The sequence below is a fragment of the Triticum aestivum genome, chromosome 6D (genome assembly GCF_018294505.1).
Source record: "Triticum aestivum cultivar Chinese Spring chromosome 6D, IWGSC CS RefSeq v2.1, whole genome shotgun sequence".
In the NCBI taxonomy this organism is placed as follows: Eukaryota; Viridiplantae; Streptophyta; class Magnoliopsida; order Poales; family Poaceae; genus Triticum; species Triticum aestivum.
In genome coordinates, this window is record NC_057811.1 from 442,175,890 (window position 1) to 442,234,774 (window position 58,885).

General features: G+C 45.5%; 4 protein-coding genes, 1 long non-coding RNA gene and 1 pseudogene across 9 annotated transcripts; 2 read left to right on the plus strand and 4 right to left on the minus strand.

The window, feature by feature from the left end:
• Window positions 1–9,297: 9,297 nt before the first annotated feature.
• On the minus strand, window positions 9,298–13,280 carry LOC123142666 (uncharacterized; annotated as a pseudogene).
• Window positions 13,281–14,822: 1,542 nt separating this feature from the next.
• Window positions 14,823–18,137, plus strand: LOC123141889 (uncharacterized). Of its 3 annotated transcripts, none has more exons than XR_006470442.1 (4): window positions 14,823–15,490; window positions 15,574–15,655; window positions 17,215–17,398; window positions 17,548–18,137. It is a non-coding gene; the product is annotated as an uncharacterized lncRNA (long non-coding RNA). The 3 variants fall into 3 exon arrangements; XR_006470443.1 differs by having other exon boundaries at window positions 14,823–15,128; window positions 15,280–15,655; XR_006470441.1 differs by having other exon boundaries at window positions 14,823–15,655.
• Window positions 18,138–30,688: 12,551 nt separating this feature from the next.
• Window positions 30,689–43,676, minus strand: LOC543040 (uncharacterized). The gene is given in 23 exon segments (XM_044565161.1): window positions 30,689–30,749; window positions 32,547–32,570; window positions 32,652–32,705; window positions 32,816–32,958; window positions 33,122–33,400; window positions 33,766–33,866; window positions 33,963–34,031; window positions 34,823–34,887; window positions 36,110–36,249; window positions 36,411–36,722; window positions 36,773–36,912; window positions 36,998–37,162; window positions 37,266–37,348; window positions 38,345–38,698; window positions 40,084–40,158; window positions 40,544–40,630; window positions 40,729–40,770; window positions 41,000–41,187; window positions 41,281–41,542; window positions 41,977–42,143; window positions 42,365–42,505; window positions 42,604–42,685; window positions 43,212–43,676. Coding segments are annotated over 23 exon segments (3,186 nt in total). The 5' UTR covers window positions 43,364–43,676.
• Window positions 43,677–45,631: 1,955 nt separating this feature from the next.
• Window positions 45,632–51,348, plus strand: LOC123145691 (sugar transporter ERD6-like 16). Of its 3 annotated transcripts, XM_044565163.1 has the most exons (18): window positions 45,632–46,091; window positions 46,187–46,249; window positions 47,617–47,706; window positions 47,801–47,860; window positions 47,952–48,017; window positions 48,151–48,216; window positions 48,291–48,366; window positions 48,461–48,525; window positions 48,855–48,947; window positions 49,036–49,116; window positions 49,207–49,291; window positions 49,373–49,416; window positions 49,496–49,558; window positions 49,638–49,697; window positions 50,246–50,299; window positions 50,467–50,526; window positions 50,634–50,748; window positions 51,007–51,348. In XM_044565163.1, the coding sequence occupies exons 1-18, from the start codon at window positions 45,807–45,809 to the stop codon at window positions 51,126–51,128; spliced, it is 1,548 nt and encodes a 515-aa protein (XP_044421098.1). In that variant the 5' UTR covers window positions 45,632–45,806; the 3' UTR covers window positions 51,129–51,348. The 3 variants fall into 3 exon arrangements, 2 of the variants coding, with proteins under 2 accessions (XP_044421098.1, XP_044421097.1); XR_006472370.1 differs by having other exon boundaries at window positions 49,036–49,291; window positions 50,634–50,879; XM_044565162.1 differs by having other exon boundaries at window positions 49,036–49,291.
• A 210-nt stretch (window positions 51,349–51,558) lies between these two features.
• Window positions 51,559–52,964, minus strand: LOC123145692 (uncharacterized). Its single transcript, XM_044565164.1, has 4 exons — window positions 52,456–52,964; window positions 52,245–52,323; window positions 52,047–52,134; window positions 51,559–51,952 (listed from the first exon to the last, which is right to left on the minus strand). Exons 1-4 carry the CDS (start codon window positions 52,906–52,908, stop codon window positions 51,802–51,804), a joined length of 771 nt encoding a protein of 256 aa, XP_044421099.1. The 5' UTR covers window positions 52,909–52,964; the 3' UTR covers window positions 51,559–51,801.
• Window positions 52,965–53,444: 480 nt separating this feature from the next.
• LOC123145693 (uncharacterized protein HI_0077) lies at window positions 53,445–56,135 on the minus strand. Its single transcript, XM_044565165.1, has 2 exons — window positions 55,467–56,135; window positions 53,445–54,234 (listed from the first exon to the last, which is right to left on the minus strand). Exons 1-2 carry the CDS (start codon window positions 56,052–56,054, stop codon window positions 53,698–53,700), a joined length of 1,125 nt encoding a protein of 374 aa, XP_044421100.1. The 5' UTR covers window positions 56,055–56,135; the 3' UTR covers window positions 53,445–53,697.
• Window positions 56,136–58,885: the final 2,750 nt, after the last annotated feature.

Below are 58,885 nucleotides of genomic sequence, written 5' to 3' on the forward strand. Positions count from 1 at the left end.
TAGACGCACAGTTTGGGACCCCCTACCCGAGATCCGCCGGTTTTGACACCGACATTGGTGCTTTCATTGAGAGTTCCACTGTGCCGTCGACGAAAGGTTCGATGGCCCCTTCAATCGTCTACAGCGACGCTGTCCAAGGAGAAACCTTCCTCCCTGGACAGATTTTCGTGTTCGGCCACTTCGTACTGCGCCAACTCGCTCGGCCATCTGGAGCAGATCGATAGCTACGCCCCTGGCCACCAGGTCAGATTTGGGAACTTGAACTACGTTGCGGATATCCATGGAGACTTGATCTTCAATGGATTTGAGACCGCAGCGATCGTTCCCCTTCGCTCCGAGGAACATGACTTAAATCTGTCATTGGATCACATCCAGGAGATGGTTCCTCTTGCTGTAACGGCCTTAGAACCAGAGCAGATCGTGCCATCCGAAGCCACAGAGTCTGCGGCGTTGGAGCCGCACACGGACTCGGCACCCCGCGATATCTGCGTCAGTGGAACTCTCGATTCGTCTCCGGCTATAAATTCCGGGCCATATACGCTTGCGGACACTGAGTTAGATCGGTTATCGATCTTCGAATTCAGTGCCGCAGACGTCTTTCAGCACTCACCTTTGGGCGATGTGCTAAACTCTTTAAGGAACCTGTCATTCACGGGAAGCTCGCAGCCGAACTATGTCCGGTTCGAACTAGGGGCTGACGACGGAGAATTTTGCTTCCCGCCCGCCACCCACTTCATAGCCACTGTCGAGGACTTAACCGACATGCCCACTCCTGGCTCCGCAGACATTGACGGTCCAGACGACGATGCAGATAAGGAACAAGGCCAAGATCCGCCAGTCATCAGGCGCAAGATGGCCACCCCTTCACATGACGTGTACATGATCGATACACTCAAAAAACCTCGCGACAGAGACAAGGGAGACTCAGTTAAAACTCCTGAGTCACAGTCTAAGTCCCGGCGCCCCAAGTCATACTGCAGCAACAATGGCACTGGAGAAATAGTACTCCGGACGGCGCCGAAAGCAATGAAGACTCTGTGGAAGTAACATTCGAGCAGGAGGAACAGGAAAACGGGCAAGCCAGCCCCGACAAATAGGCCCTGCACAGCGACGGATCGGAGGATGAAAACTACCTTCCGTTCTCCGAAGATGAGGAAAGCCTCGACGACGAAGACTTCATCGTACCCGAAGAGCCCCTCGAACAGGAGCGCTTTAAGCGCAGGCTGATAGCTACGGCAAGGAGCCTGAAAAAGAAGCAGCAGCAGCTTCAAGCTGACCAAGACCTACTCAATGACAGATGGACCGAAGTCCTGGTCGCCGAAGAATACGGCCTCAGTGGCCCAGCCAAAAGCTACCCAAAGCACAGATCGCTCTACCAGTCCAATGATGGGGCGTTGGGGCCCATACCATCGTCACATAACACGGCAGGTCACCGGCAACTCTGTCCGGATAAAAAGGCAACTCCAGCCGAACACCAGACCGCCCCACCTCGCCATAAAGGCAAGAACAATGCAGGCCACGATTACCCAGACAACCTGCAGAGGGACTAGGACAATAGAGCAGGAAGCGCAAGACCGATCTATGGATCACAAAAACATGCTTCGACACGCGACGATGGCTACCTATTCGGACGTGTCACACCTCGCCGCGACCAGGCCGAAAACCGCAATGGGACTCCTTCAGAGTTACACCGCAGTGTGGCCCAACATAGAGGCGCCGCACGCCCGCTTTACTTCACCAATGAGGTAATGGATCATGAATTCCCCGAAGGATTCAAACCCGTCAATATTGAATCATACGACGGGACAACCGATCCTGTAGTATGGATAGAAGATTTCATCCTCCACATCCATATGGCCCGTGGAGACAACCTCCACGCCATTAAATACCTCCCACTAAAACTAAAAGGACCAGCTCGGTACTGGTTAAATAGTTTGCTTGAAAATTCCATAGGCAGCTGGAGGGACTTGGAAGAGGCCTTCCTCGATAACTTCCAAGGAACACATGTCCGGCCACCGGATGCCGATGACCTAAGTCACATCGTCCAACAGCCTGGCGAATCAGCTAGGGAGCTCTGGACCCGGTTCTTAGTCAAAAAGAACCAAATCGTCGACTGTCCGGACGCGGAAGCTCTCGCGGCTTTCAGACACAGCGTCCGGGACGAATGGCTTGCACGCTACCTCGGCCAAGAAGGACCTAAATCCATGACAGCTCTCACTGCTCTGATGACTCGCTTTTGCGCGGGAGAAGATAGTTGGCTCGCTCGTAGAAGCAATAGCGCCAGCAACCAGGGCACCTCCGAAATCTGAGACGCCAATGGCAAGCCACGGGGAAGCAAAAACAACAGTCACACTAACAATGAAAGATCAGGCAACACAACGGTCAACGCCGGATTCAGCAACCCCAAGCCCGGTCAGCGGAAGAAGCCATCCAGGGCGAACCGAGATGAACCATCCAACCTGGACAGGATTTTGGACCGACCCTGCCAGATTCATGGCCACCCCGATAAACCAGCCAATCACACCAACAGAAACTGCTGGGTCTTTAAACAGGCCGGCAAGCTCAACGCCGAACATAGGGGAAGGAAGCTGCCAAGCGACAGGGATGACGGGAAGGTTCACCAACGAAAAACCGGGGATCTGAAGCAGTCTCCACCCGAGGACCGACTACCCCTAGAACGGCAATAGCAACCCGGCTTCCGCCGCCCACTCCGTACACCTACAAAGTTTGTACCACGCGTACATCATTACGCACTCAAAATACCATGGGCATCGGCGGAAGCACAATACGGACAAGCCTGCGAGCACTCCAATAACCTTTTTCTATGTATAACTATTTACTTTCTTTTTTATTTATTTCCTCTTTCGATATACTTTAAAAAAAACTGGTGACGAACAGGATAAAAATCGGAAATCGGCTCTATCGGAGTCTGGATCCGTATACTCACCTAAGGGGCTATGTCCATCAAGGACTCCCCCCACCGAGGACTGGCGGCGCAGACATGTGACAGGAGGTCCAAAATAACTTTTTGTAGACCGCACTCTCTACTTTTTGAGCCTGTACTATGCCTGTTCCTCCGCCTCCAACCCCGAGCATGACAAATAGCCGGGGGGATGGCCTTTATATACATAAGTAATCATCAGCATATCACTCAGTTACCAGTAAACAATATCCGAGTTAGTCATCCGTATGGTTTTCCCAACAAATATGGCTCCTACGGTTATTTCACAAAAATACCTTGGCCTAACTTGCCAGGGGCTCGGTGTGGGAACAAATGAGTTGCCAGTAAAAGTCCGAACAACTCTATAGCGTACTTCGGCGTCGAAAGTTTGGCCTTATATGCATCAGCTTCGAATCATTGTCTTGGGTCAATAGTTGGGTTGCCCGGCTCCTGTGCTTGCTACCCTACGTTCCGCTCTATCGGCTATGGTAGTAAAGGGAGAACTACTGCGATTGTGACATGGTCTAAACCGGACGAGCACCTCAGTAAAGAAAGCCGAAAACTGACTGTCATGATGCCGCGTGAGCTGGTCAACCACTTGACGACTTATTAGAATCTTTAGCGATTCTCCGTGTCACACGAGGGATCTTTTTCAGGTCAAATATGTAAGGTACCATACGCCGCATACATACCAGGGGCTATTTCGTAGCTCCGCCATAAAACACCTATGGCTAAGTGAACGTGTTAATGCCTTATAGTACGATTGCCTGGTTCGCCACATTATCACCTCCTTCATGGACCAAGACGTTGGATAAAGAGTGATTAAATGCTTTTCCGAACACCCCCGTACTTCCTACGAGGGGGCTGAAGCCGACGACTGGAAAACTTTCAGATTATATCAAAACGGCCGCACGGGAGGAATTCAAGCTTTTAAGCAAAACATAAATAGATTAACTATAAAATTGTTTGTTACAATTTTCATACACCTCACTCGAACATTATGTCTTTTGAGCACTGACCCTCTACAAAGCGGGCGGCCTCTAGGACGTCTTCAAAATAGTGCTCCGGTTCCGGACGGTCCTTGCCTTTGGGTGGACCCTTCGTCGCAACATCGATGGCCTTCATCTTCCCCCAGAACGTCTTGACTCGGGCAAAAGCCATCCGTGCACCCTCAATGCACGCTGACCGCTTCACAGCGTCAATACGCGGCACCGCGTCAACAAGCCTTTGCACTAAACCGAAATAGCTATAAGGAACAGGCTCGGTTGGCCACAACCGGACTACGACGTCCTTCATGGCAGCGCCGGACATCCTATGAAGTTCGGCCCACTGGGGCATCTGTTTATTAAGCAACAAAGGGCGCTTTGACGCGCCAAACTGCGACCAAAAAAGCTTCCCGTTGCATATCCATCCCGCGCTTGGTAATATTGCGCCGCATCGGCAGAACTCTTCGGCAAATCCAAGAACTCGTCCGAAGAACTCCATACTTGGTTGAGCTGGGCATAGTTCGGGTCGCCGAACTTGGTTTGCAGCAGAAAGGGCTTTCCAGCCGCAATCTCCCTCGCCTGTCGAAACTCCTCACGGGCCGCTCTGCATTCCGACCGCGCTCCTCTTGCCTCTTGTAAGGCCTTCTCCAAATCAGCTGTTAAGGCTTCATTCTTCTTCCCCAGAAATTCACAGCGGCCGGTAGCATTCTCCAGCTCGAGCGTCACCGTGGATATCTTCTCCTCATCTTGGCGCCGTGCAGCTCGTTCGGCTTCTAATTCAGTCGATGCCTTTTCGGCAGCAGCATTGCTACGCCGGGCCTGCTCCTTGGCCCGGGCCAGCTCTGCTCGAAGAACTTCAACGGCGGTAGCACCATCTGCAGCCAAATTTCAGCGTTATGCTTACACCACAAAAATGTATGAGGATTGCACCGAATACATACCTTGCGACTCGTCAAGACGCATATTGATTAAAGCAAGATCATCCCCTGCCACATCAAGCTTCCGCTGCAAATCGGCAATCTCCATAGTCCGGGAAGTGGCCAAAGGGGAAGCAGCCTGCGTTCAAGGTTTATCAGGTTAGTCCTCAAACGATCCTTTTTCGATCCTCTTTGCTTCCCAGCGGAAGCCAACCCGAGTATCAGGGGCTACTACCTATATACAGGCGTATCTTCGCAAATGAAATATAGCTGAAAACGTTATGTTACAAACCTCGAAGCCCTTCAGTAAGCTCATGAAGGCTTCGTTTAATCCGCTCTTCATGGGCGAAATCTTCTCAATCACTGTACCCATCAAAGTACGCTGTTCCCCCGAGACGGATGCTTTCCGCAACATGTCTCGCAACATATCCGGAGTCTCCGGGTTTCCGGAAACTGCTCCAATAGCACGATCATCCTTTGAAGGAATCTGCTCGCCTGCCTCCAAAATCGCTGTTGGCTGTGAACCGGACAGTCAGGGGCCCTCGTTACCATCAGCCCCGAAATCCCGGATGGTCGGAGGTCCACCTTGGGGTACCGCCTCTTCTGTCCCCTGGTCTAAAAGGACCCACCGCGATGACACTTCAGAGTCATCCGCCTTGATGGGCGAGGAGGTTGGAGGAGGCGTCTCGCTCTCCATCATCTCTGGAAGGAGACTCCCCGAAGAAGAGGATCGCCCAGAAAAACTCTGTGCCGACCTGTAAAAATGCATGAATGCGTTACGGTAACAGCAACGGAACAGGACGCTATCAAGGTACTCCGGATTCTCTTATGGTTCGGCCGAGGGTTTGTCCCCTTGTTGGAGCTGCTCAACGGCATCGTCTTCCAAGCCCAAGCTGGTTGACGTTGGCATCCTTCCCTTCTTGGAAGATCGCCCCTCCTCATCTTCGGAGGCGGCCCTTTTCCTCCTGTTTGGAGAAGGAACACTGGGACCTTTCCCGCCTCCGTCTTCGGGCGAGGAAAGGTCGATTTCTCCGGACTCAGTGTCCGACTTGCCTCCAGAACCAAGGTCATCTTGGGTCTTCTCGCCCTCCCCTGCTGATGGCTGGTACGGCGCCGAGGCCAGCATCCTTGTTAACACAGGAGTAGCTGAGTCTTCAGGAAGGGGAGCCGGACACCTAATCAATTGCACCTTCTTTATCCAGCCCTGAAAAAGAATGATACCATTGGTTTCTTGCCACTGGATATCTGACCATAAGGTATTCGGTAAACGTGTACTTACCGGGGTGTCCGGATGGTTGCAGTCTAGGCCGACATCTCTGGCGGTGTCCAAAAAATTTCCTTCGTTTTCCGAAGACTAATCTCCACATTCCTTCGTGCGTTGTGCCGAAGAAGTTCTGAAGAGTCCGCGGCCCTTCTGGATTGAACTCCCATAAGCAGAGAGGCCGTCGCTGGCACGGCAGGGTCCGACGATCTAGCATTATATGAACGACGCTGGCTATGTCGATGTCCCTCTCAATGAGGCTCCGGATGCGACTTTGCAAAGTTTGCACATCATTCGTTGATCCCCAATCTAGCCCCTTATTAATCCACGATGCAAGTTGAGTTGGAGGGCTGGATCGAAATACGGGTGCGGTCGCCCACTTGGAGTTGCGGGGCTCGGTAATATAGAACCACCCCTGCTGCCATAGATCGGAAGATTTGGCGAAGGATCCTTTCAGCCAAACGACACTGGCAAGCTTGCTTACTGCAGCGCCGCCGCACTCGGCCTGCTCCCCCTCTACCACTTGCGGCTTCACATCGAAGGTCTTGAGCCAGAAGCCGAAGTGCGGAGGATTTCGGAGGAGGGCCTCACACGTGACGATGAATGTCGAGATAAGAAGAATAGAGTCCGGGGCCAAATCGTGGAAGTCTAGCCCGTAATAATACATGAGCCCTCGGACGAAGGGGTTAAGTGCAAATCCCAACCCGCGGAGGAAGTGGGACACGAACACGACCCTCTCGCCGGATCTGGGGGTGGGAATGACCTGCCCCTCGGCGGAAAGCCGATGATGGATTTCAGCGGTCAGGTACCGCATTGCCCGAAGCTTTGCAATGTCTTCTTCCGTAACAGAAGAGGCTACCCACCGGCCTTGACGGCTAGATCCGGACATGATTGGAGCCGGTGGCGACGGAAGCCCGGGAGTTGGAGCTCGGGGTAGCAGGAGTTGAGGAAGAGGCAAGCGTGGAAGAAAAAGACGGGTCTGTGCCCCTATATAAAGGCTGCAAATATCAAACATCTCCTCTCGAGCCTCAAAAACTTGCTTGTTTCCAAGGAATTGTACCCAAGCGACGGTTGGGTTACCCACGTTCGGGTCGACAGGAATCCCTTAAAAAGGGGAGGCACGATCTCCGTGTGAATAAAATACGTCAATAATGCCACGTCCTGGGACGTGGGGCGACGGGCCAGCTAAAACGGTTCGCAAGCAAAGGCCGGGCGTGGTATTATATGACCAAAATGTGGTCAGTGGGTTGAACCCATGAAATATTATATCCTCTACGGTTGTGCATACAAGTCCGAATACAATCATTGCATCCGAAGACTATCTTGAAGTTCGAACAAAAGGGAAACCGCCTTGCAATGCCGAAGACAATCTGCGCGCCGAACTCCTCGTCATTTAAGCCAGGTTCAGGGGCTACTGAGGGAGTCCTGGACTAAGGGGTCCTCGGGCGTCCGGCCTGTTATCCATGGGCCGGACTGATGGGCTGTGAAGACATGAAGGCCGAAGACTATACCTAAGTCCGGATTGGACTCTCCTTGGCGTGGAAGGCAAGCTTGGCGACCGACTATGAAGATTCATTCTTATGTAACTGACTCTATGTAAACCCTAGATCCCCTCGGTGTCTATATAAACCGGAGGGGATAGTCCGGAAAGGACACATTCATTACCATAGTCATATAGGCTAGGCTTCTAGGGTTTAGCCATCACGATCTCGTGGTAGATCAACTCTTGTAACACCCATATTCATCAATATCAATCAAGCAGGACGTAGGGTATTACCTCCATAGAGAGGGCCCGAACCTGGGTCAATATTGTGTCCCCTGTCTCCTGTTACCATCGATCCTAGACGCATAGTTCGGGACCCCCTACCCGAGATCCGCCGGTTTTGACACTGACAACCACATCTACGACTGCCACCCTTGCCAGTGATGGCTGGCCTGACCGCATCGGAGCCACCGTTCTCTCTCACCACCTCTCTAAAATGCGACCCCATGTAACACCCAACAACAACTCCCTTCCTGGATCCGCACGTGGTACACCCCGGCCACCCATTGAACGACGCGAGGTGCCGAACCGAGCACAACCTCCCGCCGCGAAAGGTCACCAGGGACATCCACACTAGCCGCTCGCCAAAGGGCAGACGCCAGAGCACATCCAGCCGCCGCCACAAACCGACCCGAACCACCACCTGGCCGCTGCCACCACCTCGCGCTGCATGCCGACCACCAGGGGTCAAATCCAGATGGATCTGATTGGAGCCCCACAAGCACCCACTACCTGATCTGGAGCCAGACGCAGCTGCCCCACTTCACACGGGCTCCCAAAATGTCGCCACGCCGACATCGGAGGGCCACACAACTAGGCTCGCCGCAAGCCATGCACTTCCATTTGCCCGATCGTCCCGCGCCAGCCTCTGCGAGCGAGTGAAGAAGAACAGAGAGGCCCCGCCAGGCTGTATAGCTCAATACACGCTCTCCCTCCACCAACAATAAGCTATAATAAACCACTAGAAGTTGATGCACCGTTTTTTTGCTGTCACATCAATTGTGTACCTTTTTAGTCGTTTAATGCCGATGTTTGTTGGGTGATGTGTGTTGTGCTGTATGTTTTTGTAGGCAGTTGGTGTGGTTTAACTGGTCCTTGTCTTTTGAACGGACATTGTGAGCCATTGAATATGACACATGACACAAGGAAATCTACACACAGGTCACACACATCCAATAGCTTGACCAAGGTTGCTGAAACAACGAAACCCATAGTTCCACTCTTGGGAGCTTACGAAAGTGCTCTGCACACGATTGACTGCTGGACGATTTGTGCCCGACGGGAGCAGGAGCCACACAGATTAAAAACCCCAGCTGATCCTACGGTGTACCTGACTTGTCGTCTGTGGGTCGTGTGTCCATACGTCGTGTGTATAGCAGTGCTCGGGAGCTTATAGTATCTTTAGAGATGATTGTGTATAGTCAATAGTCCAAATTAGAGGTATCGTGGCAGAGACGCCTGAATTCAGTACTTAATATAAACTTATGCCGAGCCATTAGAACGACATAGTGTAACACATATTTACAAAGCCTGGGGACATATTTACATAGAGTGGCACATTGAAATACTTGCTAGAAAGAGTAGAATTGGGACATCGAGATAAGTAGATAGCACTAATGGAGCACCCTTCCAACAAAACGGAGAGGAGGCTAATCATCAAACATACGCTGGTACCAATATGGTTTAGGCACCAGCCACCTGTCGCCCAAATTTTCAGTGAAAATTCACGTCAAGTAAATAGGAAATGAATTTGCAGTGGGAAACAGCAAAAATACCTGTTTTTCTTAACTGTGGCATCACCCATTATGTCTATGGGATGGTTCAATCCTCTTTGTCATGCAAAGAACAAGTTATTGTAAGCATACCGAATGAATATGTAGCCACACAATAAGAACCGAGACAATTTACATAAAAAGAAAGTAGAACTCTTCTAAAAAAATGCAGAACTAAGACAACACTTCAGGCAAATTAAAGCTCGTACCTTTGAGATGGGAGATCAATCCTGCTTAAAGCTCGTACAATGAATCTCCTTGGCAGGTAAGGAGTTCTATTAGTTCTATCATAGAAGTTCATGCCAGCAAAAGATCCGTTAACGAAATTAACAAGGGGTCCTCCGATCCCAGCCTGGTACATACAAGACACATTACGGAGAAGTTGTAATGCCTTGAGACAGATTCATAAGTTAACTGAAGCAAATGCATCAACAGATCACTGGGAAAACATGAATAGATTCTGCTGCACCTATCTGTATTGGTTACCATTTAAAAGGGGCGAGGAGAAGAGAAATTCACCAGTGTAGTGTACCTTCTTGATTTTAAATGTAGACAGCTTAAGGTCTTCGCAGTTAAGTTTGCTAGTTCTGCCCGCAGGCGTCTTAATCACTTTACCAATTGTTCCCATTAACAATCCATCATCAACATCGCGCCCTAATTTATTTCACAAGTAGTACACAATACGTGTGTTTAAGTTGGTCAAAGTTGAAAAACTAGGGTTTCTGCCTCCCGCCGCCGCCGCAGGTCCGCCTCCTCTCCTGTGGCCCTAGGGCCATGGGGGCGTGGTGGATCTCGGCAAGGGCCGGCGGGAGGGCTCCGTTTTTAATCGTTTATTTCAGTTTTGTTAGGGTTTGTGTCCTGCTCAGGAAGACGAGACGGCGGCGGCTCCCTGAAGATGGAATAAAGGTCTCCCCGCCTAGCCCCCGTTCCGGCGGTGCGTCTAGCACCGTTGGTGGGCGTGTAGAGGTGTGTCTCCGGCGGATCTATCTTTGGTGGATTTGCTCGGATCTCGTCGTTGTTCGTCTACGTTCGTGTGTCTTCGGTTTGGACCTTTCTGATCTACGTTATTCTTCATCCGCGGCGGTTGCTGTTCTGGTGCGCTGGTCCTACGGGGCCTTAGCACGACGACTACCCGACTGTCTACTACAACAAGTTGTGCCCGACTCCGGCGATGGACGGGCGATGACGGTGGCGCGCCTTCGGCTCGCTTCAGTGCTGGTAGTCGTCGCTAGGTGGTCTACGGATGTGGATGTAATTTCTATTATTTCTGGTATTCGTTGTACTGCCATGATTGAAGATGAATAGATCAGAAATTTTCTCGCAAAAAAAAACATCGCAACCTATAGCTACTACTCCCTCCGTCCGGAAATACTTGTCATCAAAATGGATAAAAGGGGATGTATCTAGACGTATTTTAGTTCAAGATACATCTCTCTTTATCCATTTTGATGACAAGTATTTTGGGACGGAGGGAGTACTTCTCTCCGTGGCCTTTTCACTCTGCGGAAATTATTCTCCGGACGAATACCATATAGACACTTCTGAACACTGATGACAGCAATGTTATAATGTGAATGGTACAATTCCAGTGTCCCGTCAACAACCTGTTTCGGTGGGAGAAATACCCTAATCTGTAACGGTAAAGTGAGCTCAATTAACCATCATGTCACTAAGAGGACAAGATCGAAAAACAATTAGGAGCAGCAAACCTTAAAATTTTCATCAATCTTGTCTTCATCAACCCGTCTTCTAACCAAACTGGCCGAAGTCAGAATAACAGGCGTGCCATTTTTATGCCACTTTATAAGCAGGCCTGTACATGCAAAAGCTCTCACGTCTCCTACGCATCACAAATTTGGCCATCAGTCGGTGGAAATAAATACTAGAATGAAAAACTAATTAACATATAGCTGTAAAAAAAATCACCATCGTATGAACTAAGTGTGACAACACGCCGGCTGATCTTTGTGACGACACCTTTGGGAAGTTTAGCCCAGACCTCCTCCCCAGAGGTATGATGATTGATGTTGCAACAACAGCCCTTATAAGCGAGAAGTTGACCAAAAAATTCTTCAAATGTATCACACAATCTCCCACAGACTGGTCATAGAAACGAGGAATAGAAGTTCTGTCACCGAGATAGCTAGAAAAGATTACAGAAGACATAGTCGACACTACAGAAAGCAACAACGTACCTTCGAGCATAAGTGGTGGTGGCTTAGGATATCCACCAGCCATTAGATATTTCACATGCTTCATAAATCCTGATGCAATAAAATGACCGATATTAGTACTCAGATGATATGTACGATAAATTGTCCACACATGATCATCCGGTAGCATTGTTTACACCTGATGGGACTATGCTGTGTACATCTTCAGGCAAGGTATATTCATGGAAGTTCGTAGAGTTTGGACTGCAATAGAACAATGACGACTTATCATGGTAAGTAAATAGATACACAGAAGTGCTGTTCCAATAGCGAAACCAACACATGAGTCAAATCGTAGAGAAGGAAACGAGGTATGAAAGAATACATGGGAATCAGGCTTATCAATACTAAACATATGTCAAAAATATGAGTTAAATAGTCCATGTTTTAGTCTGAACAAAATGACTCCATGTTTTGCAGGATGATATAGCTCATAAGTACTAGAAGCAGAGGAGACCTACATGAACTTGTCCAAATATTCCAAGCGTTCAAGAAGCGCCATAAGCGGTAGGATCAAGGTAGTTTCATTAACGATATCAATGCTCAATCCCAGAACGTGCTCAGCTAGATCAATAACTGGCCCTCCAAGTCCAGCCTAGAACCAAAAATAATAAAGTGGTGATGATCACAAAGAAAAAATGACAACAACAAAAAAGATTACTTTGATGCTCAAAGTTAGAATGACAAAATCAGTGGGGTATAGGCTACAATGCAATAATTTTGTTCCACATTTTTCATCATGACAAAAAAGTACTAGGAAATAATAATTAACAGCTTACCTCTGTGATAGGACAAGGAAAATGGATCAGATCACCTTCAGCCGGGAATTCAGTAAGGTGCCTATCAGTGGTCATCAAAGTGCCCAGGCTGAAGGCTCGCCCAACAGCTACTAGAGGAGCATGCTGCGCTTGTATATGAGAATGCAGGTCTACAGGAAGGACACCTGTGAAGCAGAAGCACGTGACAATAGCAACATGGCTATCATATAGTCCCAAGAACCCATTGATACTTGTTTTGTCGGGAAGGCGCACAGTAATCTATATTGAAAAGAATAGTACATAAGCCCACAGAACGATCACATGTTTTAGATTGAAAAACAAAGCAAGAATGGAAACACGACGAGTAGCAGAACCAACCCTCAATTTATCAGCTCTGTTTCTGTTAGCTTCAAATTCTGTCACCAAACGTTTTTAAGTCACAAATCTTGATAGTTCTGGTCTCGTCGTTGTGATAGATTGTATAGCTACACCCGAGCATGCAAATACCAGCTTGTCTCCTGTATAAGATCCTCGTTGACATCATGAACTAGTGATGATTTCATACAAATTAGGAAGTTTGCAAGCGTAAAGAAGCATAATCACCATCATATAAAGCAAGCGAGACAATCTTGGAAGCCAACAAATCACCGCAAACGACATCTGTGGAACCAAATGGCTTCTCTTCAAAACTCCGGCTCGAAACAGGTTGGTCAGGAGGACCTCCAAATCGTTCCTCAAATTCTTTCTTGCACCTGTCCGTGGCCTCTTTGACTAATTAAAGAACATGGTAATTAAACAACGACCGTGAGTTCTCAACAATAGTACGCCAATATATGCAAGAGAAGGAAGAACCAGCAAATAAGAAAACCATTGACTCACATTGCGCCATTCTCTCTCAATCTCTCTCATGCGTGTTTGGCGAGAAATAGCGCTTGAAAGCAATGGGCCACGACTGGCTTCTTGGTCCCTCTTCCTCTTCTCTCGCTGTATAATGCGTGTTTCGCGAGGAGTAGCTTCATGGCCCCTCTTCCTCTTCTCTCTCTGCATCTTTGCAGTCCTGAATCAAAAAAAAATGGACAGAAATGCTTATTAGAGCATCATATTCCTAGTAAGATATTAAGAGATCCAAAGCAAAATTAATAAGTAGGCCCTATGCATAGACAAAACACTTCTCGAAACAAGTTTATCTCCATTACATTGTTAATGTATTTTTCTGTCCCTTCTAATGATTAGAAATTTGCTAAAAGGAACATATGAGAACCCATAAGTACTAACCTAACTTTTTGATAAAATGCCTCATCCTTCTAACTTAACTTGATATAAAAACTTCAAATATCGTGGTATGCAATGTTCTCCAAAATATGATCTTTTCTAGTGCTATTGCAGCCAATGAATTCAGTCTTTCTTGTATACACAGATTGGATTTCAACAAGTTCTCCTTGTGACGCCATAGTCACTACTCACAGGAAACAGCCAGCATGCATGGTTGCACAAGGGACACAAACTAGTCGGTTCAGAAAATTGAGAAGGTCGGCTATTAGGATTTTTGCTGCGGTTGGGAAGAGGAAAAATGTACAGAGGAGGGAGAGGGGCTTGTTTGAGGAAATCTCCAGAGAGGGAGGTCAGAGAGTTGTTGGGTTAACTGATTTCTAAAAGTAAATTCTCCAAACCCAAAAGAAGAGGAAGAAGATAATCTTTCGGGCCACAGAGATCAATCAAATACTTGTCTCGAACTGCTCCATGCGCAACTAGCTCCTAAATAGTGGTACTAGCAAAAGAGGAAATAGATGCTTACAGCCGCGTATAATTGGTTCCGCGCGCCGATGCACAAGCACAACGGGGACGGGATGCGCCGGCCGGGGTGGATCTGTGAAGAGGTGCCGGCGATCGAGATGAAGCAGCCGATCGAGTCGGAGACGAAGGATTTGAGGAACTAGGGTTGAGGGGAATCACGGACTTGATGTGGCTTCTTTTTCCCGTTGTGCATCGGACAGAGGAGTTCGTGGAGGAGCCGCCGAAGGAGCACGTCGTCAGGCCGTACCCGCAGAAACATTCCAAGAAAAAAGAAATCTAGGGTAAACTTCCCAAAATCTGAACGTGAACTTTCAACACTAGGACAGATTAGAGTGTTTTTTTTTTGGCCGGGACAGATTAGGGCTTTCAACTACTCATGGATCTTGTAGCTTTCAAAAAGGACTACCCTCTCATAAAATAAAGGTATTACCTCGGTCTGAATTAGATGTTTTAGAATTGTCTACAGAGAGAATATATAATTAGAGTCGTTCAACCAAAGTGACGCTAGGCGTCTGCCACTTCCCAAGCACGCCACGTGCCAATCGACATCAGACCCATCTCTACTCCTAATGTCTCATTTGGTAGTCTCCATCGGTTAATTTTTGTCCCATCATTTTTGTCCGTTTTTTTTCATTGGTTGTTTCGTCTCCAGTCCTCCATACGAACGCACCAAAAAAATCCCACCACCGCAGAAAACCCGCTCCCCTCGATCCCATCGAAGTCCCAGCTTCGTTGCCGCCGCCGACATACAATCTGCCGCGATCTTGTTCGATCTCCCTGCCGCCCACGTACGGCATCGCCGCTACCGACCTCCGGGAGCGGCGCCTCTCGCTGCCGCCGTGGTACGGAATCGCCCCCGCCGAAGTACCAGAGGAGACGTTGTCGACGACGTCCGAGGGGAGACACCGGCGCCACCTCCAGGGCAGGGCGGTTTCAACCCCAGGTACGTCAGGGCCTCCCGCCTCACGTTTCCTCTTTCCGGATCGAGGGCCGCCGCCGCCCCCCCTCCCCAGGCTGCCCCGCGGTCTGCTATCTCTCCCAGCTCCGCTGTCGCGCCCCGTCTTCCGTCTCTGCATGAATCGCTGCTGTGACAGCCATCCCCCAAGGCGGCCATCCGGGCACACTGTGTCCGGGATGATTGAGGTGATGTCGGCCAGGTCCCTGTTCCCGTCGGCATCTTCTGCGACGGGACCCGTGGGGGCAGGCCGCGCGCTGCTCATCTGCGTCGATGGCGTCGGCGTGGTCCTTCCCCTTCCAAGCGTGGCGGCTCCTTGGCTGGATCACGGTGATGATGCAGTCGGCTCGGTGAGGGCTAGGGATCTCGCTGGCTGGCATTTATTTGATGTCTGGATGTTCCAATCCTGATGGAACGGACGTATAATGTACAGTACAAGAATTTGGACGAGGCTCATCTGCGTGGATGGTTGTGGCTTGGCCGCCGGGCACACAATCCATTGATTCACACATAAGGTTTGCCTTTTCTTCTTCTCTTTGCATTCTTTTATATTAAGTTTGCAGATTGTTTGTGTTGGCCAACAAAAAAGATCTAGGACCCTAGATTTCTACAGTTTAAGAACTTACAAAGTTTAGCAAGTATCTGGTTCTGAACTTTCGAAGAGTGCTTATAACAGTAATTTCTTCAGTCTTCTATATCATTTTACTTGGATTTATTGGAGATACAAGTTTTGGGTCTATATTATATTATTTGTAATTCCGATTTAATAGCGATTCTGTTGTAGTAGCATCCTTGTAGTTCATCATTGGAATGTGCACATTTAGTCTTTATTAGTAATACAAGTTTTGGGTCTATATTATATTATTTGTAATTCCGATTTAATATCGATTCTGTTGTAGTAGCATCCTTGTAGTTCATCATTGGAATGTGCACATTTAGTCTTTATTAGTAATACAATTTCTTGATTCTTGAATTCTGAGCTGAATGTGCACATTTAGCGACCACTGCGTACGTACATGCCTAACAGAAAGTACGTAGCCGACACAGACTGTAGCCATCAACACCAAGGCTCCTCCGCCCTACCGAGTCTTGCAAGCGATCGTCGTAAGAAATATTCCGTTTGATGCTGGCATGCGTTGTTGTTGCACTGTCGCAACCATCCATCTACACACCAAATGTATGTGAACAAGATTCATTGCGGTTCCTCTATTTTCCCATAGTTTTCCTCTTCTTTTCATGCAAGATCGGTCTATGATCCATCTCACTGTGACGCCTACAATGAGCGGGAGAGGGTGGAAGGAAGGGAGAGCAGAGGAAGGAAGATGGGGACATATGTAGAGAGAGGGAGATCAAAGGAAGGGAGATGGGCATATATGTAGAGAGAGGAAGATCAGAGAGGAAGGGGAGATTTACAGGACAATTGTCATTGAGCCACTCAAATATGTGTGTCTCTGTTGCAACGCACGGGCAATTAACTATAGAAAAAATCAAGGCTATTTGTTTAAAGTGACATTTATTCAACGTGTTCCGACCTTTACATGCCTTAATTATAGAATAATCTAATATTATGATTTCTCCAGTAAGCAGTATACTAGGACTTTGAATTTGTGCTTTAGGAAAATTTGAACAGACCTCGTCCACGCCGATAATTTCATGTTACATCAGGTTGAACAATTTTGTTTATGTTGTGAGTGTGGTAAATATTCTTTACCACTGGCCACATATCTCACTTGTGTTGGTCCCCTAGAATATGTTAATGTTTAGTTTCCAATTTTTCATCTATCAAATATCAATGGACTTTACATGGTTTCTTGCAAAATAAAAAATAAAATAGACTCACATGGCTCGAGTTTGTTTGCTCAGGAGGTTTCTCTCATAGATTATAATAGTCAGTGGCTTAAAAGTATTGTCGGTGCTACAAACATAAAACTGATGAAAGAAGAACATATTTGTACCTTATTGCCGGCTGACTATACACACAAGAACCTCGAAACTCTCATTAATGCGTTATATATTTAGTTGCAATAGTATTTGATTTTTCATGAAGCAATATGCTTAATGTTTCTTCATTCAGTTTCATGTGGCAATGACGCGTGGAGGACGACGGTCACGAGCGCATTGTCGCAAGCTCACCGGAGGGAGGCACACATCTCATCCAATGGAAAAGCACGCTCCAAAAAATCCCTAACCCTCCACGGAGCCATTGCTAGGGGGCGACGAGATCAACGCCACCCACCACGACCACCGAGTTGTACAAGGTATGTCCTGGTGCTTCCCCAGAATCTTTCCCGCCTCTTGAGAGACCACATGGCGTTCTGGTGGCAGTTTTTGGCCAAGGCTGGAAGCCAAGAACACTTCTTAATTTTGATCATGGACTTGACATTGTGGTCGGCGGTGCATGGTGCAGTGCGGAGATTTCTTGCCTGGCGTATAACAATGCGTGTTCAATGGGGTGGCCTCTTCTCACGCACAAGTCTCAGAGAGGCAGACAGCGACAACTATTCAGAATAACCACAACAAAATTGTGACACAGGTGGTTAGTGGGAGAAGGAACCTGAGACCGCAGCTGATTCTGCTGCAAGGGTGGTGTGTAGAAGATAGTTGTAGCAAGCATATAAGTCACTCTAGAAAAAGTGTGTAATTATGTGAGAGTAATGTAATACAAAATGAAACATGGTGGACAGGGCTTCGTGACTGAGCTGGCGAAGAAGACGTCAGTGGTGGAAGCGGACATGTTATAGAAGATGTTCAGGGTGGCACCGGAGGTAATGGCCAAATGGGGTTCCTCGGCACCGAAGAGAAGAATGCTGCAGCGACACCGACACGTACTGGGTTCCATTTCCAACCAAAGAAGAACTTATGAACGGTATGTGCGCGATCCATTCATTCTTTTGTTTGATCCTTCCTTATTCCTCTCAACTCAGATTAATTTTATTTTGTAATTATGCATGATTTTGATGGATCAATAAATTTAGTGGCATTAATTGTAATGAGAAATATCGTATATCCATAAACTTCACTTTGTTGTTTTTCAGCATAACATGATAGTTTGTGTCTTTTTGTTATGGACTTCAATATGGTCGATGGTAGCTTGCTGAATAAAGCAAGACCCAACACATAATTTCATGCCGAGAGTTTGACTTGTTTAATTTTGTACGGAAAATATTTGCTGCTAATAATGAGAAAGTTCCGATTTGTAAATGCAATATTCTTCCATGTATACGGAATTACAGATTGAACAAAATATAAGCCAAAGTTGAATCTCAAGCCTTAATTAATACTAAAAAATAATATAGGTTTGGTATATGTGTGGAATAGGATATTTTTCCTTGAGAATCTACTAGATGAGGTTGTCGTTGTCGACATCCTTGTGAAAGTTCGTATGATCTTAGCCCGAACCAACTCACAATGTTATCTCGAGCAATGCTTTATTCACTTAAGTATCTTTTTTTAGGAAAACACTAGGTTAAAAGCCTACTGTAAAAAATTATATGCAAAGTTAGGCCCTGTTTGGTTCATAAGTCCTAGGACTTTTTTAAGTCCCAACTTATAAGTCCCAAGTCCCTAATAAGTCCCTACCTGTTTGGTTCCTGGGACTTAACATGGACTAAAAGACCATATTACAACTATAAGTCCCTATAAGACTCTCCTTGAGAGTCTTATTTCATAAGTCCCAAATACCCACTTTAAGTCCCTATAAGTTCCTCCTGTTTGGTTTAGATGGGACTTATAGGGACTTTTTTAAGTCCCTAAACCAATAAGTCCCTGGAAACAAACACCCTCTTATTATAATTGCCATTTATGATCACGAATGATCTTATTGAATGACTGTTCACATGGCCTTCAAAGAAGAGATATACTAGAAGTTGAGTGTTGGAGGGGCCTTAGTCCTTCTGAGCCAAGAAAAGTAGATGGGGCCTGTCCAAGCTTTGAATAGTAGATGGGGGAATGTTAAAATATTTTGTGATGCCATGGTTCTAAATGGTTAGGTATGTGTCGCAGCCTGTATTCTTTCATGGGATGATTGGTCTTAAGCATAAAAAGCCATCCATGTGTCACCTATCATTTGTAATGCACAATACCGAGTTCTATGTTTTTGTACCACTTTCTTTATTTTCTACATTAGATCTGACAGTATATGTTAGTGAATTACATTTTTATCGAAATAGAATACAAGTGGATTTCAATTGTTGTTTTTTGTATGTTATTGGCTATCTTTTCTATACGTGCGAAATTTTGAAATTTGATATGCAATCAGTAACAACCAACCCACAATGAATAGGAAGACATACTAATGCTATGAATAACCCAATATCAACAAAAGAATGTTCTTAATTTTTTTAAGGCCCGTGGCAACGCACGGGCACTCTACTAGTCAATATTATCACTGAGTCCGTCAATGATTAGGAATGTAGTATCCCAAGACTGGTACTACACACATCTATTAGTTTCTCTAGCCTTCGCATAATATCAATCCTGAGAGCCACCTTACACAACATGCACGTGGCAACATGCATGCTATGCGGGTGGAAACATAGGTATCAAAACATAATTCACAAAAGAATCCGCAACAACAACATATATGTACTACTCCCTCCGTCCCATAATGTAGTGTAAAAAAGTCTTACATTATGGGATGGAGGGAGTACAATTCTGGCAAGTCAATTTTAACAAATGCATACAACAAGGGTTTTTTGACCAAGATACAACTCATACAATTAACGAAAGTGAATTATACCTTTGACATGTAAGTTTAACAAATTGCTTTAAGAATGCTTAAGGAAAAGCAAAGCGTGTCCATATCTCTCCTCAGGCTATATGTGGGATAACCGGCTAACATCGTCCATCAACATTCAACAAGCATAATCCTGAAATGCCACCATCTGATTTGCTACAACCGGTGGCAAAGAGAAATAAATAAAACAAGTTGGATACATGACATGCTCTGCAAGACTTACATCAGATCTATCTACTTATACATCATTCTGAAGGAATGATGGAAAAAGGGATATATCACGTGAGCGACACTAAGCATTCTATAAAAACACGCTACAACTTGCGTCTACCAAAAATAAGGTAAGAGAGCGCGTAAAAGAACCACCTATCATATCCATCAATCAATACGCCTTTATTCCCCCACATATCTGCTGGAATTTTATCTATTTATGGGCCTAGCCCAATAACAATTTCAGAAATTCCTAATAAATCCTAGAGGCCCCTTAGCCCATTCGTGCAAGGCAAGGGACACTACTAAAGTTTAGTCCCACGTTGCTAGTTTAGAGGGAGTTGGACCTCTTTATAAGGGAGGTTATTTCCCCATATGTATGAGCATGAGAACAAGAGGGACATCCACGCGCGCTCCTCCTCCGCCACCCGCCTCGCCACGCCTCGTCACGACGCGCCGGGTATACGAAAGGTCACTCGGGAGCTGGAAAGTTTTTGCTTTAGTGGATATTGAATACGAATGCTGCACCCTTCGGCTGCTATCTGTTCGTTTCATCTCCCTCGTTCCCTTCAGCTCCCGACGCAGCCTCTCGCCTCCTTCTCTTGCGCCTATAAAAGGGAGGTCGCTCCTCTCAGAAAGACGTACCAGAACTCATTCTTCATCTCGCCACCGGTTCCTGAACACTGCGTTGCTGCTACGATCTTCCTCATCCCGGCTTGCGGTGTGCACCGCAGGTCGGGACAGTAGGCCTTCGAAACCGCACCTCTTCGAGTCCTGTACGGGAGAAGGGTGATAAGGTTTTTGGGGAGCGCTCTGCGCGACTACTGACTTCTTCATCACGGACACCCCGGACTCCGACGACTACTTCCCCAACGTCGACAACCTCCTCCATGACATGGCTACCGAGGACACCAACCCCAAGTCCAGTGCTACTGTTGCAGCTGCTGTCCCGTACATGTTCTTGTTTTTCCTGTTAGAGGTTCTGCCACAGTTCCTTGTTCTAGTCCTTGCCCTACACATGATAGGTTCTACTTCATATATGCTACTTGGTCTACTGTCTACTCTAGAGATGTTCGGTTCTAGTTTATATTTGCAGATGTTATCTACCTTCTCTTTGTCAGATCGCATGACTTGCTTTATCTCTGCTACTTTAGTCATGCTTTATCTAGTATGTTCGTTAATAAAATCATATGGTAAATTGCTCATATTTCCAACAATCCAAAAACCTTATTATAGGCAATTTACACCAAGTGGTTTTGCTGCTTCCATGAGACCTCCTATGTTTGAGGGTATCCACTATAAGAGGTGGCGCGTGAGAGTAGTCTTATGGTTTCAAACCATGAGTTGCTATGACGCCACTCTTGGCAAACCTGACGGAGAGCTTGATGCTCAACAGGCAGAAGCTTTTCAGAAAATGGATACTCTGTTTAAGGCTGCTCTCTTGAGTGTTCTTGGTGAGAACATAGTTGATGCTTATGCGTCAATTGATAATGGAAAAGATATGTGGGATGCACTCGAGGCCAAGTTTGGGGTCTCAGATGCTGGCACTGAGCTGTACATCATGGAGCAATTCTATGATTATAGGATGACTGAAGAGTGCTCTGTGGTTGAGCAAGCTCATGAGATACAGTCATTTGCTAGAGAACTTGAGCACTTCAGTTGTATGCTACCGGACATGTTTGTTGCTGGAGGTATCATCAATAAGTTTCCTCCTTCATGGAGGAACTTTGCTACCTTACTGAAGCATAAGAGGCAGGAGTTTTCCGTTCCGGATCTCATTGGTACTCTTGATGTGGAAGAAGAGGCGAGAGCAAAGGACAACCATGCTCGAGGTATTGAGGGAGGTTCTAGTGCCAATCTGGTACAGAAGAAGAACTTCCAGCCCCACAAGTTCAAGAACAAGGGCAAGTTTGATGGTAAAGCAAAGTTTGATGGGAAGAACAAGGTTGTGCAGCACACGAACTTCAAGAAAAAGAATGACAAGAAGAAAGGTGTTTGTCATGTGTGTGGGGATGCTGATCATTGGGCTCCTAGTTGCCCTAATCGCTATGACAAGCGTCATCCTGGGAAAGGCGGCAAGACCGCTAATGTTGTCATTGGAGACAGTGACATAAAGGATGCTGGACCGCAGGGACTTCAACCGTGCTGATGGGCAACGGTTCAAGTGCTTCTGTTCATGGTGTTGGCACGGTCGATCTAAAGTTTACTTCGGGGAAGATCTTGCGGCTGAAGAACGTGCATTATGTCCCCTCCGTCAATAAAAATCTTGTTAGCGGATCTCTTCTGCGTAGATATGGCTACAAGCTTGTCTTTGAGTCGAATAAATTTGTAATATTCAAGTATGGAACCTTCGTTGGTAAAGGCTATGAGTCAGGAGGCCTGTTTCGTTTATCCTTATCAGACGTTTGCAATAAAGTTGTTAATCATATTTGCAACAATAGTGAATCAAATGTGTGGCATTCACGTCTTTGTCATGTTAACTTTGGTTGCATGTCGCGACTAGCGAAGTTGAACTTAATCCCTAGTTTCACCACTGTCAAGGGATCTAAGTCTCAAGTGTGTGTGCAAGCTAAGCAACCTCGTAAGTCTCACACGACTGCGGAAACGAGAAATCTTGCACCACTCAAGCTCATACATTCAGATCTATGTGAAATGAATGGTGTTTTGACAAAAGGTGGAAAGAAATATTTCATGACATTAATTGACGACTCCACTAGATACTGCCGTGTGTATCTTCTGAAATCTAAGGATGAGGCTTTGAACTTTTTCAAGATCTATAAAGCTGAAGTGGAAAACCAACTTGATCGAAAAATCAAGAGGCTTAGGTCCGACCGTAGTGGAGAGTATTTTTCCAATGAATTTGATGCTTTTTGTGTGGAACATGGTATAATCCATGAGAGGACGCCTCCCTACTCACCTCAGTCAAATGGGGTGGCCTAAAGAAAGAACCGTACTCTAACTGATTTGGTTAACGCCATGTTAGACACATCGGGTCTCTCCAAGGCATGGTGGGGGGAGGCGATATTGACGGCATGTCATGTCCTAAACCGAGTCCCCACAAAGAACAAAGAGATAACTCCATTCGAGGAATGGGAGAAGAAAAGGTTAAAACTCTCTTATCTGCGAATATGGGGTTGTTTGGCGAAAGTCAATGTTCCAATTCCAAAGAAGCGGAAGCTTGGACCAAAGACTGTGGATTGTGTTTTCCTGGGATATGCTTTTCATAGCATTGGCTATAGATTCTTGGTTGTAAAATCTGAGGTACCTGACATGCATGTCGGTACGATCATGGAGTCGAATGATGCGACTTTCTTTGAAGATATCTTTCCCATGAAGGATATGTCTACCTCGTCTAATCAGGAGATACCTAGTTCATCGAATCAGGAACTAGTTACAATTACCGAACCTGCCATTTCGATGGAACACTTTGAAATTCTGCGGAGGAGAACAATGAAGTTCCTACTAGGAGCAAGAGACAGAGGATTGCAAAGTCCTTTGGTGATGATTTTCTTGTGTATCTCATAGATGACACTCCCAGTTCTATTTCAGAGGCCTATGCATCTGAGCGGTTCGTAGCGAGATGGATTCCATCTTGGCGAATGAAACTTGGGAGATAACTGATCGTCCTTATGGGTGCAAACCTATAGGATTCAAATGGGTATTCAAGAAGAAGCTTAGGCCCGATGGTACTATTGAAAAGTACAAGGCTCGGCTCGTGGCTAAGGGTTATACCCAAAAGGAAGGTGAAGACTTCTTTGATACTTACTCACCTGTGGCTCGACTGACCACTATTCGAGTTCTACTTTCACTAGCTGCCTCACATGGTCTTCTCGTTCATCAAATGGATGTTAAGACTGCTTTCCTAAATGGAGAGTTGGACGAGGAAATTTATATGGAACAACCAGATGGGTTTGTACTAGATGGTCAGGAAGGAAAAGTGTGCAAGTTGTTGAAGTCCTTGTATGGACTCAAGCAAGCACCCAAACAGTGGCATGAGAAGTTTGAAAGAACTTTAACCGCTGCAGGCTTCGTTGTAAACGAAGCTGATAAATGTGTGTACTATCGCCATGGTGGGGGCGAAGGAGTTATTCTTTGCTTGTATGTTGATGACATACTGATTTTCGGAACAAATCTGAATGTTATTAAGGAGGTCAAGGATTTCCTATCTCGTTGTTTTGAGATGAAGGATTTAGGAGTGGCTGATGTCATTTTGAACATCAAGTTGTTGAGAGACGATGATGTTGGGATTACATTGCTTCAATCTCACCATGTGGAAAAGATCTTGAGTCGCTTTGGCTATAGTGACTGCAAGCCCTCTCCAACACCATATGATGCGAGTGTGTTACTTCGAAAGAATCGAAGAATTGCTAGAGATCAATTGAAATATTCTCAGATTATTGGCTCGCTTATGTACTTAGCCAGTGCTACAAGACCTGACATCTCTTTTGTTGTTAGCAAACTGAGTCGGTTTGTCTCAAAACCAGGAGATGTGCATTGGAAAGCTCTAGAGAGAGTTTTGCGTTATTTGAAAGGCACTGCGAATTATGGAATTCACTACACTGGGCACCCAAAGGTGCTTGAAGGGTATAGTGACTCAAACTGGATCGCAGATGCTGATGAGATAAAGGCCACGAGCGGTTATGTATTCACTCATGGAGGTGACACTGTTTCTTGGAAGTCTTGCAAGCAGACCATCTTAACGAGGTCAACAATGGAAGCAGAACTCACAACACTAGATACAGCTACGGTCGAAGCAGATTGGCTTCGCCGGCTCTTGAATGACTTGCCGGTTGTTGAGAAATCTGTACCGGGTATCCTTATGAACTGCGACAATCAAACTGTGATCACGAAAGCGAGCAGCTCAAAGAATAACATGAAGTCATCAAGACACGTTCAGAGAAGGTTAAAGTCTGTCAGGAAAATGAGAAACTCCGGAGTTATTGCATTGGATTATATCCAAACGTCTAAAAATCTGGCAGATCCTTTTACTAAGGGTCTATCACGTAATGTGATAGATAATGCATCGAGGGAGATGGGTATGAGACCCACAATATGAGTTGTTCACAGTGGTAACCTATTCTTTGTGATCGGAGATCCCGTGAATTAGATGTGGAAGACAAGCTGTTGATCAACTGAGAGGAGAGTATCCTTACTATTAACAATACCACTCCATGAAGATGCAATACTCTCCTAAAACTGTATGGCAGGTTGATGTATATCTTAATGTGTTCTAAGTGGCTCATTTAAGCAGAGATGTTGTCCTGCAGAACATCTTTTAAAGAACACACCTATATGAGTCTGATTGTTAAACGTCGCAATCTATGAGAGTAGGGTTCTCTCTAGTAAACTCATGAAAGGTCTCGGAGTATGACGCATAAGCTCCACTCGCGGGGAAGACCCACGGTAGCCACGTATCGGTCCAGGCTTTATGTGAAGCTAGATTCGCAGAAAACTTGCAGTTCAAGGCCCAGTCCACTGTTCAAGTTGCTTACTAGTGTAGCATAGAGTTCTAGGTGGAAGTTCAACTTAACAGTCTCCACTGCAGTACCGGTATATAAAACAGTGTTTTGGAACTAAAGGCAAATTCTATGTGCCTTTAGGATCTGGTGGGGGATTGCTGGAATTTTATCTATTTATGGGCCTAGCCCAATAACAATTTCAGAAATTCCTAATAAATCCTAGAGGCCCACTTAGCCCATTCGTGCAAGGAAAGGGACACTACTAAAGTTTAGTCCCACATTGCTAGTTTAGAGGGAGTTGGACCTCTTTATAAGGAAGGTTCTTTCCCATATGTATGAGCATGAGAACAAGAGGGACATCCACGCGCGCTCCTCCGCCGCCCGCCTCGTCATGACGCGCCGCGCCGCGGGTTGCGGGAATGAGCCGAGCCGATGTCTAAATTTTTGCCACGCACTACGGGTATACGAAAGGTCACTCGGGAGCTGGAAAGTTTTTGCTGTAGTGGATATTGAATACGAATGCTGCACCCTTCGGCTGCTATCTGTTCGTTTCATCTCCCTCGTTCCCTTCAGCTCCCGACGCAGCCTCTCGCCTCCTTCTCTTGCGCTGATAAAAGGGAGGTCGCTCCTCTCAGAGAGACGTACCAGAACTCATTCTTTCTCTCGCCACCGGTCCCTGAACACTGCGCTGCTGCTACGATCTTCCTCATCCCGGCTTGCGGCGTGCACCGCAGGTCGGGACAGTAGGCCTCCAAAACCGCACCTCTTTGAGTCCTGTACGGGAGAAGGGTGATAAGGTTTTTGGGGAGCGCTCTGCGCGACTACTGACTTCTTCGTCACGGACACCCCGGACTCCGACAACTACTTCCCCGACGACGACTACTTTCCCGACGTCGACAACCTCCTCCACGACATGGCTACCGAGGACACCGACCCCAAGTCCAGTGCTACTGTTGCAGCTGCTGTCCCGGACGTGTTCTTGTTTTTCCTGTTAGAGGTTCTGCCACAGTTCCTTGTTCTAGTCCTTGCCCTACACATGATAGGTTCTACTTCATATATGCTACTTGGTCTACTGTCTACTCTAGAGATGTTCGGTTCTAGTTTATATTTGCAGATGTTATCTACCTTCTCTTTGTCAGATCGCATGACTTGCTTTATCTCTGCTACTTTAGTCATGCTTTATCTAGTATTTCCGTTAATAAAATCATATGGTAAATTACTCATATTTCCAACAATATCATCCACGAGGAAGAATCCCCAAGGCACTCACACTGTTGACAAGTTATATTTAATTAATTGAAATTATATCAAGATCTAGCAACTAACGAAATTAAGAGTGGGCAAGTTTTAGCAAGGAAATTGATTCCCTTCATCCGGGTGATCTTGCGGTCTTTTCCGCCGCCTCCCACGAACAACATGTGGCAGTGGGTCACGGGCATTGCAACCCCATCTCTGCTTTATCCTCATAGGAGGCTCACTTCCTTCGAGCAGAACCACCACCGGCCCCAACTCCCACTCCCGAACACTAGTCCACCATGGCGTCAGCAGGCTTCTCCTCCTGCTTCCATCTACAACATCAATGGGGCTCCTTCTAATCTTCTCAATATGTTTCTCTAGGTCCCCTAAACATAAAGTGTTCCTGCTCCAATCAGCAGGCCTACATTATCTTCTCCACACCTACCCCCATGTGTTCATGCATTCCTTTCGATCTCATCACACCCCTCAAACAGACAACCAACTTTGGATATATTATCTAAGTCGATTTGTGGATAAATAGCCAATTTCACCTTTTCCAAAAAGCTTCTATGTAGGGCCCAAGTAGGGATGCAAACTAGACGGGCTAGCGGATAATACCACAGTACCAATGCAGTGTCAATTATGAACTAATTGATGAGTTCCACCGGACACTATGCAAGATGACAAACTCTCTTTCAAAACTCCAATTATTTTTTGAAGCCATTGAATGTTAGCATTCCAATGTATTGAGGATTTATTTTGGGGGGGGGGGGGGGGGGGGGGGGTACTGTCAATACATTGAGGTAGCCAACCAAACATGTCGATGGGTTTTTTTGCGGGAAAAGCTTCGATCTATTCATCCTTAACCATGCATGGCAGTACATAGAACACTAGAAGTAACAAAAATCACATCTAGATACGTAGACCACCTAGCGGCAACCATACGCACTGAAGCGAACCAAAGGCGCGCCATCATCATCGCCCCATCCTCACTGGAGCTAAGCGAACCTTGTTGTACTAGCCAATCAGGAAGTCGTCATACTAAGGGCCCATGGGACTGGCACACTAGAACAACAATCATCACCGATGAAGAGAAATATAGATCAGCAGGATCCAACCTCAAAACACATGTACAAAAAACTGGATCCAAACAGACCCACGATAGACCAACACCAAATGAATCCTGTGAGATCCGCCGAAGACACACCTCCATATGGCTTCCAACAATGCTAGACATACTGTTGGGACGAAGGCCAGGCGGGGAGGACCTTATTCCATCTTCAGGGAGCTGCCTCCACCCTGTCACCATGAGCAGGACACAAATTCTAACCAATCTCAAAACTCTCGCTAAAACGGAGCAAGATCCCTCCCACCAGCAAGGACCAAGCTCCATCGCGCCTCCATGCTCCTAAGGCTGCTGGAGACGGGGCACACCGATGGCGGTGCCTACGTTAGTGAGGTAACCCTAATCGCGTTCTCTCCTGGATGCCACGAGAAGAAGGGGTATCTCGCAATCAAGATCTCGCCAGTGGGTTAGCTTAATTGTTAGGTCACTTTCAAGGTGGCCTCATAAGACCATTGGTACGAATTAAAAGGGTGAAAACAAGACGACAATTTTAAGAGTAAAAATGGCCAAAGTAAGTGTCAATAAGCCAACTTTGCAGTACATGAGTTACAATTTTTGCTCTACAGTTCCAAATCTTTCGATCAGCAGTGTTCGTTATCTCTGGTTTTCTAAATAAGAGAAAGTCACGCCTTGCTTATTCGCACCCTAGTTGTTTTAGAAACAACTGAACGTGGATATCTTGTCTTGAAACACAAAGGTCCATCAAATAGACGAAGTAAAAAAAAAGGCCCCACGTTCGATGGGCGACCCGGGTGCACAACCCTAGTCGTCGGGTGCCGCCCTTCCCCACCACTCCTCCCCTCGCCGCGCTGGGCTGTGTCGGCGGTGGCCGGATCATTTTCCTCTCACCCGAAGTAGGGGCCGTGAGGGGCTGCTTCTCCGCTGAGTTGGCGTGGTGCGGAGGCAAGCATAATATGGCGCAGGGAGCTCGCAGATGTGACGCGACAGAGCGCAAAGGCCGGTGGCCGCGCGTTTCGTGGTGGCTGGACGACCGGGCCTGATCTAGGCTTGGGCGGGCCTATTGGCGTGCGGTGTCGCTCATAGCTGGCCAAACGGGTCGGCTCGGCCCGGCCCACCGAGGCACGATTATTATACGGGCCGTGTCGTCCCAGCCCGCGTGATGCAGCCCAGGCATGGCCCAGCTTCTAATCGGGCCGGCCCACTGGCACGCCAGGCCCACTAGTCTGCCTGCTATTTGGCGCACTGAGTATTTTTTAGCCTATTTTTACCAGTTGGGCATATAGAGATATATAAAAAAATAAAATAAATATAACCGTGTCGTGCCGGCCCGCGTGCTTAGCCTAGCAACCCAAGCACGGCCCAGGGCGTGCCGCGTGCCGGGCCCGACCCATTTAGCCCGTGTCGTGCCTGACCCATGGCGGGCTGACGTGCTCGCGGGCTGGCCTGGTTGGCCCGGCCCATTTGGCCAGCTATAGTGTGTCACTGGCTTGGCCGTGGGTGTGGCCTGGTGCTCCGACGTTTGTAGGGTCTTGGGGCCACCGTTGGCACAACATGTGGTGTTTCTTGCAAGGGCTTGTTGGTGGTTGGCCGCAACTCTGGGCGGTGCGGTGGGTTCGATCTTGCCTTGTGGGGCGTCTTCGAGGTGACCTTGGTGCAGATCGCGTTGTGGAGTCGTCGGGCCTCGACGGCTGCTTGGTGCCATGGTGATGTAGATTGTTGCAGTGGTGGCTAGGTGGCTAGGTGTTGGTTGTTTTTTTACGGTGGTGTTGCTGGGGCGAGGCGATGCAGCTTCATCTTCTAGGTGTTGCGGCAATGGCGGCAGAGTGAACTAACATGGATGGTCCACCCCATTTCGGTGGGCAGGGATGTAGGTGAGACGATTTGGATGAATGTCCTACTCGTCTTTGGTCGATGCCATCGACGACAACAACTGTGGGTGTCGTTTCCCTTTCTTGGAGGCGACGATGTGGTGTGTCGGCATCTTGCTCTCTCTCACTTGTTTGGTTATCTCTACGCAAAAGTCTAGATTCTGATTCACATCAGCGATGGCGATGTCCTTGACATCGTTCCTCTGTTGGGAGGGAGGTCTTTGTTTGCGTTCCTTTGGTATACGCCGCGGTTCTACATTGTTCGTCAAGGACACTATGTACAATGTCACGGGTAAGTCGAGTACGGCGACTTTCTTGAGGTCACCCTAGTTTGCCACCACCAACCCTTTTCAGCAATCAAGAGTGGTCGGTGCATTGGCAAAGAGATTTTGCTTCGAGTTGTTGCTCTTTGGAGGTGACTAACTTCGGTCGAGACGCATCCTTGTTGGCCAGTGTAGGACATGCCCTTATGCGTTGGACTTGTATTGTGTGCGTTCGAGTTGGAGTGTTGTTCGCTACTCATCGGCATGTGGTGGGAGCTTGCCTATATTCTTGAGTTTTACCCTCTGCCTTCTAGAAAGTTAAAACACAATTTGGGGTGCTCACTAAATAAATTAAAATGAAAAATATCTTGTCTTCACTATTTCATCATTCAAGCATATTCCCACAGTTGGCATCGCCACATGCACAAAAATAATTACTAGAAGTCCATGTCAAACAAGGTCAAGATGACAACAATCGAGACGAGTGTCTGCAGCTTCTTTATTCTAATTCTTAATTATGCAAAACCATCAGAACATCATAATAATATACTCCCACTGATCCATATTAATTGTCGCTGACTATTGGGGGATCGGCGGAGTAATAAATCTACAAAGTATCACCTTAAAATACTTGCTAGGCAAGTGGAACTGGGATAACGAGATGAGGGCAACGGTAGACAGAGTATAGCACTACTGGAGTTGCCTTCCATAAAAATGCAACGGAGCATCATCATCGAATAAGGGATGGTACAGGGTTCTCTTGAATGGGGTAGCCGGCTCTCCCATCAAGCATGGCCAAGGGCTTCGGCAGGGGGACCCCATCTCCCCTCTCCTTTTTGTCATTGACATCGACCCTTTGAAGCAAATCCTCGACACGGCAACTAGGAAAGGCCTTCTGCACAAGATCCGTGGGAGAGGGGTCATCGTGCATACCTCTCTTTACGCGGATGATGCGGCTGTGTTTGTTGCGCCCATCAAAAGAGATGTGGACAACCTGGCGGCCATTCTGAGGGGATTCGGGGACGTCACCGGTCTGTGCACTAACTTCCATAAGAGCTCAATGGTGCCCATTAGATGTGGCAACCTTGACTTGGACCGCATAACCCATGGGCTGCCGGCTGTTAGGGCTGCCTTTCCGCTCCGTTATTTGGGGTTACCGCTGTCGATTTGGAGGCTGAAGCTTGCTGATCTTCAATTCTTAGTGGATAAAGTGGCGAGGAGATTGACAACATATGAGGGCCAAAACATCACCACCATTGGACGTGCGGCGCTCGTCAAGTCGGTTCTCGCTTCCCAAGTCATCTACTTCATCATGCCGCTTGTCATACAAACCACCATCCTGCAAAACATTGACAAACTCGAGCAGGCATTCCTTTGGTCGGGATCGGATAAGACAACTGGGGCAAAGTGCAAGGTCAATTGGGACACTGTCAGTAGGCCGCTTGACTATGGTGGGCTTGGGGTCCTAAACACCTTCAAGTTCGCGCGGGCCTTGCGTCTGCGGTGGCCTTGGTATGAGTGGAAGGAGCCCACAAAGCTGTGGGTTAGAGGTGGGAACCCGTGTGATGAGGATGACCTAAATTTTTTCTACGCATGTACCACCATCACGGTTGGCAATGGTGCGCGGACACCTTTTTGGGACTCTCCTTGGCTTCTGGGTCGCAAGCCCAGAGACATCGCTCCGCTCATTTATGAGGGTTCCTCGCGGAAGCGCTGGAAGGTGCGGGAGGCCCTCAAGGAGAGCGCGTGGATTCTCAAAATCAGGCCACCTACACCGGCCTCCATTGAGCATGTTTCACAATTCTTCATCCTATGGACGCTGCTCCAAGAGGTCCACCTTGATGAGCTTGCCGACGATGACATACTTTGGAAGCACACGGCTTCCGGGAACTACTCCGCAGCCTCCGCGTACAGGGCGCAGTTTTTGGGCTTGGTCCTCTCCCCCATGGACCAAATGGTTTGGAAGGTTTGGGCCCCTCCGAAAGTCAAGTTCTTTGCTTGGCTTGCGCTTCAAGATAGGATCTGGACTGCAGACAGATTGCAGAGGCGAGGCTGGCCAAACTGTGGCCCTTGTCCCTTGTGCAGAGGGGTGCAGGAATGCGGTCCCCATCTATTCTTCAGATGCCGCTTCACCCTCAGGCTCTGGAACATGGTGATTCAGAAGGTCTGCATCCACGACGTGGACACGTCCGCATGGCACTTGCACGACTCCATCAAGGAATGGTGGGCGAGTTTGAGCGCCGAGGGCCCCGCCAACCGAAAAGCGAAGGCTTCGATAACCATGTTGGTTTCATGGGTGATCTGGAATGAGCGTAATGCAAGGGTGTTTAGACACAAGAGTGCCCCTCCGCATGTCTTGCTAAACAATGTGATCGAAGAGTCTAACCTTTGGGTTAAAGCCGGGGCGAAAAATTTAGGGTCTTTCTTATTGCGAGAGTAATTGCCATGCCGTTTCTTGGCACTGTGTTGTAACAAACTCTTTCTCCTCCTCATTTAATATATGAGGCAAATCTTTTGCCTCCGTTTCAAAAAAAAAAAGGGATGGTACCAATATGGCTTAGGCACCGGCCACCTGTCGTTCAAATTCTTTTCAGTGCAAATTCATGTTAAAACAAATACTAAATGAATATGCAGTGCGAAACAGCACAAATACCTGTTTTTCTTAACTGTCGCGTCACCCATTATGTCAGTGGCATGGTCCATTCCTCTTCATCATAGAAAGAAAATATTAATGTAAGCACGCCGAATGGATATATATCTAGACAACAAGAACCCGAGATGGATATAAATGAGACGACAAAACAGGGAAAGATGTACCTTTGAGATGGGAGATCAATCCCGCTTAAAACTTCCACGATGATTGCCCTCGGCAGGTAAGGAGTTACATCAGTTTCACCATAGAAGTTCATGCCAGCAAACAATCCATTAACAATATTAACAAGGGGCCCTCCAATCCCAACCTGGTACAAGAAACAGAATGGAGAAGTTGTAATGGCTTGGGTAGATTACCATAACTAGGTAAATGTATCAGTAGATTACAGGGAAAACACGCATAGATTCTGTTGCACCTATCTATATCGGTTACCATTTAAAACGGGTGAGGGGAGATATTCACCAGTGTACCTTCTTGATTTTACAAGTAGACAGCTTAAGGTCTTCGCAAGGAAGTTTCTCATCCGCAAACTTCTTGACCGCTTTACCGATTGTCCCCATCAATAATCCATCCTGAGCCTCCCGCCCTATAGCTACTACTATTGGTGGCCTTTTCGCCGTGCTGAAAATATATTCTGGACGAATACCATATAGAGGCTTCTTTAGACTGATGACAGCAATGTTATAATCTGAATGGTACAGTTCCAGTGTCCCATCAACGACCTGTTTCGGTGGGAGAAGTACTTTAATCTGAAACGGTAGATAAAGTCAACTCAATTAGCCATCATCTCACTCCAGAGAACAAGGAAAGTAACTAGGAGCAGCAACCTTCAGTTTCTCATCAATCTTGTCTTCATCAACCCGACTTCTAACCAAACTGGCCGAAGTAAGGATAACAGGCTTACCATTTTTATGCCACTTTATAAGTAGGCCTGTACATGAAAAAGATCTCCCATCTCCTACACACAAATAACTTTGGCCATTCTTCAGTGGAAACAGATAATAGAATAAATAAATGATCAACATATGACTATAAAATCACCATCATATGAAGAGAGTGAGACAACACGCCGGCCAATATTTGTAACAACTTTTTTTGGAAGTTTAGCCCAGACCTGCTCCCCAGAGCTACGATGATCAAGATTGCAATCGTAGTCCTTATAACCATATAATTGACCAAATTCCTCTTCAAATGTATTAAACAATCTCCCACCGCCTGGTTATGGAAACAAGAAGGGAAGTTATATCACTGCAATAGCTAGAAAAAAGCTATAGAAGATATAAGTCGCCAATATAGAAAGCAATGACTTACCTTCGAGCACAAGTGGTGGTGGCTGAGGATATCCACATGATTTTAAATAGTTCACATCTGCCATAAATCCTGAAGCAATAAAATGATCAATATGAGTACTCAAGAGATGTGTACAATAAAATTGAGAGATGTGCATATTTCAAGCCCCAACTCTTACCCTAGTCTAATCTACAACCCTCAACAATAGTACCGTGTAAGAATCAACCCCGACTATTAAAACCAGCCAGCATTCAACCTCCCCTCCCCTCCCCACATCCTGCCTTTGACCCAAGTGACCGGTTTTGACCCATTGACCATCCAGTCAGCAAAAAAATCAAAAATTCCAGAAAAAAATATCTAGAAAATTTAAAAGATTAAAATAACTGTAATATCAAAAAAATCTAGAAAATTTAAAAACTGTAAAATCATTTTTTTTAAATAACTTTTTCCCATGATGCTCTGCCCAATTTTTTGAAAAATGTTGTAAAAAATTCCAAAAAAATTGAAAAAAAATGTAGAGTCAAGAAAACAATACTAAGCATTCTGGGAAAGTTGATTTCTTTTTATTATAGATTTTTTTATAAAGATTTCATTTTCTAGATTTTTTTTCATTTCACAGATTTGTTTCCTGGAAAAAAAATTGCTGATGTGGCTTGCTGACTGGATGGTCAACAAAGTCAAAACCAGGGTGTGGGGAGGGGAGGGTTGAATCTTGGCCGGTTTTAAGAGTTCGGAGTTGATTCTTAGACGGTATTACAGTAGAGGGCTGTAGATTAGACTAGGGCAAGAGCTGGAGGTTGAAATATGCACTTCTCTTTAACACCAACATATCATTCTCTGCATATCATCAACAGATAGCATTTTAGAAGATTGATTCATACCTGATGGGACTATGCTGTAAACACCATCAGGCAAGGTATATTCACGGAAGTTCGTAGAGTTTGGGCTGCAATAGAACAATGTTGAGTTTTCACGAAATAAATAGATGCACAGAAGTGCCAGTCCAACAGCAAAACAGCAAAAACCAACACGTGAGCCAAATCGTAGAGAAGGAAACTAGGTATGAAAGAAGACATGGAAATCAGGCTTATCAATACTAAACAGAAGTCAAGAGGATAGAGCAGATACATAGGTCAAAAATATGAGCCACATTGTCCATGTTTTAGTTTGAACAAATGACTCTCTCTTCCTCTTTTGAAAGAATATTTACCAACTTCAACACTAAGGCAATATTCTTCTCCTATCTTTTGTTTGTAATCAAAAGCTCTGCTGCCACAGCAAGGTAAATCCGCTCCCAGTTCTATGAGGCACATATATACTCCCTCCGTTCCAAATTACTCGTCGTGTTGAACTAAAACCACGACGAGTAATTTGGAACGGAGGGAGTATGTGTTACCCACCCATGGATCCATAAATCAATGGATGGATGTGGCAGACAAGCTAAGTGCAACACATTTTTTCCCGAGAAATGTGCAACACATTTACAATGTCGGTCTATCAAATTATTAGATAAATAGTAGGTAAGATTAGAGGTGCTGTAGATTTGTATCTATTTTTTGTTATTTTAGATTTATGAACTCCCAAAGCCCTACTGGCTTTTTCTATGACCTCTTGAAGCACCAAAATGTAGGCAGCAGTGTATGTAGTATCAACAGGGAGCTGTTTTTCGTATTACCACTTCGTTATTGAGATCTAATTAATTGGTCATGGGTTTTTTCACTTGCATTTTTTCAAGTGTTTGAGGGTTGACAAGTGATTCCATTATTCAGTTGCCAGGTTTTAGTTGACAACTTAGATAAGAATGAATAATGTTAATTTGTGAGGATATGCTTATTCGTGGACAATTATTTATGAAGAGTACTCCCCTAATTTTCTGTCATGTTGTGATCACTCGTATGGTTGTAGGGCAAATACAAAATAGTTAATATTTTGCTAAGTGTGAGGTCTATTTCTTACGATAGTTGCATATAATATGTTATCTTATTCAACTCTTTATATGATATTTGTGAGAACGCTTAAAATCCCTTCAATGCTTGTATCAAAATATGGTTCGCCTTACAAGGGAGGAACTAGAACAGGAGGTGTGTTTTGAACAAAACAAATATAGATACGCAAATTGGGGATGATGTAGCTCATAATCATAAGTACTAGAAGCAAAGGAGACATACGTGAGCTTCTCCAAATATTCCAAGTGTACGCGAAGCGCCACACGTGGTAGGAACCAGGTAGTTTCCTTATCGATGTCAACCTCAATGCTCAATCCCACAACGTCCCCGGCTAGATTAATAACTGGCCCTCCAAGTCCAGCCTAGAGCCAAAAAGAATAAAGCAGTAAGGATCGCAAAGGAAAAATGACTTTGGTGCCCAAAGTTAGAATGACAAAATAAATGGAGTTGGAATTACGGCGCAATAATTTTGTTCCACATTTTTTCATCATGCCAAAAAAGTAGGAAATAGCAAACAGCTTACCTCTGTGATAGGACAAGGGAAAGGGATCAGAGCATCTGTAGCTTGCTGCTGTGATAGGATATCAATAGGCTTCCTGGCAGTGCTCATCAAAGTGCCCGAGCTAAAGGCTCGCCCAACAGCTACTAGATCATGCTGCCAATCTATATGAGAGTGCAGATCTACAGGAAGTACTTTTGCGAAGCGGAAGGACGTGACAATCGCAATATGACTATCATATAGCCCCAAGAACCCATCGAAACTTGCTTTGTTGGGAAGGCGCACATTAATCTGTATTGAAAAGGGTAGTGGATCAGCCCAAACGATCACATTTACCTTGAAAAACAAAGGCAAAAACTGAGAACACGGCGATTAGCAGCACCAACCCTCAAATTATCCGCTCTGTTTCTGTTTTTTTCAAATTCTGAAACCAAACGTTTTGAAGTCACAAATCTTGACACAACTGGAAACGTCGTTCCCTTGTGTTGTAAAGCTAAGCCCGAGCATGCAAATAACATCTTATCTCCTGTATAAAATCGTCATTTAGATCATGAACTAGTGATGATTAAATACAAATTAGAAAAATGAGAAGCAGAAAGACGCATAACTACCATCATATAAAGCAAGCGAGACAACCTTGGAAGTCAATGAATCATCAGAAACTGCATCTGTATAGCCAAATGGCTTCTCTACAAAACTCCGGCTCGGAACAGGTGGATCAGGACATCCAAATCGTTCCAAATAATCTTCATTGCACTTGTCCATGGTCTTGTTGACTAATTAAAGAACATGGTAAACCACGACCGTGACTTCTCTATAATAGTAAAGCAATATATGCAAGAGAAGGAAGAACCAACAAACATGAAATCACTGACTCACGTTGCACCATTCGTTCTATATTGCGTCTTTGGCGAGGAGTAACAGTTGAAAGCACATAGTCCATCTTGCTCTTCTCTGTCGGCCTGAAGCAAAATATAATTGGCCAGAAATGCTTAGTAGAGAATCGTATCCCTAGTAAATATTAGAGGCCCAAAGCGACATTAAAAAGGCCAATTGAAAAATAGGCCCTATGCATGGGAAAAAAACTTATAGAAACAAGTTTTTTTATCACATCATTAATATAACTTTTTGTCCCTTGCAAGAATTTCATCTTTGCTAAAAGATACATATGAGAACTCATAAGTACCAAAATAATCCCTCCTTTCACCAATATAAGATGTTTTGGAAATTTCAATATGAACTACATGCGGACTGAAATGAGTGAGCATACATACTAAAACGCGTCTATATACATCTGATTCAGAAAAAAGTTAGAACATCTTATAATTCGGAACGGAGGGAGTAACTTTTTAATAAAACGCCTCATCCTTCTAACTTTCCTTAATATAAAAAATGGAATATCTTAGTATGCAATGGTACCTAAAATATCATTTCCTAGTGCAATTGCAGCCAATGCATTGAGTAAGGGCTTGTTTGAGGAAATCTCCAAAGAGAGTGAGGTTAGAACTGTTGGGTTAACTGATTTCCAAAAGAAAATTCTCATTTTTGTTCATATTCTGTATTATAAATTTTCAATTATTACTAATACTAGTTACCAGTATCGAAGAAAAAATTAAGGGCCTTTCCCCAGCGTCAGTTGGAAACCAAAACAGAAGTACTATCTGCATGTGTTTGTGGAATTACTTGCAGCCAGTTCCTAGCACTACTGGTTATGACGGAGAGATAGTGGGAAAGAGTCAAAGAGAAGTAGGTGAGATCTCAAAAGAAGAGGAAGAAGAAAATATTTCGAGTGGCAGAGATCAACAAATACTCGACTCGAACTGATCCATGCACAACTACCACTAAATATTAGTACTTCCTCTGTCTCATGTTATAAGAGTATTTTTTACACTAGTGTGGTGTCAAAAACGCTCTTATATTATGGGACGGAGGAATAGCAAATTAAAATAGATGCTTACAGCTGAAATAATGGTTCCCCATCAGGAGTAACAGTTGAAAGCAATGAGCCACGACTGGCTTCTTGGACCCTCTTCCTCTTCGTTCGCTCTATAATGCGTGTTCCGCGAGGAGTAGCACTTGAAACCAATGAGCCACGACTGGGTTCTTAGTTCCTCTTCCTCTTCTCCCGCTCTATAATGCGTATTTCGCGAGGAGTAGCACTTGAAACCAATGAGCCACGACTAAATTCTTGATCCCTCTTCCTCTTCTCTCGCTCTATAATGCGTGTTTCGCGAGGCGTAGCCCTTGAAACCAATGAGTCGCGACTGGCTTCATGGCCCCTCTTCCTCTTCTCTTTCTGCATCTTTGCGGTCCTGGAGCAAATAATAAATGGGTAGAAATGTTTAGTAGAGCGCCATATTCCTAGTAAGATACTGGAGGCCCAAAGCAAAATTTAAAAGTAGGTGCTACGCGTAGAAAAATAAACACTTCTAGAAACAAGCTTTTAAACACTTCTAGAAACAAGCTTTTTTTTCATACATCATTAATATAATTTTTTGCCCCTTCTAAGAATTAGATCTTTGCTAAAACGAAGATACGAGAACTCGATCATAAGTATGAATCCAACTTTTTGATAAAATGTCTCATACTTGATTAAAAGCTTCAAATATCTTGGCATGCAATGTTCTCCAAAATATATTTTTCTAGTGCTATATATTGCGGCCAATGCATCCAGTCTTTGTTGTGAACATGGATTGGATTTCAACAAGTTCTCCTTGTGATGCCATAGTCACTACTCACAGTAATAACCAAATTGCTTGCATGGTTACATAAGGGACAAGAATTATGGGACGGAGGGAGTAGTATCGAACAGCAGATTGGGAATCAATAAATCGCAGTGTCATAATTACTGAGAGATTACTGGCGTCTATTTCAGCTGTAAGCCACTACTACTGGCTATGACGGAGAGATGGTGGGAAAGGGTCAGCCAGAAGTAGATGAGATCTCAAAAGAAGACGAAGAAGATAATCTTTGGAGTCAGATGGACGAAATACTGTACTAGCAACTGAGGAAATAGACGCTTACAGCCGCGTAATCTGGTCGCAATGCGCGGGCCGGGGTGGATCTGTGAAGAGGCGCCCGGCGATCGAGATGAAGCAGCCGAGTAGGAGACGATGGATTTGAGGAACGAATTAGGGCTTGCTGTGGCTTCTTATTCCCGTTTGTCAATGTGAACTTTCCATATCTGAACCTGAACTTACAACAACTACCAACTTACAACACCTGGGACAGATTAGAGCTCTCTTTCTTTTGGCGGGGACAGAAGATTACGGCCCGCAGATCATGGGCAGCCAGCGTGATTCCTGGAACGCTGATTTGCTTGGTCTATCCACTGCAAAACCTCAGAGGCCGCTGGAGCTGCTACGGAAGCAAAGCCTTTTGGCTGGCATTGGGGATGGGCGGATCACCAACGACGAGATGGGAAGGAGCAGGGCTGGCAGAGAGGAAGAGTCAACGGCTATCAAGGCGGCTGTTGTTCGGCCAGCTACAGCCGGACGGCGCCTTATCCTTACCTCATTTTCTGAACTCTTCTTGCGGTTAGGCGTTTGCAAACCAAACTTCGAATTTAATTCTCATGCAATCTGATAATACAACAATTATAATCATGCGCAGCCCCATTTCAAAACCATAGCAGCAAATGTGTAACTAGGTTAAAATATACATCTTAATTCCAACATGAAATTTATATTAGTATTACCTCCGTCGCAAATTACTTGTATCAAGACAAAGTAATTCAGGACGGAGGGAGTATATATATAAATTAGCTAAGATAAGAGATCACATGGGGCGTCTTCAAACACAAGAGAAGCAAAGTACAACAATGTCAATGCATATCAGCCTAGGAAGCTGAGAGCAAAGCAACACCAAAGTTCTTCATGCGCCCCCAGGCCACAAGAAACCAGGTTATCATGCCGTGACAATCACTCGCTCCCAAAAGCCCTTCATGTCAAAAGTGGCAGGCACGCATGTAGGAGTACTCGGGAGACACCTGTCTTTGTTCCCTCTGATAAACTACAGGTAAATTATTGACAAGCGCTCTGTTTCTCTGTTGCAAAGTGATGCAGATTGGACTGATTCGCTAATGGCACAGACAGTGTAACACCAGATGAAACCAAATTCTTCTCGCGCTTCGTCAGGAGCTTCATGCTCTCTCTGCGGATGTTCTTACAACAGGGAAGCTCGGCTGAATCAATGGCGCCTGTGCCGATGATCTTTGTCTCCAGACGAGTAGTAGCCGGCGCGGTCTGGAGAGGCAACAAACAAGACAGATGAGAAACATGATTTATTAGTGGGGGGCACTATGGGGTTGCTGAAGTGAGGCTTGCAGAGCAAATGTACGTACCGCGTGACGAGCGGTGCCTTGATTTCTCCTTGTCCGAGTATCCTGCATTGGAGGGGGATAATGCAATATGAGTACAACGCATTACATCTCAAACAGTGTAGGCCCAACAGAAATGTTCATGATAGTACCTGAACTTTTGTCTCTCGAACGGTGTCTCTTGGCTCTATCACGCTCCCTCTCGTGATCAGAATCTCTACCCCTAATATCACGGTCACGGCCTCTTGATCTACTTCTTTCTCTTTCCTCTGCACGGTCGACATTAGGCTCTGACCTGTCACTCTTCGAATTCACTGCCTGGTCTCCTTTCCCATTTAGCTCAGCAGGCAACAGCTTATCCTTGGTATCACTGTTTTCCTTCACTTTCTCTCGTCCTGCCTTGGCCAGTGAATTCTTCTCCTGGCTAGAACTCGAAGGTACAGGAGTACCCCTATCACTAGCAACGGCACTTGCTGGACTCTCCTGTATAGAAGTGCAAATAAATCCAGTAATCATTACCTTACCTTAGAAAATAACTTCAAAAGAAACAACATAATTTGTAGTGATGCTCCTTACCTTAGACGCGTGTGTATCCAAGGCCCTTCTAACACTGAAGGAATCATTATCTTTATACACTGGTATATATTGTGCCTTTGGGAGGCTGTAGAGGTGAGCAAGAACCCTGCAAACTTCCTGAATTGCTGCCTCATCGGCATCAAAGACTGTCCACCAAGGAGGCTCTTCTGGGAGGGGAACCCGGTGCCTCCTAGCTGCAGCATACACAACTCCGCATGCTACTACTTCACTCTTAAACCGTACACAAAGAGTTGTCCGCAAGCTGATATAACAAACAAAGACTTGTTAGTAAGAGTGGATAACTAAGTACAAATGAAACGGCAGATGCAAACATCCCTCAAAAGAAGAAAAGGCAGATGAACAATGAAACTTGATATCAAGTAAAATGCAAGGTTTAATGAGCAAGCATTATACCAAGAAAACAGGAAAGCATCTAATGAACTACTCCCTCCGTAAACTAATATAAGACATTTAGATCACTATAATTTTATATGTCCCTTAAAGAAAGATTTAGCAAGTACATTCCCTACGAACAAGTGCACGTGCACCTGGTTCCCAGACCAGGCTGCAGCAGTACCACATCAGAGCATGTAGCAGGAGCATCGATTAACATATTAGGATAAATAATTTGCAGATCAGACACGCAACATGAATATAGTTAACAACAATAAGATAATCCATGATCGAACAAAGTACCTATCATTGGCAAGGTTCCACGCTTCTTGTGTCAGCTCAGGGGCTTCGAGTGTTGCTAGGTAGTTCGAGATGAACTTGTGCGGGTGTTCAACGTGGCAGATAAACCCCATCTCCTTCAGCAGATGTCGTTCGGTCCTTATCAGATCATGCCTCAGTTCTGTATATTTCTGCAACAAAGATGAGTAGCAGCTTTCAATTAACTATCCATGGAACAAAGAGCTGCAACAACAACATATGATACAGAAGTAATAATGCAAAAATTAAGGTACAGATGCCATTCTAAGTTTCAAGTTTTTTTTCTGCCACAAATATTAAGTCTGAATGTACAAATGTTTCCAGGAAAATAGGATATGGGGAATAAAGTTCTGGTTATTTGAACAAAACATACCGTTGAAAACACATCCAAGAATTCTATTGGTAGGCTTTCTCTCCTGCATTCCATTCTATGGAAGACAAATATGATATGCTTTGACCTTCTTGGACTCTCCTCCAACTTCCCAGCTAACCAAACACAGCTAGCAGCAACTCTCTGCAAGAAGAAGAAGAAAATCAAAGAGGCTCATTAACTCAGCTCGTAAAAGTCGGAGAATGGTTAGGCTGTAGTAAACTGGAGACAAACCTATTTACCTTAGCGCTAAATCGTGCAAATGATTTCTTGCAGTAAAACCGATGGAACAGTACTTGTGCTGTGGCCATCACTGCTTGAGGTCTTTGCTGAGTGAAGGAATCGACAACACACATAATCAAATGTAGAAGAAGAAAATATATAATACAACAATTATGTCTGTTTAATCATAACTTGTCAATAAGATTAACATACTGATATATGTGAAGTTTTGCAATATATAACTCACTGTGATATCTTCAAATAGGTTAGCATGAAAACAAAGTTTTTACTTTAGTGTATTATCAACTATTATGGAGCCACGTCTTCATTGATTTGGTAGCCAAATTACATTGCAGATGACATCAACTCTCTATGCTATTCAGCATGCTATAATTAATTGCTAATACACTGAAGTAAAAAGAAAAACTTTGTTTTCGAACCAACCTATTTGAAGATGTCAAATGAGCTGTGTTTCATCTATGTAACCCTAAGCGAATCCTAAGCCTAATGCACGCAAAACTTGCGTTTGAATGTGCTCGATTTCCCATGGAAGTTTATCACCAAACCCTAGAAAACTCATGAACTTGCAAAATCCGGGAACAAAGGGAGGCGGGGGACAAAAGGATACAGCCTGAGGAGGATGCCGCTCTCCTGGATGAGGTCGCAGCCGTAGACGCGGAGGGTCGTCTCGGCGGCCTCGTCGATCCCATCCTTCCGCGACGGCGACTCGCGCAGCTGCTCGTCCGTGAGGTAGAACGTGTCGATCGCCGTGTAAATCATGTCTCCCCCTGCTCACGGCGTCCAATCGGGGCAGGAACCGCCCGGCCGGGGCGGCGCGCCGTGGCGGCTGGGGGGAGGAAGAGGTGCGGTGTGATGACCGGCGGCTGATGGGAGGCGGCGACGGAGGAAGGGGCAGGTGGAGGCGGCGTTGCAGGGGGGCAGGGAGGAGGCTGGAGGAGCTCGGGGAGGGAAGGAGCCGACGGCGTGCGAGCGTGGGGTTGGCGGCGGCGTCGCGCGATAGGGACTTAGGGAGGAGCGGGGTGGATACCTCGCCCTCGAGCCTCGAGGAAAGGGGATCGGCTAGGATGGCAATTTTGCGGTAATTTTGCTGAATTGCCAGGGATACTTCGGACCTTGACGCAATCACGCTACACGTCGGTCGGTTGAGTAAAAAAATTGACACCACTCAAAAAAAATTGACAGACTTACCTTTTTCAAAACCTCAACGCACAAAAATACGAATTAAAAATATTTTAAAAAATGACCATTTTTCATGATGTCTGTCTGAAGCATCATGTTGAATGGCGAGACAACTACCTCTACCTAAGTGGTCGTGTTATCTAACACAAACCCTAGCCCGAGGCGTCATGGAAAAGGGTCTTTGTTAGAATATTTTGAGATCCGGTTCGTTTTGCCTTGAAGTTTTAGAAAAAGGTCAACTCTGCCCGATGACGATTCGCCGCCCTCTCAGTAATCCGAAGAACTCGGTCAATACAACCACTCGCGCTCCCTGATCTTCGCGTCTTCTGAACACCGAGCATTGCAACCGTTGGGCATTGCTACAAAGGCCTCGCCCTCGTCTATGTAGCTCTCCCCTCCTAGCAGCTAAGGGCATCTTCAACGCCGATCCTTAAAGCGGACAAACTATTTGTGTCTGATATGATGTCAGACGGTCATTCAACACTACATCTCAAATGTCTGTTTGTATTATTAAATAGAAAAAACTAGATTAGTGGTCTTTCACTAAATTATGCATTTCGTTTAGTAGCCATGATGAATTGTGCACTTCGGTCTTAGTAGCCTTCCGTCAAATTATGCATTTTTGTTTAGTAGACATGATTAGTACCTTCCGTCAAAATATGCACTCTGGTCTTAGTAGTCTTCCGCCAAATTGTAGCATGATTAGTAGCCTTCTGTCATTTAGCACTTCGGTCTTAGTATCATTTTGCCAAATTGTGGAGTAACATAGATAAGTAGCCTTCCGTCATTTAGCACTTTGGTGTTAGTAGCATTTCGCCAAATTATGGAGTAACATGATTAGTAATCTTCCGCCATTTGATACTTTGGTCTTAGTAGCCTTCCGCTAAATTGTGTAGCATGATTAATAGTCTTTCCGTCAAATACATGCTAAAGTGGTCACATTCTAAACATCTTTCCGCCAAATGCATGTGCTAATCATTCTTCTTTTGCCAAACAATAACAACTTCCCGCCAAATCCGCCTAATCATTCTTCTTTGGCCAGACAGATGTCCGACTCTCGCAAAGCCCACTGGTTTGCTCCGATTTACAGGAATTCGAATTCGGACACGCAAAGGTGTTCGCGGATCGATGCGGCAATGTGTTGGATATCTTACATCGTCCAGACACCTTGATTCGGACGTTTGCGGGCGTTTTGAGGATCCACGTTGGAGATGCCCTAATCCCCTCCCAACCTCATATTGGCGCGCACCACCGCACCAAGAAGATTAGGCGCTCACTTTTTGTCATCCTTGTGCCGCAACCGCAATGGCGCAACTCACGAACGACATCCTTTCTTTGTCATGGAATACACATTGGTTTATTCTTTTCATTTTCACCCATTGGCTTTCTTGTCGTGAGGCATTTGAAACTAGATCTCGTGTCAGTATGTTTTGATAACCTTTTTCCATTAGTACTTGCCAGATTACGATCACTTGCTTGCCAGGTTATTAGTCATCTACTTACCAGATAAAATTCAATAAAATTAGCCTAGTTATCAAGTTATTGGAAGCCAATGTACATCGGAGTAAAAAACTTGTTTCAGGATACTTATATGTTGACGCAGTGGGGTCAGCTGACTCGAATGCTGGAATAGTTGTCGCATTTCATTTGAGTTCTTACTCATATAGGAGTATTTGCATGTTGCTTGCCCTGAATATATGTGTTTTTCCTTCCACTTTTCGAAAATTTTGGGGTTACTCGAAACGGCACGAGTGCATGCATGTATTTTTTCCTGTTGCAGTATGCAATGGCATATATACGGAACATAAATTTTCAACTTCAGACTCTGTACGCACTGTCTCTGTAGATGGAATGAAAAGAGATACTAGTACATGTCAGACTTTATTTCAGAGAATTTGATTCAGCGTCCGAACCGAAAACGAGTTGCCGCGTAAAATCATGAGGGTGAAGAGATTACGTAGCAGAGATTGCGCAACCAGAAATATGTGATCCCCAGCATTTGAGTCGAAGCTGAAGGCCACGGATGGCTGCCGCGCTCCCTCCGTCGACCGCTCCGCCGCTCCTCACCCGCCGCTCCGCAGCAGGCCTCGAACGCAGCCGCCGGTCGCCGCGCGGGCAGCATGGCGGCTGCTGTGCGCGCCGGTTGCCGGCAGCGGCGACCGCCGGCGCCACATGCGGCCTGACGCGGAGAGCCACGGCTGTGGCGGCGGCCGCTCGGGCCGGGGAGGGCGCGGAGGAGGGGTCGCTGCAGATGGTCCTGCTCAGCACCGCGGTGGCCGTGTGCGGTTCCTTCGAGTTCGGCACCTGTGTAAGCCTGCACCTACACTGCAGCCGCTCGCCTCGCTCCATGTCACAACTTTGCTTCGCTTCCGACGTGGCTATGATCGAGTGTGTGGTATGCAGGTTGGGTATTCTGCGCCGGCTCAGGCTGGAATCGTCGGCGACATTGGACTGTCCAATTCACAGGTTGGTTGGCACGAAGTCATCACCCGTCTTTTTTCGTTGCTGTAGATTGCTATATGTGATTTGTATGGTAAGAGCAGTAGCAGCAATACAGGTGCAATTTCATTTGATCAAACGAGGAACAACGAGGAATGCCATCAGTCAAACACTTCACTATGTTTTTTTTTTTTCAAAATGCTTTGCTGAGGCAAGGGCAGGACCTCTCTCATTTCATATAAGAAGAGAGTCGTCTAGTGCCCTAGTTAATTGAAGAAAACTCGGTGAAAACCAAACTACAAACACTCAGGACACGGCAAGAAAATTGGAGCTTGGGGGGTAGGGATGTAAATGGCACGATTAACGGTGCCACAAAGTTCATTTAAATTTTTTTGTTAGCTCGACAGTTCATTTTCCCAGAGAAAAGTTCTTGACTGTCAGACCGATAAGTGGGCTTAGACGGTCTGCTGGTACTTAGGGGTAGGTTTAAACGAAACCAGGCGAGGGCAGGAGCTCTGCTATTTCACTTTGTATTGGAACTAAATAAAGATATTGTTTGTAACAAAAGGCCCTGTTAGATCTTTTTAGATGATCAGGGAGCACCTCCCCGGTTCCATTAATCAACTCCCAAGTTACAACCAGGCAAAGTATCAAGGCAAAAAAGCAGGGATTGCACGCAGGGCAGCAAAGTGAAAACAAACATCGCAACTAAAAACTGCTAACAACCAACGAGTTCAGAAAGCAACACCAGGTGGGGCTCTCTTTTAGCCGAAACTAGACGTTCTTGGCTTTCTTCAAGCTTCCAAACAGTAGGAATGAAAACAGGTTGAACCCCTCTAAAATTAATAATACAGTATGATGACTACTCCCTCCGTCCCATAATATAAGAGCGTTTTTGACACTAGAGTAGTAGAGTACTGACCTTTATTCTCCAGCTGCCAAAGCAGAGAGTCAACATCAGAGCTAAAATTAACACTATTGGCTACCCCTGCCAGTTCATACCACTTCTCCATTATGGCTGGTGAGAAAGATCTCCCAAAGGTGAGTTTAAGTTGAGATCCATCCCAGGCAACCTGGAAAGTTGTGTTTTTGTTTTTCATTGAAGATAAGATACAAATCCCAAAATTGGATTGCCAGGCAGGATGAACCGAACCAAGTATCTTCCCAAAATCTCACTTTGGCCCCATCACACCAATAACCCATCTATAACAAAATTTGACGAATCTAATCACAGAAATAACCCCTTTCCAAAACACAGGTATTCACAGAAGAGCTAGTAAAGATATTGGTGAGTTGGTATTGCATTCGCTGTCAATGCTCTGTTAGATCCTGATGGTCATGATCTTCATTGCTTTAATAAATAGACTAATTATGATTGATGATTACCCTTGTAGTATGGCATCTTTGCATCTGTCTTGACGGTTGGTGCAATGGTCGGCGCTCTGACCAGTGGCCGCCTTGCAGACACTCTTGGACGCAAAATGGTGAATTACTTTACCCAAATCATACTACTTGAATTGATGACTGAGATGGCTGGCATAGTCCTCACAATATCTGTGCCATTTGCCTTTGCCACAGACCATGCGGCTGGCAGCAATTGTAGGCATTTTTGGTTGGCTTGCTATATACCTAGCCAAGGTATATACATTCCTTGCTCCATGAGCTAATTTCGTTTACAGATGTCGTTTGTTGTTTCAAGAGCTTGAAAAACTGCCTTCATGACATGAAGGGCGCAACGATGCTCTGCTTGGGACGAGTCTTGCTGGGCTACTGTACAGGGGTCCTTTCTTATGTGGTGAGCATCTCCCTCTTAACTCTCAATATGCACCTGACTTTTCATGCTGTTTTGATCAAAAAATGTACTGTTCATTCACCGCTTGATCGACATAGTAGCATTCTACTGCACTAAACATTACCCACATGCACAGGTACCTGTCTTCATATCTGAAATAGCACCAAAGGGTCTCCGAGGAGGCCTTGCAGCCTCAAACCAGGTTGGAGAGAGCTGGACAATGTGCACGAAATGTTAGAAAAGGTTTGAAACTGACAGTTACATCTGCGAGTGCAGCTGTTTATTTGTTCAGGGTGTTCAGCTGCCTACATCATTGGAGCAACGATTTCGTGGCGCTCTTTGGTTATCGTGGGTAATAAATAATATCCATTACTATCTTACCTGCATATGGAATGGCATGACCATTGTCCAAGAAAAATCAGCACAACATTTGCATGTTTGTGCAGGATTAGTGCCTTGTGTGTTCCTCCTCGTGGGTCTTCCCTTCATTCCCGAGTCTCCAAGGTGGCTGGTATGGTTGGTTGTATCTACTAACTTGGGTGTGTCACATGGTCGCATAATGGCAAATACTCCCACCGTCCCGAATTACTTGTCGCAGAAATAAATGTACCTAAACGTATTTTTAGTTTTAGATACATCCATTTCTATTACATTCATTTCTGCAACAAGTAATTCGGGATGGAGGGAGTATATGCAAGCGAATAATCGAATGTGAAACAGAACCTAATGAATAGTTAACCTTTACTGAAGTTATCCCTCAAAAAAGTAAAACATTTGCTGAAGTTATAGATTCTCATAGTAGGTTTTCGTTATGAAGTTCATTCTTCAACAATATGACAGGCCAACATCGGGAGAGAGAAAGAATTCCGTGCTTCACTACAAAAGCTTAGGGGTGAAAAGGCTGACATATCTGGAGAGGCTACTGAGATTATAGTTTGCTTCTTCCCTAAATTGCTCCGCTTATCAACATATAATTTGGGGAAGAGGATATTCCAAAAAACGATCTCTTATTCTTATGCAGGAGCATGTTGAATCAGTTCTGGGTTTACCTAAGGCCAGGATTCAGGATTTGTTTCACAGGAAAAATATGTATGCAGTCATTGTAAGAACTAAGCAATTTCATCAACCTACTTCGTTTCCGAAAGATCTTATTTTTCATCATCATGAAAGAAGTTCTAGCTTTGATGCACAGGTGGGCGTCGGCCTGAAGGTCTTTCAGCAACTGGGGGGAATAAACGCATTAGGCTTCTATACAAGCTATATCTTTTCATCTGCAGGTATCCAAATGCTACCAAATTAATTGTGCCATTTTACTGACGAGGGAAACATTCTGTAATTGTTCTTCCCCTAAACTTCAGGGTTTTCTGGTAAACTTGGGACCACATTGATCGGCATTATTCAGGTTCAGGATTGGCTATTCTCGTCAATAACTGTAACTGGCTTGCTGGCTGTATCAATTTCTATAACTATAATTGTTTCAGATTCCAATCACGTTACTTGGGGCCCTTCTCATGGATAGGAGTGGAAGAAGAACCCTTCTACTGGTATGGATACTTCAAAACTGAGCTGATGCACTTACCTAAAAAGAAAGCTTCATTTTTTTTATATTCTTCTATTAATTAGGTGTCTTCATCTGGCACATTTGTGGGCTGCTTTCTTACTGGGCTATCATTCTACTTCAAGGTAACCGTAAACTTGTTTATTCCATGGGGCAGTCCAACTTAAAATTTGAACTGGAAATCATTTATTGATGCTAAGTTGCTAATATAAGCCATTACGAAATCTCGGGAAGAAACTTGTCATGGTTTTTAGAAGTTCTGGCTGGTCTTTTTGCTCATCAATTTTTGTCTCCTTCAACACTAAGTTGATTTGTTCATCACATAGTTCGTATTTCTCAAACCGCGTCAATGGCAATGCAGATATGTGGAACTTAACTATCTGATAATAGTAGTGCCTGAATGCAAAACATAAGGTAACCGCGGTTATTAAAGTTCCCAGCTAGTACGGAGTATTTGGCAATGGGACAAAAATACCAGACTGCACAAGCACCGACTTCCATGTATGAGGCTCTATTAAATAAACATGATTGAAGGGTGAAATATCAACAGATCAAGCCGATCAAATCGACAAAAATAAATAGTTGAATAAACGTGACCTGAATTTACATTTCAGAATGTTCGGTGTCTATCATTATACAGAGTATTGACTTTCTATCTTTTTCATGATCACAGGCACAAGGACTGTACACACAATTGGTTCCTACATTGGCTCTTTACGGCATACTGGTACAGAAATTACGTAACTAAAACATCAATAATTTTGTGTGATCCCAATGTAAAAATGAAAAATTGTGTACATAGTTCATCACCACCTAGACGTCTAAGATGGCAATTTTTGCTGGCATAACATGTCTGAACTCCAGATATGTAAATTCTGACTCCTTACTGAATAGGCATACTATGTGGCATACTCAATTGGAATGGGACCTGTTCCTTGGGTTATCATGTCCGAGGTATGAATATATCACCATGAAGTTAATTAGGGATGATGCTCCGTTCCGGGTAATCTGTAAGGAGCCCACGTTTGTAACTGACGACATCTCATTGTTTATTGGCAAAGATATTCTCAATCAACATGAAAGGAATAGCAGGACGCTTGGTAACCCTGGTTAGTTGGGTTGGTTCATTCGTGATATCGTATTCGTTCAGCTTCCTTATGGATTGGAACTCTGCAGGTAAGCATGTTCAACCCTTGTATAAGTAGGACAGTTGGAAAGAAAGTAGAATATCCACCATTACCCACTCATGTGACAGCCGAATGATAACCCATCAGCAAAAATATGTTTGTAAAGGAGTTATCGCCAAGGTTTGTATATCGTTTTCTACAAAATTATATGTTGCTTCGTTTCTCCCATGAGCTTTGGTTCCACTTACCACTCGATAGTTCTCCAGTAAATGTTTTTGCTTCAGTTTGTTTTTATTTCTACGTGTAGGCACATTTTTCTTGTTCTCAGCAGCGAGCCTGGTTACTGTGTTGTTCGTGGCAAGGCTAGTGCCAGAAACTAAAGGGAGAACACTCGAAGAGATCCAAGAATCGCTAATGGCCGGCACATGACAGGTTAAGAGGGAGGACTATGTATGGCTGGCAGGGCCATTGCAAATTTATGTCTACAGATCTGAGAAAAGGAACTGATATCTTTGTATTGTAAATTCCCGTGTACCTCTTGTTAATCATTAGATTGCTTGGCCATGAGTGTCGAACTATCAATCAATTCCAGACAGATCTGTGTCAGATGATCTAATTTGGTTTGGTTGTGACCAAAAATTTACCATGATATCCTGACCGACAGTTACCACACTAATTTCACCAACGATTATGAACACAACAGAGCATCTTTTGTGCGCACAAATTTGCTTTGCTGGATGGCAGAGTTCATGTATTGGTTGAATGTCATTGGACGATGAAGCAGATTGCATGCTTGCGTGAGTTCATGTGCTTTCTGGTGGACTATATATCCAAGTATTTCTTACAAAGGATCAAAAAGGAAGGGCCAAAAGATGATATCATTCAGAACAAAACTTAGAGTGACACAAGGCTGTTATCATCAGAATTCGACAGCACAGTGCCAAAAAACACTCCGAGCAAAACAAAGAACAAACCCAACTCTGAGCAGAACAGGATTCTAAACTTAAATGTAGACTCATTCATAGGTGAGAATTAGGTACCAGTATTTGTGTTCCGGTTTTCAACTGCTTCGGTGAGTGAGTACCCTACACTCCGTAATCAATCAGGTACCAGTAGTATTTGTGGTATCCAACAATTTAACCTCGTTCATGCTTGCTTCATGCTTACTACTTTCCTCCCTTATGACCCGCTTGAAGTTTCCAAGCTCAGGAGAGTCCTGGCCATACACCATCTTGATGTTATCCACGCAAGCACTGCAAATGGCAGGCAGCAGATTAATCAATTCAGCATCGCGGAGAACTAACTGAACATGTATATACACGAACAACAGCGCAAGAGCCAGCAAACCTGCAGGCTTCCCTGTCGAACTTGCTGCGTGGCACGCCAAAGAACTCTTCGAAAACCTTCGGTTCGACCCTGCAGAAGAATGGCCGGTCTACAACACCCCCCAAAAAAAATTCATCCATAACAGCATCAGTTTTGTTTACACATGTGCACTGCGCCAAAGACTAAAACCAGGAGAACTCATTCTGAAGACTACTGTACCTTCGTAGATGTTGCAGGTTCGATTGGACTTGTCGTAGTTGTTGCACCATCCATCGGGACCAATCATGCTCTTGTACAGCTGCGATCATGATCAGCATGCTCCTTGTTAATTAACCGAAATTTTGCATCTATCGAACAAGAACCAGTCTTTTTGTAGTAAGTTCATAGATATATACAGCAGAAATGCTGGCTCTATTGGTACTGAGTCTACCTGGAGGTGGTCGGGGAAGTCGGCGAAGACCTCGTCGGGGGTGGGGAACTCGGGGCCCTTGTCCAGCTTGCAGCACGCGCCGCACCCCGTCGCGCAGCGCCACCGCACCACCCGCTTCGGCTTCTCCGGCGGCTGCTTCCTCAACTCAATCTCCTGGCCCTGGCCCGACGGCCCTTGCGGCGCCTCTTCCGCTGGGCGAACCTTCCTCCTGTCCTTGGCCGGCCTCGCGTTGGCCTTCTTGTTGCTGGGGATCTCGGAGTGCCCAGGCAAGGGCTGGGGCTGGGGCTTGGCCTCGCCCCGCCGCTGGCCCTTCCTCCTCTTCCCGCCCGATGGTGGTCCTGATGAGGAGGACGAGAGACCGGCGACAGCGACAGGCAGGAGGCCGGGTCTCCTCCTGGCGCCGGCGACGACCGTCGACGCCGCCCTGGCGGTGGCGGCCCGCAACATGAGCATCCTCTCCTCTGCTTCAACAGAACAGGAAGAACCTCGCTTATCCCCTCCCTGCCCCTTCCTCCTGCGTGCCAAGAGCCCAAGGCCAAATTTGCTGGACAACACACTGCGACTGGGCTCGCGCAGCCCAATTTGATCATGTCTAGGCCCACCGTTTTTAGCCCAATTTGTCTTTTTTACCATATAATAACTGATTCACTGAATTTGTCTAAAAAAATGGATTCACTGAATCTCCAAGTGCAGATTTTGAAGCTACCTCTTTTGTGCATGAGAGAAGAGGTTCAGCTCGGAGTGCGATTAGCGATGATGTTGGACGCCGAGTGTGACTGTCAATTCCTCCTATAGGCGTCCCTTGTATGATTGTATCCGAATGAACATTGATTTTTGAGAAAGCGCGGTAATTCGCACAAAATAAAATGTGGTTACATCTCCTCTCCGATTGTTCGTATGGAGAAAATAACGTGGTCGCTTAAAATGGCTACTAGAAGAATCAACTCAACAATATCGTCGAAAATGAAAAGAACCAAACACTACAAATATCTAAAAAGTTGCACCGCCGTTAAATCAAGTACTGAAACATCAAAAATTCAGTGAAAGTTCACGTACATCTCTTGGTTTGACTTCGGTTAGTCACGTACATCATGCAGTTTGCCAATGCCAAAACAAACAGGATCACCAGTTCACCAGTCTCTGCTAGCAAGAAAGGAACACCAAAACCTGATTGAACTAAAGGTGTGGCACCCATTTTGTGTCTTCTGCCCTACCAGTATAACAGGGAAAACAGCACAAACACTACTCACTTTGCTCGATTGCTTGTGTCTCAACCTCCTTCACCGCCAGGGGTTCATACCAGGCAGGCCCAAATCCAGCTGCCTTCCTAGCCTCCGCATTGAAGGGGGCCTTCAGGGGTCCTCGGAAATGCTCTCTAACGATGCTGTGGAATCTCTCAATGATTGCCATTTCATCGGCGTCGCCTAGGCTGCACCTTGCCAGTCCATCGCCCACTTGTTGAACCGCCTCGTCATGGCTATTAATATCTTCTGTCGGCTTATCTGCCAATCCATCATGCACCGCTTGAGAAGTCTTATTATCGTCACCTGTCCTACCTTCCAGCAGCTCAGAGCATTGGGATTTAGGCTGCGGAACTGGAGGTGCAATTGGATCACTGGGGAGGGACCGGAGGCACAAGTATCTAAACCATCTAACGCCAGCTGCACAGTGTGTTATCTCTTCTGGATAAATGATGTCTTCAAGCAGTTTGGCTGTTTCTTCATCCCCACCAGAGCGGAATCTTGATATGGTGGTTGGAAGGACATCTAATCCCCTGGCCTGTGTTCCATATGGGCATTTATCAGACATAAATATGTGCATATGGTTGATCAGAATTTATCACATGCAGAAAACAAATGATGTTGGCAATACTATTATGCATAATAGATACGTACATCCTAATTGTCCCCATCACTCCACAAAATTACAGACATGTAAAGTCGAGGACAGCTTAACTGAACGCATTGATAGACAGTTAACCACGATTACAGAAAGGAACATCTGGTGGATAGTTCACTAAAAAAGCAACTCAAGTCCAACATAGCGACACATTTTTCAGCTTGGTTCTAAGTTTACTGAAGAAATTGCTTTGCAAGGATTGCTAGTTTCTCTGGAGTAAATTGTGCACGCCCAAACAGTCCAAAATCTTGATTAACAAAGAACATAAGGTTGGTCTGATAGCTACCATAGGAGGCCATAGCCCTAAGTTCAGATACCACGTCAAAGTGCAAATGTCACAGTATGCACTTTATGAACCAATCAGAAGTGAATATAAGAAAGAAGGAAAATGTAAAGGATATCAATTAGAAGAGTCAGTTGACAGATTTCATTACAGGCTATTCTTCATGGTTACTCCCCAAGGTGGCTTCTTAGATCTTCATTTGGATACATGAGAATGATACTATTATAATTTATTCTCTCTGGATACTCTAAAAAATTAGAAGGTTTTTTAGAAATAAAATTTGAAGGTTCTGCTCATACAGTCATACTACCCCAGCAAAGACTGCGAGTTAGTTCAGTTAATTCGTTCCATCGTAATTCTAACATTAATTGGTCCACTATATCAGAAGAAGAGTCATTACCAACCATTAATTGGTCCCTTGAGTTACCAGGGTTAGCTCATTTTCTTGCATTGAGAACAGAAGAAGATACAGATGGTTCATAATCCTTACACTGGGCCAGTTCCTCGCAATAAACAACACAACCCAGAAACTATAGTTCTCCTGCAAGCTTCCAAGTTTCAAGTAGAACATCTTCAAACTGAGTATAATTTTTATGCAACCAACCACAAATGAAGAAAGTGAAATGATGATTGATTTAGCATCGGAATTTCACAAAACGAATGACGTTTCAGCTTTCAAGGCTTTGCCTGCTCATGCCTACAATGATAAAGTCGTGTAGAAAGCCTCTAGCTCGATGTATCGAGTCAATTTGGGCATCGCTAAGCGAATTACTGTCCTCAGTTCCTCATGCCAATGGTAAATAAAGAGGTAGGGCTGCTCAGTGCTCACCTCGTGGACGCAGTGCTCGACAGCCAGGCGGGCGAGGAGGCAGTGCGAGGTGCGCATGGCCGAGTCCCAGAGGCCGTCGTGCGCGGGGAGCGCGCCGTAGTGCGACCCCAGCTCCCGGAGCCGCGCGGAGAGCACCGCGAAGTGCCGCCCTTCGTCCTGCGCGACGCGGGCGAAGTCGTCGAAGAAGCCGCGGGGCATGCGGAGCTGCGCGCCGAAGCGGGCGACGATGTCCCAGGAGAGGTCCACGGCCCAGCTTTCGATGTGCGCCAGCGAGTGCAGCATCGCCAGCCGGCTCTGCGCGCTGCCGCCCTTCCCCAGCTTCGGCGCCTGGGAGGGCGGGAGCAGCCGCACCGCGTCGCTCCGCGCCGGGCGGTCCGGCGGGGCGCGCGCGGGCTGCGCCGGGTCGTAGGGGAGCGGGATGGCGCCGCGGAGCCACTCGGTGGCGGCGAGGTCGCCCAGCCGGGCCTTCTCGTCGGGGTCGGCCGTGTCGAGGATCTTCAGCGCCCAGTCAACCAGCGTCTTGGGCGGCGCCTGCCCGCCCGCTTTGTCGACGACGACCGCTCCACCGGCACCGCCCACGGCATCCATCTGAGAGTTTAGCTGGAAACGGCGGCGGCGGCGACGACGACTGGGTGGGTGGGCGGACTGCTGGTGGGCCGTCTAATGCAGGATGGACAGGACCAGCCGACATATTCCTTTGATATGAAAACTACTACCCAGGCCCATTTGTGAATTACAAGAGGCTTACTGCGTCAAATCCTACTAGCTAGAAGAAAAGAAACTTTCAACTCAAAAGAAGAAGAAGAAAAGAAACCTAGACTAAAAAAAAGAAAATAAACTTATATTAGACTAAAAAAAACTTATATCAAAAAAGAAGAAAAGAAACTTATATAAAACGAAGAAGAAAAGAAAAACTTCCCTATAAAAAGGGTACAAATTGCTAAAAAAATGCTAGTTAGAGGAAAAGAAAACTTCCTCTAAAAAAACTATCCAGACCCATTTCTCCTCTCTTCCCTTAAAAAAAGAGTATTGTTCCCCTTCCAGCTCTTCTTTCGTCCAGCCATTCCCACCTCGGTAGCCCAACATCCCACCTCCCTCGTATGGTTTTCCCGAGTCGGTTATCTTCCTAAAAACTGATCAACCTCCTGCCCTAAACCCCCCACGCACGATTGCTTGTCCCGGCACTCCCAGCCGACGCTGCAGGTCGTCATCTTCGGCCCTCTAAGGCCCTCCACTATGTGACCGGTGCCTGGTGCATTAAAATATGGTAGATTGGGCATCGATGCCCTCAGGAAAAAATTTGGCACCGCCCTCACACCGTTGGGTTGCAGCCCGTAGAAAAGCGGGACCCTCACGTACATAAAGAAATTGAGCAAGCCAACCTCCCCCTCGATCCTTCGCGCTGGAAGTGGGCATCGGTGCACAGTTTAATGTATTTTATCATCATGCTGGAAGTGGGCATCGGTGCCAGCACTTGCTCCGGTTCCCACAATATTTTTTATAGCACTGCATGGGCTATGGAGGGCACCGGTGCCAAATTGTGTAGAAGTAGATTTGGCACCTCTTTTGGCCTACATAGTGGAAGGCCTAAAGAACTTCGGCACCATGGTATCTGCCGCCTCCACATCTCGCACTCTCGACCGCCACTACAGGTTGGGGAAGGGGGGAGGAGGTGGCGGGCGAGAAGGGGAGGTCGAGGGCTAAGTGCAGTGGGAGCTTCATTGGTTCGTTAACATCTCGCAGGCCTAAACCTCGGGTGTTGCAGGTAACTACTTTGCGCACGACTGGTGCATGGACGATTTATGCACGATGCGCAATTGAACGATGTCCTGCAGAGAGCTTGATGACACCAACGGCTTGATTAACAATATCGTGCGTAAATCGTGCAGAGGACGTCAGTGTGTATAGCAATGTTAATAGAAAATGGAAAGGCTGGAACTATACGTATTATATGCACCATCCTGTTTTAGAGCTATATACACACACTGAACACTCTAATCTCATTGACCAGTAATCTATACATTAGTGTCTCCATGGCATTCCAGGCCCAGCCGACACACATATTCTTTCGATATGAAAACTATCCAGGCCCATTTGTGAACTACAAAAGGCTTCGTCAAATCCAGGCCCATTTTGAGTTTTTTTTAAGGAATGCACACCTTCCGTCTTATAATATAAGATCATTTTGCAAGCTGGAGGGAGTAGTTACAAAACCAAAAGGCTTACTGCCTCAAACCCCACATATACAAGAAAAATGCATGTTGTTGTGTCCGTTCTTGTATAGCCGACAATAGATTGACAAATAATACCAATGTAGAAAAGAGTACCACTACCTTGCAACCCAGACGATGCACAATACTTAGAGTTGGAGAAGGAACACATGTATGCAAGTTGTAGAGAAAAATTGAATCACACATAATAAACTTCATTGTACTGGATCATCTCGCCGAGGGGGTTAAAATAACTTCCTAGTATACAAAATGGTAGGAGAGAATGTAAACCGGGAGTATGTGGAAGTAATTTTTTGAATCAAAATCTAGACAAAATTTTGTCTCCGCCAAGAAAAGGTACCACGATCTTTTTGCAGTGAGAAACCATGTATTTTTCCTTTATCTTCTTGATGATTGTTTCTAATACATTTAACTTAAGAGGAGACATGGACATAAAGCTACATGGGAACACTTGGCCCTGAATAAAGTTTGTTTTAACGGAATGTATATGTACTCGAATGGAGGGAATGAAAATCTCAATGACATGAAATCTGGAGATCAGAGATGTATCGTCTCAAAAGAATGACAGGATGTGGTCTCCACTCCGTGCGGTCAGAAGTGAGACTTTGTTCCTTCCAGTTTAGAAAAAAGCTACTGGTCAATCCTTATTTACCAAACCTCGATAGTTTCCACTTGCATTTCATAAAGACATAAGTAGATAGTGCAACTGGCGATCACTTCTTTATCGATTACTTTGTTAAGAACAATCCTCCATAACTGTAAATCAATTTGATTTGAACAAGGAGCCAAAATATATAGCACTTGGTGATTACCAGTTTGATTTGAACAAGGATTATGCATCTTGGCCACATTTGTTTCTATTTTCGTTCTGAACTGAATTTCAACTCCATTCTCCCTTAGTGGTATTGGAATTGTGTTGATGTTGAGATGAAAGTGTCGCGGTTCATACCCAGTTAATGATAATAATGCTTCATGTGTAGACATTTTTTTTCTTCTTTAGCCCTATGGCTTGACCGATGCTTCTATGTCTACCCGTGCTCGGTGTGTTGATGTCCTGATGGGCAAAGATCTACGATCTAGCGACATCTTCATGCATAATGTTATTTTTTTTGTAATAGAGAATTACATGAACCACTTTTTATTATGATAGTATACATTGTACCTACTGGTGCGAGTTTATCTTGCCCT

Bases quoted from the DNA above. Each gene is read 5' to 3' on its own strand.
- LOC123145693 (XM_044565165.1), bottom strand. From the start codon at position 56,054: ATGGATGCCGTGGGCGGTGCCGGTGGAGCGGTCGTCGTCGACAAAGCG. The intron at 54,235-55,466 runs GTGAGCACTGAG...TATGGAACACAG, and splicing joins TCGAGCACTGCGTCCACGAG to GCCAGGGGATTAGATGTCCT.
- LOC123145691 (XM_044565162.1), top strand. From the start codon at position 45,807: ATGGCTGCCGCGCTCCCTCCGTCGACCGCTCCGCCGCTCCTCACCCGC. The intron at 46,250-47,616 runs GTTGGTTGGCAC...TTACCCTTGTAG, and splicing joins TTGGACTGTCCAATTCACAG to TATGGCATCTTTGCATCTGT. The intron at 48,948-49,035 runs GTTTGCTTCTTC...ATTCTTATGCAG, and splicing joins GAGAGGCTACTGAGATTATA to GAGCATGTTGAATCAGTTCT.
- LOC123145692 (XM_044565164.1), bottom strand. From the start codon at position 52,908: ATGCTCATGTTGCGGGCCGCCACCGCCAGGGCGGCGTCGACGGTCGTC. The intron at 52,135-52,244 runs GTACAGTAGTCT...GGGGTGTTGTAG, and splicing joins AACCTGCAACATCTACGAAG to ACCGGCCATTCTTCTGCAGG. The intron at 51,953-52,046 runs GTTTGCTGGCTC...TGCCATTTGCAG, and splicing joins TTCGACAGGGAAGCCTGCAG to TGCTTGCGTGGATAACATCA.